Genomic DNA, 58,664 nt, shown 5'->3' with positions numbered 1-58,664 from the left:
TCCCTACACACAATATGAAATTAAGTTTGGTGCTCTGCCTACAAGAGTACCCCATGTCACTCCTATTACAGCTTTGCCTTTTATTCCCACAGAATGCCAAGAACTTCCAAAACACATTACCATGCAAATGTCTTGGGTGACTTTACTACACATTTATATTGCAAGGTAATCAATAAATTATTATTTCAATATTTATTGGAATCTCAGAATAAGAAAGAAGATAGATTATACAAATTCATCTTCTGTGATTAATGGACGTTCCAGCAGAAGGCATACACTGATGGAGTAGGTCAGTATGCAGACTATATTACTGAATATTTCAACCTGGGCTGTAAATATAGTATCTGTTTCTCTTAGGGACTGTCACACTGAGTGCAGTATAAAAGGCAATAAATTTCAACAGATTAATTAACTCTTTGGTTACTGGGGCTGTGTGTCACCTATCCTGGCACCTAATAAAAATTCCTTTAATGCCAAGCCATAAAGAAGGGCCTCTTTGGAAATGAGTTATTAACAGCATTTCATGAATAGATGGAGAAATTGTAGCCAAGCCATTTAAGTGTCATAAAGTACGGCAAAGGCTGCTGGAGGCCTCTGAGGGACGCCAGGCAATACCATAACAATCAAATCTGAGACGGAAGAGGGATTGAGCTGTCCTCTCAGAATTTTTATATTGTCAAAGAGCAGCGAGGAAATAATGTGATCAAGAAGTGAATTAACCTTGTGTGTGAAAGAAAGGGGATGATCTGATGGAAAAGGCAGTAAAGTAAAAATCACTCCATAATGCCCACATCGCAGGCGAGTCATGAGGGGCTCCTAATGTCTGCAGGCTGTCAGAGAGCTGATCCAGACCTCTAAGCACCATAAACCCATTCCCTGCATTAGCCTGTAATTGGAATACATTTATTCATGCTTTTTTAGTTCTTCAGGGTCTGCGTGTTGTATACCCACCAAGCATTAATTCCCATAAATGTTCTATCTTTGCAGACTCCTGCAAGCCGCTAGACATTCTAGGGTGGGAATTAACATTCAGCAAGGGAGGAAGAAAGTGCTGTGCATGTAGTACAAGATTTGAATCCATCTCCCATTCTGTACTACATTGTTTAATTTAGCACCTTGACTGCCTCCCCTCAAATATCCTTTGGATGCTTTTGATGAATGTCTAGTGATCATGTTTTGTCAAGTTTTATATTTCAAGGCAAGAATTCCTACAAGAAGAAAATAATAAATAATGAAGACTAACCAATTGATTTTAATAATGCTAGGATAACGATCTTTCAAAATGTAAATTTCACTTTTTTATTTGAGGTTGCATCTCAATATATGATACTTTTCTACACATAACCCCCATATCATGTAAAAATAATAATAAAATTTAAATCAATATTTTTTTCCTGATAATAGTACCTTTAGCCTAAATCACTTAGTAGAACCAAACCCGGCAAATACTATCAAGTAGGTGCCTAGCATACAGAGCATCTACCATAGATGAAGCACTGCTTTAAATGCTTTATGTACATTAACTAAGGTGACCTTGATGACAACCCTATGAGGTGGGTACTTTTACTACTATCTCCGTTTTATAAAAATTAGGGAGGTGGAGCACAGAGAAGTTAAGTAAATTCCTCAAGGTCACACAGCTGATTTGAAACCACAAAAATTTGGCTCTAGCAGTCTGGATTTTTAGCCACTTTGCAAATTGTTTCTCCGAGAAATAGTTAATAGATCCAACATACTGCTTAAATTGCTCTCCCTAAACAATGGATATTTTATGTGTACTCTAATAATTAAAGTTACACAGGAATGTGCAGAAATGTGTGCACTGTTCTCGGGGATTTTACCCATTGGGCTGTCCCTCATTTCTCCTGTATTGTCCATCATTCTTTTTTTCTATGAGGGAAGGTTCCCATTAGCATAGAGATGTGCTCTGGTGTCTTCTGACTTCAGCCTCCATCTCCTGATCCTACATCCCCTTAGAGCTACACCCTTACCGCCTCAGGGCCACACTCCTCCAAGGGGTTGTATTTGCATGCTGTCTCTATTCACTCAGGCCCCATGAATCCTTTGTCCTCTTATGAATCCACCTCCTTCCTCAGCATCCTGTGCTAAACCCAAAGGTCACTTACACGTCTTCATTTAGCTCAACCTTTCGGCAAAAAGGACACAGTTAACCGCTCCCTCCTTGAAAAATGCTGCCTTTGCGGCTTCCAGGATACCATCTTCTGCCTGCTCTCCTCTCCCCTACTTACCCGGGTTTCCCTTCACTGGCTCCTCCTGTACCCAGATCTGAGATGTTGAGGTCCTTCAGATTTGGCTGTGGGCCTGCTGTCACCTCTCATCCACTCCCCTGTGGTCATCAACTACGTGGATTCAAAAACCATCATTTTGCTGATGACGCTTATATTTTTATCTCCTCTTTTTGCTCTAAATGTAAATAGCCAACTGCTCCCTGACATCTCAGTGTGTATGTCTTAAAGACATCTCAGATTTAACATATACAGAATGGAACTCTTGATCTTCCCCACATGACCTAAAAAAGAAACACAAAAAGCAAAAAAAAACACTACCTTCCAGCTAGCGGCTTAAGCCAGAAATCGAGGTGTCATCCAAAGCCCCTGCCATCTCATCTGCCAGATACTGGTTTATGTGTGATATTTTATTCAGTTCTGGCCACGAACTGTGAGGGAGAGATATTCCTTATCTGTAGAAACACACACAGGAGGAAATGCCTCTCTCGTCCGGGTAATGACTGAAAACTGCTGCTACAATTTTGTGGTTCTGTGAGGGGACATCACCGACATCGTACAGAGGGCAGAACAGAAAGTGCCCAGCACCTGGGGATGTGACTGTACCACAGAACTGACCAAGCCCCACCTATGGACTTCTTAGTAAGGGCGCCAATAAACTCTTCACTGTAAGATGCTTTTCATTGGGTCTTATGTTATTTGAAGCCAAACGCAATCTGCCTGACACATCCCTTTTCTATCAGTTATCTGCACGACAAATTATCTCAAAACTTAGCGGTTCAGAACAGCAATAAATGTGGTATGTCTTAAAGTTTCTGGGGGTCACGAACTCCGAAGTGGATTAGCTGGGTGGTCCTGGTTTGGAGTCTCTCAGGAGGCTGTGGATACTATGTTGACTGTGGCTGAGTCAACTGGAGGCTTGACGGGGCAGGTGGACCCACTTCCAAAATGGCTCATTCTCATGGGTCCTTCACAGGCACAGCCTGGCGCTTGCTCGGGGGCAGGGGAGGGGGGGTCTCAGTTCCCTCCCACAAGGGATTCTCCACAGGCTTCTAGCTCATGACATGGCAGCTGACCTCTCTCCAAACGACAGATCCAAGAGAGAGCAAACCAAGTGGAATCTATTTTTTTTTTATGACCATATGCCTCAGAAGTCACCGAGCATCACCTCTGCCACGTTCCATTCATTAGAAGAGAATCACGAAGTCCAGCCCAGATTTAAGGGGCGGAAGTTAGTCTCCATCTTAGGAAAAGATACGCAGACATATTTTAAAACCATCACGTGCACCTTTTCTCACTGCATTCTAATGTCAGTGATCTTTCAGCTTCTAGAATTTGAAGTCCCTTCCACCTCAGAGCTCTAGCACGTATGACCACGATTACCTGGATCGTTCCTCCTTTGAATTTCTCTCCTTCAGGCTAGTCCTCCCTCAACACCTTTCTCAAGTTGCTTCCCCACTCCATTCATTTCTGTCTTGGCCCCTTGTTTCTTTCCTTCATCACAATTTATTGTTACTTGATTTTACTTTTTTGTTGGTCTGTATTCACCCCTTGGAAATACGTTTCATCTTTTCTTTTGTCCACGCAGCACATGGGACCTTAGTTCCCTGACCAAGGATCAAACCCATGCCCCCTGCAGTGGAAGCGTGAAGTCTTAACCACGGGACTGCCAGGGAAGTGGTTACCATTACATCCCCAGTGTCTAACAAAGTCTGTCAGGTAGCAGGCACTCAAAAACAGAGCGAATGAATGAATGAGAAAAACTTGGGCATGCGTCCACAAAATGTTTTTCAACAGTGGCATCTGCACAACCATTCAGGGGGAGATATCTAAGATGATAAGGAGCTCAGGAAGTTCGATATGCAGAGAGATATTATAGCTATCTTTAGCTATAATAAAGCTAAAGATTATATTCTTTTGAATATTCAAAGGACTATCCTTGGGAAAAAAGATTAAATTTCTTCTTTCTGATTCATGGAGTAGAATTAGAATGAATGGGTAAAAACTATGGGAAAACAGAGTTTAGTTCAATAAAAGGAAGACTTTTCTAATGATTAGAGTTACCTAAAAAAAATGAAACCCATTGATCTGTAAGAGAGTAGGCTTCCTATCATTCAAACATATGCTCTAAGACCACCTGCCTTCAACGTCAGAGAAGAAATTCAGATATTGGCGACCGATTGGACCAGAGGACTCTAAGCTCCCTTTGTACATTCTAGGACTCTATAATATAAGCCTTAACAAAATATACATTAAAAACTTTCCTACTAAAAAAATTTTTGAGATGTAATAATGAGATAAACATCCATAAGAAAAGATTTCTCTCTACACTCTCATGCTTTTGGAGATTTTGATTACACAGAAAATGAAATTTTAAAGAATTTTTTTATGATTACAAAAGGAGTGTGTTTATTTTCAAAATCTAAATCCTGTCATGTATTGATGAAATATTGATTTCAGAGCTAAAGAGGTTTTAGTTGAATGTTTCACCATGAGGCACATTTTCTAATATCCTTTGTTTCTGGAAATAATAAACTATATTAGCTATAGTTTTTACTTCTGCATTTACTTAATCTTTTAAACATCACATAAGGGAAAAAATTATTCTTCAGAAAATAACATAAAAGGCCTTCAAAATGCGAATGGGAAAACAAGCTGTGGTACCTTCATGCACTAGAATATGACTCAGCAATAAAAAGAAATGAGTTATCAAGCCATGAAAAGAACTTTAAATGCATATTGCTAAAGAAAATAAGTCAATCTGAAAAGGCTACATACTGTATGATTCCAACTATACAACTTCTGGAAAAAGTAAAACAAGGAAGACAGTAGAAGACCAGTAGTTGCCAGGGGTTCGTGGGGAGGGAGGGATGAACAGATAGGTAGGTAGAGCACAGGGGATCTTTAGGGCAGTAAAACTGCTATGTTAGACACTTTAAATGGTGGATACGGGATATGTCTTTATACATTTGTCCAAGTCCACAGACACCAAGAGTGAATCCTAATGCAAACTATGGACTTTAGTTAATGATAATGTATCCATATTGGTTCATCAATTGTAATAACTGTACCACTCTAATACAAATGTTAATATAGGGGAAACTGGGTGAGGCATATGGGAACTCTTTGTACATCTGCAAAAGTGGATCGTAAGAGACTGGGATAACTTGGTGTAACCCACGTGGTATTAAGCATTAAGGTATGAAAAGACAGAGAATGGGAGGAGAATGAAACAATAATGAGGTGCAAAACGTGTATCCAGAATCTGAAGGATTACAGAATTCGTAAAAAAAAGAAACTGTAGGAGAGGATACAATCCAGCCCAGTGAAACCAAATGACTGAAGGTTCAGAAAGAGAAACGCTATTAGGGAGTGTATTCCCACTAATAATGAGTATTATATTCATGTAAGATAGCAAAGACGTTGGCCTTAGCTGAGCTTATGATTTACTGAAATATTCAACACATATTTGCTTGGGTAAAACACTGTTATAATTAGACATCAACCCTGCTCTCAAGAAGCTTGCTGGAAACTGAGAATTACATGATTTCATAAAATAAAAAACAGATAAGGAAACTGATCTGGAAATATATTAAGATACCGCTAACTTTGGCTGTCTTAGGAGAGGGGAAGCTAAACTAAATGAGACCAGGGGTATGTGATCAACTTTTCATCACATGTGCATCTGCAACTTCTGAATTTTTAACTATGTGGATATATTTCATAATCATAAAGAACATTAAAACTTAAAGAAGACAGTAAAATTAAAATTATATAAATATTTAAATAAAGAATCCAGAAATACCAGAATAAAACATGTCTGGGGCATTTTCTCTGACCAGTAGTCTGAAGCATAGCCTACTAATTAAGCACAAAAGAAAAGGAAACAATTCAAGTTGAGTTCAATCCTCAAATTGCTGACTTTCTTCCAAGGCTCAGCTCCAGATGAAGACCCACCCCTACATTTACATGAAAGTGGAGGACTAAAATAATCCTTTTGTTTGAGTCTCAAAATCACATTTCTATATTAAATATCACTACCTCTAAATTTGCATACCTTGAGATATTTCAACCATCCAGAATTACATTGTGCATGTATGTTCTCGTTGGAGCTTTCAAGAAAATTTAAAAGTATGACATCGCTGCCCATTTTAGCAATATCAGTAACTAATGTGCTCCAAGATCTAATGAGATTAATACTCAGAAATCCATTTTTAAAGGTAAGACAAAATAACCTTCAGACTGTACTCTTTCGTGAACAGCCATAAAAAATGTTTCTTCTATTGTTGAGGTTCATAATGTGATTGAATGACTCTGAAATATTCCAATTATTCTTAATAAGTCACAAACCAATGAATAACACACCTCAGATGTCCAAGGCAAACCCAGTCAATCTGGGAATTTGTAATCTGGTATAATCCCAATGGTAGCTTTGGCAATCATTCACTCAACTAAACTTATTACAGACCATTTGTATTAAATAAGTGTACCAACTATCAAGTTACAAACAGAATTGAGTTATTCAAGATACTCTATTCCAACTCCCTCACATACAAATCTGTTCGTTCAGCTCATATGTGTTAAGTGCCCCCATACAGAAAGTACTACATAAGACAGTGAAGGTAAACAGAAAACATGGTCACTGCCTTCCTAGAGCTCACAGACCAGTAAAGGGAGAGAGACAGAGAGAGAGAGAGAGAGAGAGAGAGAGAGAGAGAGAGAGAGACCAGGGGTATGTGATCAACTTTTCATCACATGTGCATCTGCAACTTCTGAATTTTTAACTATGTGGATATATTTCATAATCATAAAGAACATTAAAACTTAAAGAAGACAGTAAAATTAAAATTATATAAATATTTAAATAAAGAATCCAGAAATACCAGAATAAAACATGTCTGGGGCATTTTCTCTGACCAGTAGTCTGAAGCATAGCCTACTAATTAAGCACAAAAGAAAAGGAAACAATTCAAGTTGAGTTCAATCCTCAAATTGCTGACTTTCTTCCAAGGCTCAGCTCCAGATGAAGACCCACCCCTACATTTACATGAAAGTGGAGGACTAAAATAATCCTTTTGTTTGAGTCTCAAAATCACATTTCTATATTAAATATCACTACCTCTAAATTTGCATACCTTGAGATATTTCAACCATCCAGAATTACATTGTGCATGTATGTTCTCGTTGGAGCTTTCAAGAAAATTTAAAAGTATGACATCGCTGCCCATTTTAGCAATATCAGTAACTAATGTGCTCCAAGATCTAATGAGATTAATACTCAGAAATCCATTTTTAAAGGTAAGACAAAATAACCTTCAGACTGTACTCTTTCGTGAACAGCCATAAAAAATGTTTCTTCTATTGTTGAGGTTCATAATGTGATTGAATGACTCTGAAATATTCCAATTATTCTTAATAAGTCACAAACCAATGAATAACACACCTCAGATGTCCAAGGCAAACCCAGTCAATCTGGGAATTTGTAATCTGGTATAATCCCAATGGTAGCTTTGGCAATCATTCACTCAACTAAACTTATTACAGACCATTTGTATTAAATAAGTGTACCAACTATCAAGTTACAAACAGAATTGAGTTATTCAAGATACTCTATTCCAACTCCCTCACATACAAATCTGTTCGTTCAGCTCATATGTGTTAAGTGCCCCCATACAGAAAGTACTACATAAGACAGTGAAGGTAAACAGAAAACATGGTCACTGCCTTCCTAGAGCTCACAGACCAGTAAAGGGAGAGAGACAGAGAGAGAGAGAGAGAGAGAGAGAGAGAGAGAGAGAGAGAGAAGCATGGAAACTGGAAAACACTGTGATTAGTGTTCTAATAGAAGCAAATAGAAGTGAGTACAAAAACTGCGGTGGCACACGAGGTGGGACTGTTAACCTACTCAGCAAGGGGACAACGGTGAGGGCTCTTGGGAAGGATGCTACTTCTCAGTTATAGAGCATGACAGTGGCAGAGCCTTGCTAGAATTCAGATCTCTGGATCTCCAGGCAGTATTCATTTTGCTACCCTTGTTCCCTAACAACTTGAGCAAAGGTCATCAATACTGTAGCTACAGCACACAAGTACATGAGGGAGTAATTTAAGCAAGGTTTTAAAGCCACGTCTTGCTAACAATCACCTACTACACAGAGTGAAAACGGATCTTTTAAACAACTCTAACCTTGTACCAAAAGCATTTAACACTCACACACGGGTATAGCATGATATATATATGTGTGTGTACATGTAGTTTCACACAGAAGTTAATAAAAACACATAGCTAGTAAGAAGTGTTCTTTCCAAACCACAAGTCCAATTCAGTCTATTTACAATCACTTTGGTACTGAAAGTTTGTTAACTAACCAGCTGTCAGACTGTATTGCTACAAAACTCTTTATCCCAGCAGGATACTTAAATCAGAAGCGAGGATGAACCTTTTCAGTATTGGCATCTCTCTTATTCAGCAGAATGTGTTTCAGAGGGATCCCCTGGCTTAATGCAGCTAATTCACTACAAAACTGAGTTTGCTACTCAGACTGTCCAAATACCCTATCCTCCTCAAATGTGTGCAAAGCAGTTAAAACCTCTGATGTTATGTTTGATAAGAATTAAGGTACTCCAGCACACCAAATGTTAATTCCCAACGGGTAGCAAAAGACCAAATTTGGCAATGTAATAGATAACTCTCACTATTTCAGATAACTGAAAATTCTGTGTCAATCCACTGGCTTTTAAGGAATGACAACACTGTACTTCTGTCCCAGAACCAATAGCAATAACAATGGATAATAATCAGTGGGTATTACCCCCAAACCACTTTAATAAGATGCAGCTTGCATACAACTCTTGGTATTCTCAAAACTCTTTTGAATAATGACCTTTAATATGATATGAGAATGCCACTTTATTTTTTTAAATGGCTTTAAGATGATTTGAGTCTTATTTGCAGGGTGATGTGCACTACATTTCCCCAGAATCCGGTGTTCTTCACCGAGGTAATATTCAGTAGCGTGCCCTTGGAAACAGAGCCTGTGTCTCATGTTTAAGTGCATGTGGTGTCAGCTATTCCCCGGTCCCTATACTGCCACACGTGTGAATGGAATTTCTCCTGTTATCGCATAAGCCTGAAAAATACACTGTTTTTATTCCATTCTTCGTAGCAAACTTAAGACAAAAAATTAGGGGGGAAGGTAAGAGAAAACACCGTCTTCTACATGATTGCATGCCAAAGAGGAATAAATCAAGATGCTACAATTTTTCTCCAAGTAGTTGGTCCCCAGCCTTTTTCCCCTGATGAATCCAGTAGACTATTGTTACAAGATGTTTTAAGTAATATTTCTCTTTCCATTTTAGTCCTATTGCAGATAATTTAAATGTCTAAGTGAATGAAAGCTAGCCATTCTACTTCAAAAAGAATTTACATTGCAGTTAAGACCTAAATCACATTAAAATAATCACACACAGTATAAACAGAGTAACAGAGCCTTTGTTCGAATTAGATAATCAAATAAATGGATATATATATATATATATATATATATATATATATCCAAAGAAATGAGAAGCTTATTTTATGAAAGGCTGTTGTGACGAAGCTAAACTAAAGGCAGCTGTATCATGGTCACATATTATATAGTTGTAATGAAAACTGATTAAGAGAATTTCAGAGGTGGGGAGGGATTTGCTAAGAGGGTATTGGGGAAAGAGACTTCAGCTAGTTGCTTTAAATCCAACAGTTCTATTAGCAATTTATGGACTTGATTACACCTTCAAAATGAACACTAACCCAGTAAGAACTCCAGTAGAAAGACACTAAAATTTTGTGATATGGGGCAATCAGGTTGGCAACCATCAGCATAACAGACATGATCCAAAGAACCAGCAATTCATGGTAAACATAGCTGAGTAACACATTTCTCATAACAAAAGACAAAATCTCATTCTTAAGACTAATTCAAAGAACGGAGAAAATCCTTCACATTAAACCACATCCTTGATTTATTGGTCATTGATTACAATATTTCAGTTTCAGGGCTTTAGCTTTTAAGCTGAAAGAAGTAATTTCCTTAAAACTTATATACAGTATCTTAAAAGATTAAAGAAAACAGCCACATCATTCACCTATCCAGGTTTTATTTAACTGTATTTATTCAACTGTAGAAACTTCTCTAGAGTACAGAGAAAACAGAAATAGGTAAAAACCTACCTTTCTGTCATGAATTGGTCCAATATTAGTTACAAAGAGAAATAGAACAGAACAAATTTCCTCCTGGTTCTCTGATTCTTTGTTTCTTTGAAATGTAAAAGTACAATGTATTTAGAAAGCAGTTTCTATGTCAAGTAATGCATATTATTTTACATATTAAGTATATCTATATATTATGCTATTAATTTCTTGGAAGAGTTACATTATGCATTTTGCAAGCGATTTGAGATTTTTACCTACTTTCTAGTATTAAATATAACACATTGCCTCAACTGCAGTTTTAACCAAATATTAGTGTGACTTCCACAAATCAGGCTAATATTGTAATAAAAGCTTGCACCTTATCAGAAGTCAGTAAAAAAAAAAATCTAAAAACCAAACAATAATGTATTTTATGGTCAAATGAAAGCTTCGATACTAACTATAAATTTTTAATTTATTTAATTGTATCAATGAATCAAAAATTATCATTTGCATAAAAGCATCTTGGGCAAAATTTCCTGACAGAGATTTCCTTTTAATATTTCTTCCCTTAGAATAGGTACAAGACTGATTTGCCAGGCACTAGGTTCTGCTAAGTGGTGACTGTTTTATTCCAAAGATGCAGAGTAGCCATCTAACCACTGCTGCAAGGTTGTCTCCTAAGACACCAATGTGAGACGCCCTGAAGATGTACAGTGTGGTGCCCTGGCTAAGGACATACCCAAAATTATGTCTCTGGAGGACCATTTCTATTGATTTCATTTGAAAATACAAGCAATCAATTTTATTGAGGAATTTAAGTTTAGCTTGCTTTAAAATAATGTACTTCTAACTGTTAAGTGGTCACAATCTATGTCCTGAAGACATATGAACAATAAGATCAAAACTCCACAAGAATAATGTTCACCTTTAATAGGTCCTAAGCAGCAGATTTCTCATTGGAAACAATGCAAGCAGAAAGATCCTCTGCCGACACATCTTTAAAGTATTGAATGGAAAACATCTATCATCCTAAAAGTCAAAATCCAACAAAAATAACTTGCAAAAACAAAGGCGAACTAAAAATTTCATCAAAAAAGCAAAAATTAACTCAAAATGAGATCACAGATCTAAATGTAGAACCTAAACTATAAAACTTCTCAAGGAAAACAGAAGAAAAATCTTTGTGACTTCGGGTTAGGCAAAGATTAATCAGATATGACACGAAAAGCATATCCACCAAAAAAATTATAAATTGAACCACATTAAAATTAAGAACTTCTACTCTATAAAAGACGCTGTAAAGAAAATGATAAAGGAAACCTCAACATGGAACCTCAACATATGTTCAGGAACATATTTCAAAATTTCATTTCTGATCAAAGGATTTGCATGTATATAGATATAGATACATATAACTGTAATTATACATAACTATATATATATATATATATATATATATAAAACTCCCAAAATGAATAGTAAGAAAACAAGCAAACCAATTTTTTTAATGGGCAAAATATTTGAGCAGACACTTCACCAAGAAATACAGATGATATACAGGATGATATAGGATGCCAATAAGCATATGAAAAGATGTTTGATATCACTAATCATTAGGAAATTGCAAATTAAAACAGTGAGATAATACTACACACCTACTAAAATGGCTAAAATTCAAAAGACTGACCGCACCAAGTGTTCGCAAGGATGGGGAGCAACCAGAATTCTTACGTGTTGCTGGTGGGAACATGAGATGGTACAACGACTTTGCAACAGTTTAGCAGTTTCTTAAAAGGTTAAATAAACACCTACTATATGACCCAACCATTCCACTTCTAGATATTTACCCAAGAGAAATGAAACCTCTGTCTACACAAAGACTTGTACGTGAAGGCTCAAAAGCAGCTTGATAAATAACGGCCAAACCTGGAAACAACCCGAACAGTCCATGAACAAGTGGAATGATAAAGTGTACAATGCATGCAACTGAATATTACTTAGCAGTAAAAAGGAATTAACTATTGATAAACACAACAACATGGGTGAACAGCAAAATAATTAATCTCAGTGGAAAAAGGCAGACAAAAAAAGTATATAAGATAGGTTTCCACTTATTTAAAATTTCAGACTAATCGATAGTGATATAAAGCAAATTAATGGTTGCTTGCAGAAAGGGTAGCAGCAGGGTTGGGTCGGGGAGACAAAACATAAATGGACAGGACGAACCTTTGGAGGTTCATTACCTTGATTTTGGAGATGTTTGTATGTATCTACATATATCATACATATGTATGATATCTACATATATCATACATATATCAAGACATCAAATTGTGCACCTTAAGAGCGTGCAGATTGTCAATTATTCTTCAATAAAGTTGTCAAAAAGTATACCATCAATCAAATTGGTCATGGTTCTGAATTGCTCGTATTCTTGCTTTATAACTGTAAATTATTTTGACTTTATTTGTCCTTATTGATTTCACTGCTGTGTGTCTATTTTAATCCTACTGCATGCAGTAATGGATATTTTTGCAACAGTATGTTTAGGCTAAATGTTTAAAACAGTAACATGAGTCTATGTACGCACTGCAATTCCAATATTAATCATTCATATCCACAGTTAAATATTGATATGGGGGTTTTCTAGCTCTCACGGTGAGCCCTGAGTTGACAGCTAGCTGACCATGAAAGTTTAAAAAAAAAAAAAAGCCAGCAAAATCCCCCAGCCTTATAAGTACAATTGTCCCTTTCCCATTCAAGTGCCAGAGCGACCACGAAGATGAATGATTCATCTTCACATTCAATCCACCACAGGTAGGAAGCACCTTAGTAGCCCTGATGCCATAGCACGCCAGGAGGTATCCCTGTCGCCACCTGACTGGTGAGCGACCCAGTTCCAGAGAACTGAGAGGCTGCATTTGAGACTATCTTCTTATACCGACCTTCCTAGCTTGGTTTTCCCCCAAAGCTTAACCTAAGACAACTACTTGTGTGCAGCCAGGTCATTTAGGAGGTGATCCTAGTAAGAAGCAGTAAGGGAATGGGGAGAAAGATATAGAAGATGATACCAGAGTGTGTTATTGAAGTTGCTGCTGTGGGCAACCAGAACTCAATTTCACCAGGACCTCTGAAGAAGCATGGAGAATGGTCTTACAAAACTACCTTGTTACAGGCTGAAAGACAAGAACCTTTACCCATTGGCTACTGTCTCCTGATTGAAAGCTGACCCAGGAGTGTTAACTCACCAACACTTCAAAGCTGTGCATGGCATGAGCTGAGAGAGCTACTGCTGGCCTCGGGTAGGCAAAGTCAGAAGAGCCTCGGGGCAGAAAGCAGAGCAGCCTGGCAAAACGCAGAGGAGAGAAGCTGTCAGGGAGGAGGGTGGAAGCTTGCGTGAAACTGTCCCCCCAGTGAGTCAGAAACTAGAAAGGATGCTGAGAATATGAGTCAGGACACCAAAGGCTTTTGACACAACAGGACTATGAATTTCTTAGAAGTTATAACCATTTCATGGCTGCACATCTTTAATTTTGTTTGACCACAAGGGTTATCACAGGGGTAAACTGGCAGCAATGTACCAGTCAGTATTGGTTAAATGCCTCCTCTATAATAAGTACTTCTCCAGATCATCTCTCATACAGCTCACATTTGACCTGTAAAAATATGTCACTGACTGTATTACGTCGCCAGGACTGCCACAACAAAATACCAGATTGGGTGGCTTAAACAACAGAATTTATTTCCTCACAATTCCAGAGGCTAGAAGTTCGAGGTCAAGGTGTTGGCTGTATCTTCACATGGTCTTCCCTCTGTACATGTCTGTATCCACATTTCCTCTTTTTATGGGGTCACAAATCAGGTTGGATTAGAGTCCACCCTCGTTATTTCATTTTAACTTAACTACCTCTTTAATGAGCCTATCTTCAAATACAGTCACATCCTAGGGCACTGGAGGCTAGAACTCAACATATGAATTTTGTGGGAGACACAACATTGCCCATTACATTGACCTTTATATTAAAAAATATTTATAATATTTAATTAAAGTACTACTCATTTGATTTAATAAAAAGTTTACCCTGGATTCCTAAAGAGCAATTCCCATAATAAATAAACTCTTTGATTATCAAAAGACAATAGTCATGCTAATCTTTATGATTAGGTTTATGAAAATTACTGATGACTAGTACCCACTTATACATTTATATATATAATTTATTTTATTTCTTGTTTTATATATATATATATATATATATATATATATATGTATGTATATATGTAGTGGTTTAAAACCTTATGGCCAAGAATTAAATAAACATAACTTTATAATGAAGCACTGTCATAGCTGAAATTGGGATAGTTTTAGAAATTGAAACTATTCGATTTTCTTCTTTCTTCATACATAATACCTTTGGACTTCCAACGGGAATTGCAGGGACATTTAATCCAGCTGGTTCTTTGTGCCCTATTATTTTCTTTGTCCTTCATGTATATGAGAAAACTTAAAAGCGTGTGTCACTTATGCTTTATTTAAACATTTAATTCTCTGCTATTTTCCATATTTTCTTTTTCATGGTTTAAAACAAATTCCAACTATTCTCTAAATATATTTCCCAGTCAGTCTGGAATTGACAGTATCTGATGGATACAATCTAAGAAGGATGGGATTTGCTGGTAAAGAGGGAAAGATAAACTAACCTTGATGAGGCAAAGTGAATTTTCAGAGATGGGCTAGTAGCAGTTTCCTATTTTGGTTATACTTTTAGAGGTCAGCATCTAGAACTACTGTAGATTTGATTACTGCCTTGTCTAGTGTCTCTGTTTACTTTGGTTGACTCTGCTCGGACTACCCTTCCCCACCCCTTTCCCCCTTTCCAAACAGCCCCCACCCACCCAGTGTGAATCCTCATTATCATTTAAATTCCATCGTCTAAAGGAAACTTTTACAGACCACTCCAGGCAACGTGTGACTTCTTCTGAATTTCCTTATTACTATCCTAACACTCATCTGGCACGTATTCATTCACCAAGTATTTACTGAGTGCTGACTGTGTACCGGAGCGGTCTGTTCTAGATGATGGCAGTACCGCTGTGAATAAATGAGACAAAAGTCCTGCTCTCATGGGACATTCCAGTAGAGCCAAAGAGGTAAGGGAGACACAGACAACAAATGTGTGGGAAGTGATCATAACTGCTGTGAAGGCATGTAAAGCAGTGGGAGGACAGTGTGTGTGTGTGTCTTAGGGTTAGCTCTCCTAGATGGACAGTCTGGGAAGAACTGTCAGGTCAAGTGACGTTTGAGCAGCTACAGAGGAAAGTGACAGGGCACGTTCCGTGGGTACCTGGGAGGGCAGTGGTCCATGCAGAAGGAACAGTAAGTCCTGAGTGCTCTGCTTGGTGTGCTTGGACAGGGTCAGATGAACTCTGAAGAGCAGCTGTAGATGTGGTTTATCCAGACTGAGCCCTTTCTTAGAAGCCATGGTAAGGCTTTTGAATTGTAATCTGGGTAAAATGGTAAACGGTTCTGAGCAGAGGAATGGTATATTCTGGCAGGTTCTAAAAGGATCATTCCAGCTGCTGAAAGGAATTGGAAAGCAGAGAAATAAAGGGGAAGTAGAAAGACCGGCCAGAAGACTACCGTAATTATCCAGGTACAAGGAGATGATACCTTAGAACACCTCTTGTACTGTAAGTTGTTTTATGCTAACATTTACCTTTTCCTGTGTACCTGTAACTCCTTGAGGGCAGAGAGCTTCCATTTCTAATTTATGGATTATGTGCATGACCCATGTTGTATAAATGCCTAGCAGTAGCATTAAATCCACATTATCCAGGTAACAGCATGGCATCATTGGAAGGCTACCACTTACTATTTCTTTAGGAAGTTTAAATTCTCTAAGCCATAGTCAGCATTTGAAAAATTCGACCTAACAAGGATTAAATGAAAATGCCCAACCAGACCCACCATTTACAATAGGAGATGCCTGGTGTGCTTCCGATTCATCCCTTTCCCGGGAATCCAAAGCATATGCTCTCAAAAAGCTTCCTTCCTTATAGTAATCTTTGTCTTCCATATCATTTTAGCGTCACCCCCAAATCAATTCATCACCGATCCCATCTCGGTTTGTACATCACTGCATCTCAGTGATTGTAGATGCAGCCCTAACTGTAGGGTAAATGTTTAGTCTGGGAGCTGGTAGAGCCATGGGATTTACGTTCTGAGCAGTAAGTGGCACTGTCCAAACAACGCTGACATTTTCATGAAAAGGACCGGGGATGCTGTAGCCACAAGCTGAATTATTACGTCAGAAGCAACCCAAGCGTTACTTGGGTTCACCTTCCCCGGAAAGCAGGTAAAACATAGAAGCAGAGAAAGGTACTGTGACTTTACCCCATCTCATTTGGATCAAGCAGAGGGAACCCCAACGGTGTCTATACTCGGGTTCAACGTTCTCCACTGGGCCTCCTCAAATTCCAGCGCACGGCCACTGGACGGGAAGGCGCCACCTGCGTGGGCGCCCACGGGGAGCGGGGGACCGGGCCCTGCAACCTGGGGGGCTGCACAGGCTCGAGGAGCACGTATCGGAAGATGAGAACACTCCACCCGACAGGCGCTCACCGCCACGAAGCGGCGTTTAGTGCGCGCAGTAGCTCACTCCCGGCACCGCGGGCCCACCTCGTCGGCTCCTGTCCAGCGCCCCGGAGCGGAAGGCGCCTGCGCGAGACGTGACCGCACCCCCTCCGCCGGAGGCCGGAGGCCAGCGAGGGGGCGGGGCCGCGCGAGTGCGCACGCGCCGACGGACACATAGGCGGAAGTGGCGCGCGGGCGCCGGGGATACCAGCACCTGGCGAGGACTCGGCGGCTGCGGTGGAACGTGCAGGAGTGGGCGAGGAGGAGAAGCAGGAGGTGATGGCGACGCACCTGGGGAGGGGGAGACGCTCCGTCTGGCTGAGGCGCCCCCTGGGCTGGGGTCCCCCTTTCAGGTGACACACTGGCTCGGGAGTGGACATGCCCCCCCGGACCTTTCGCCGTGTTTGTGATGCAGACCCCTCCCCCCCGCCCTACCGCCCGGAGAACCTTGACACCGCCCATCTTCATCCTAAGGAGAGAGCGGGAGAGGATGAGGTCGGGAGGCAGGGCGCGGGTGACTTCCTTTCACAAAGAACGGAAACCTGCTGGCACGGTTTCCAGGGAGGAGCATCTGCTTGTCCTCGCCCTTCCGCCCTGCGGCTGGCGAGAGCTCGCTCAGGCCGGTACTTGTAGGCTTGCAGGCCTGAGGGTCTGGTAGGCTATCCCCAGGGCCTCTGGACAACTGTCAGTCGCCTGGGTCCCCCACAGCAGCGTTTTCAGTGAAGAACTACGTCCGGGATCTGCGTTCAGCTACGTACTGTATGGTACTCCGCTGTCCATTTGCAGTGCAAGGTGATTGTTCTCATCGGGTTAAGTTCTTGTCATGAACTTCCACTGGTAGTTCTTCAAATTCCTCCAGTCTTTGCGGCTTAACTCTCTTGCCCACCGTTTTATTTTCTTAAAGAAATGTTGAAAGAAGGTGGAAGGATTTGGCGTTCTAACATTTTTTTTTTTTTTAATGTTGGGCATATGCATTTTTTCTACAGTAGGATATCAGACGTCTAGAACTGTTTTGGGGATGAATGTTTTCTTATTGGGATAGTTTGGAACTTGGAAGAGGGAGATGCAGGCTCGAGGAGCACGTATCGGAAGATGAGACCACTCCACCCGACAGGCATGCAGCCTTTGAAAATAATTTAGATAGGTGTTATTTGTAATACTTAATTTCTTAATATACCTGTAAAGTCCTAATTTTAGTTTTCTCCCTTAGGGGGGAAAAAATAAAAAGTCATATCCCAGGGGGATCCTACGGGGTGACTTAAAAAGTCTTAACAGAGATGACACTGATTAAGCGTAGCATGGGCAACAAGAACAATGTGTAAAAGAAGAAATGGGCAAAGGAAAGGAAATACAGTAAAACTTCTTGAAATTACACATTTTCTATTTAGAAATATGGCAGGTATCATGTACAACAAATGTTCTTTGATGCCTGTGTATTATTGTTAGTTACAAGTTGTAGGCAGAGCCTTGACCCCAAGTTTAAATTACAGAAGGAGACCTACTTAATCTCTGTAAGTCAGCAAACTAGAAGCGATTATGAAGAGTGACTCTAATTCTTGCCATTTTAAATCACCATATGGCAGTTTTGGTGTTTTTTTTTTAAGATTTCCAGAGAGTTTCACTGTCAAAATTATTCTTATCCTCTTCTCTCAACTAGAGTGTAAATTTTAATTCCCACTGGGATTGTAAAAGACATTCTTTTCTAGGAAGATAAGTTTTTCTTAATAAGTTTGTTCTGTTTGTCGTAATTCTGCACTTTCCTCAACTTTTACATGAATTTACTTTTCAGTTTCTATTAATCCAAAAAGAAATCGATAGTCATCTATGGAGCCTTCATGATTGTTTTTCACAGACTAACAAAAAATGATGTGTTTTTCAGCTTTTTACAAACCCAAGAGCTTTATTTCTTTTTTCTAAACAGCTTTATTGAGGTATAATTGATACATACCAAAAAATGCACATGTTTAATAGATACAATTTGATGAGTCTGGGCATATACATACACCTGTGATACCATCTCCATAAACAAGGTAATAAACATCTGTCACCACCAGGAGTGTCCTTGTGTCCTCTTTGTGTGTGTGTAGTTAAGAATGCTTTACATGAGATCTACCCTCTTAACAAATGTTTAAGTGCACAGCACAGACACTGTGTCATAGGGCCTCTACAACAGATGGTCTCTAGAACTTACTCACCTGGTATAACGGAAACTTTATACCCATGGAACAACTACCAAAGACTTTTTTAAACTGCAGAGATTCTTCTCCAAAGGAAAAAAATGTTTTCTTTTAGCCTAAGAGATGCTGTTGCTAAAGCATAGTATCCTTTCTATAATCTTGGTTAAATCTAGCTTTTTGCACAACTTACAAATGTTTGACTTTATTTGAAAATGTTATTAGCAAATTAATTTTACAATTGTCTTGGTAGCTGTAGGAGTTTGGGCTGTTCTTTACTCTTTTCTGCAGTTAAAGATTGACTTTAATGTTGAAGACATTATGCGTAAACTATTGTGGGCTTTAAAAATTATATCCTCACTGCAAATGGAAACATAATAAAGGCACGTTTACTTTGATGAAATAAATACAAGGTTAGCTCTTAGTTTGTTGCTGTGGAAATAAGAATGGTGTAAATTTAGTCGTGTTTGGAGACTAAGCATATTGTTTTGGTGGATGGGAAGCTTGAATAGGAGAATTAATATATTACTATCCAGAGAGAATAACTCTTACCTGTGTAATTTTCCAAATGTGACTTGAGATATTATTTGGAGCATAGCACTTTACTTGATGGTCTAAATGTTTTGCTTTAATTGTTTATTTCCCTCTGTAGGGCAGGCAAAAGAAAGACTGAACAAAGGGGAGGAAACCAACAAAGATAACTTTGGAAGCACTGAATGCGGCAAAATAAGAACAATGGATCTCAAGTTCAACAGCTCCAGGAAATATATTTCTATCACTGTCCCGTCCAAAACCCAAGCAATGTCACCACACATCAAGTCGATAGATGATATTGTAGTGCTTGGCATAAATCTCAGCAGATTTAACAAACTTACTCAATTTTTCATATGTGTTGCTGGAGTTTTGGTATTTTACCTAATTTATGGATATTTACAGGTAAAAAATTAGTCATTCGTTTATAATATGTTAATTATTTATAACAAATGAGCTCAACATGGGAACTACTAATAGTTTTGTCCAAGATACTTTCTTTTATAAGATAGCAAGTTTATTCACAAATTTGAGTTTCTTAGTATAGTAGTAGGAAAGAGCTACTTACGATTAAATTGACTGAAAACAGGGATCCAAATTTTAGAGTGAAATACTTTACGTGGGGGAAGGGAAGCCAGAGACAATCTTAAAAAATTAAAATTATGAAAAAATACGAAGTGTTATGTTTTGCAAAATGTAGGTAATTGCAACCATGTGGGGTTTTTTTAATATATAAATTTATTTTTGTTTATTTATTTTTGGCTGCGTTGGGTCTTCGTTGCTCCGCATGGGCTTCCTGTAGTTGCGGCGAGCGGGGGCTACTCTTCGTTGTGGTGCACAGGCTTCTCATTGCAGTGGCTTCTCTTGTGGCAGAGCATGAGCTCCAGGCGCACGGGGTTCAGTAGTTGCACACAGGCTCAGTAGCTGTGGCTCGTGGGCTCTAGAGCGCAGGCTCAGTTGTGGCGCACAGGCTTTGTTGCTCCGCGGCATGTGGGATCTTCCCAAACCAGGGATCGAACCCGTGTCCCCTGCATTGGCAGGCGGATTCTCAACCACTGCGCCACCAGGGAAGCCCCACCATGTGCTTTTTAAAAGAAAATGGTTGAAGTATTGATTGGTATTTTGGAACATAATTCTTACATGAAATTGAATGATAGCACAACAGCCACATTGTAGTTCCCTCTTGATTCCTGGGGCTCATTAAGAGGTAATTTTGCAAAAGTGTATCAGGATGTTTTCTATTTTTCCAAGGGTGTCTCTTCAATCCTTTAATACTTGAATCATCCTTTTCTTGAAGCATCTGTTGTGTTCTCATTCTTGGTTTCCTCTTCTAATTCAACTTTGCCTATGTGATTTTGCCTATGCAAAACATTTCTAACATTGCCACAGTTTGTCTTGTATTTGCATTGTTTTATGGGGTAGTTGTAAACACTTGACCAGGAAATTCCTGACCTTCAAAGACAAGAGCTGGATGGATGAGGACCCAGGCTAGTGTAAACAGAATGTGTGCATGGGGACCATTAATTACCAGTTGTCAACTCATCAGTGGGTATTTTCAGCTGTTACCAACTTTGCTTTTTTATGCAACTCCCTAACATGAGAAAATCTTTGTAGTGGAAGAAAAGGAAAGTGATGTGTTTTCTGAAAACATAGATAATATATTTTTTTTTTTTTTTCTTGCGTTATGCGGGCCTCTCACTGCTGCGGCCTCTCCCATTTGCGGAGCACAGGCTCCGGACGCGCAGGCTCAGCGGCCATGGCTCACGGGCCCAGCCGCTCCGCGGCACGTGGGATCCTCCCGAAACGGGGCACGAACCCGCGTCTCCTGCACCGGCAGGCGGACTCTCAAGCACTGCGCCACCAGGGAAGCCCTAGATAATATTTTTGATATTCTTTATAATCAGAGTGATCTTAAAAATTGTTGTATGCTTTTCCTTTGTTTTATGGAGATGAAATATAAAAGTAAGTATAAAGGAGAAGACAGAATTGTGACTGTTCCTTAGCTTCTGAAAATGCTATAGGGTGTATTAGTGTAAAACAACATGAATTTTAAAATCTTAATATTTATAATTGACTTTTGTACTAGAAGATGATATAAGAATTCAGATACCACAATGAAGAACAATACAAAATAATAACTTTTATCAAATGTTAGGATCTCTTATTGAGAAACTTTTGCTTTCGTTCTTCGAAATACCATTGTTACCAAATAGCTTGGGAGCAAAGTTAGCCATTTTAATGGAAAATGAATTAGAAATTTAAAAATTTCATTAAATTTTTTCTATTTGATAAATGATCAGAGATTTTAATTTACAACTAATATGTGCAAAGTTTCTTTTAAGATAAACCGATTATAATTGTAACATCACTTTGGTGAGAACTGACATTGCTACTAATTGGATATAAAATAGGTTAAAGAAAATGGGATTTTGTAGTAAATTTAGCAATATAGAAAGTGTAATATTTACCTGAGCGCCAGGATATTAATAAAGCTATTTTTATGTTTTATAGTTTATAAACCAGAAATATCCTGAATAACTTACAGACTTACTTGAACGTGAAATCTAAATTTAGGGAATTACACAGCATCCTAAATGTACAAAATCAGTTCAGGATGTTTTTAGAGGCTGTGTTTAGTTTTTCTTCGAACATAAGTTTGTCCATCAATTTCATCTTTTTAAAATTTATTTCAAATACAGCTGAAATATATATATTTGGTGGATAGTTTGATGCATTCAGTTAAGCCAGATAGCTTTATTAGAATACTTCTTAATGAGATTAAGAATGGCTTTTTAACAATTAACAAAAACTTTTTTCATGATATAACATTTTTAAGAAGAGTAACCATTTCTCTATAAGGAGAAGTTTTATATAGTCTATGGCAAAAGAATTCTAAAAAATAACATTAATTATCGATTTGAACTGATTATCTTAATATTGGAAAACAGGCCTGAGATAATAGACTTCTAATGAAATATGCTTTTTATAAGAGTACCTGAGTCCTTGAATCAGCTGCCTTCCTCATTGTTTTGGGCAACTCTTTTAATTTTGGTCTTTTAAAAAAAGCAAAAAGCATAGGAGGGGGTTGCTTCCTAGTTCTTCCTCCCCTGCTTCCTGTTCTGCTGATTGTCATACCTGGATATCTACTGTCACTTCTTTGGAAAGGCCTCCTAACTTCTCTAATTTTACCTCTCAGAAGCCTTACAGTTTGGATGTTTTTTTGTGCATTTTGTTGTTGGGGGTGAACCTTGGTTTCTATTAAAATGCTGTGCTTATAGGAATGTGCTGTGAGGTAATTGGTCTGCCCCTGGGACTTAAACAGTGTTCATGTCTCTCTTGACAGGAATTAATATTTTCAGTGGAGGGTTTTAAGCCCTATGGCTGGTACCTTACTTTAGTGCAGTTTGCATTTTACTCCATATTTGGCCTAATAGAGCTTCAGCTTATTCAGGACAAAAGGAGAAGGTATGTGGTTTATTTGTTTTTATTTTTTGGCAGTTAAGTACACGAGTAGTAGTTCATTTTTATTGTTTTATTTTTTGCGCACATGGAATATGTTATACGTGAAATATACATTTCCCATTAATAAAACATTTAATACCCAAGAATTTTTATCAGTATTATCAACTTATTAAAAATATTAAATATGGTATTTCCATTATACATTGAAAAAAGTATAATGTTATCAGATTAAAAAATGTTTAGGGCATTCGTTGGCGGTCCAGTGGTTAGGACTCCTCACTTCCACTGCCAGGGGCCCAGGTTCGATCCCTGGTGGGGGAACTAAGATCCCACATGCCACGCAGCGCAGCCAAAAAAAAAAAAAGTGTTGTTTAGACTCAATAATAAGATAGATCTTCTTAAAATAGGAGAAAGTATTCAGTTGTACATGTATGTTTTTATAATGGAAATAGGTGTGATTACTGAAAAATTTATGGTACTACATAAGAATGGTGATATGAAATATCAATACCTATTTTTATAGTGGTTTTTGAAATGCATAGTTAATGTTTTGTTTTGTAGGATATATTCCACTTAACATCATCGCGTTTGTAATGGCCAGCAGTAGGAATTGCATTCTTGACCATTAGAGAAATTTCATTATGTTCCCTTTTGTCAAAATTAAAAGAGTTTATATGACAGTAGCTTTTAAATTAACGACCACCTAGGTTTGAGAAATATCTTGAAATGTTGTTAATGGCATATTGAGCAATATGCAATTAAAACCTAGTCTCATATCAAAAGGTGGTTGGGAATTTGAATATAACATTTTCTTGGTAAATTTAAGTGTGGTTATCCTGTCATATCAGATCCTAATATGTGAATATTTCATGTATATATTGAACAGTTTAAATGTAATAAGGAGCTATAATGTTGACATTCTTCATTCATTATCATTCATTGATAATCCTTCAGTGAAAAAAAAAATTTTTCATAGCTACTTTTTTTTCTTAAATGTTTCTGATGTTTGTATGAAAATAACTATAAAATTTTAAATATTTAAATCAGTAACACCAGTATTTCTTCATGGGTCTAATTTTACCTCTCAACCTCTATTGCCAATAAATTATTATAGCAGCAATGTTAAAAACGTTTGAATCTGAGGAGATCTTCTTTATTATTTTCATGTTCTGAAACTCTACAAGACTTAGCTTAGCCACAGGTGGTAGAATAGAAAGTAATTAAATGTGTCTGTCAGGACTAATATATATGGAAGCCTGGCTTCCATATATATTCATTATGTATTGCAAACTGCTGGACCTCTGATTGCTTCTAAAATAAAAGAACCCAATGCTGTATTTATTAAATGAGAAAGACACAAAGATGATGCATCTCCTAACTGTTAAATTTTAAAAAGATACAACTCCCTCTCAGCTACCAAAAGATGGGGAGTGAGCCTCCAGTCATGTTTTTCCCAACCTTTAAACCACATAACCATAACATATTTAAAGTCATTTGTGTTTGATTGAAACATGAGTGAAGGAATTAGGTAGAAGAATTTATAGACCTATAATAAATGTAATTAGAAGTTGAAAACTTTTCATTCCAAGGCACATTAAAAACTTTTTTAGAAAAATATAGGTGTATTACAATGAAAATATGCCCAATCCCCTATTTCTGAATTTATTTGAGTGTATATATATATCTGAATTTAAGTGACACTGCTCTTTAGACCTTTAATAAGTCAAATTCTTTGCTTAGGTTTTTCTCTCTTCCTATATTTATATGAATACCCATGTACTTGAAGAGTACAGAATTTGTGGTCAGAAAACATGGCTTTGAGTCATGTTACTGCCTCCTATTGTGTCAGTACCTCAGGGAAGTTTCTTAAATTCTCTCTGTTTCATTTTGAGGATGAAATATGGTGATGTGTGATATAGCCCATCATAGACTAGAATACCCTAAATATACTCCTAAGTATATTACTCCAAAGTTTATATTTCACCAAAGATCATCTTGTAACTTCAGTGTTAATTACTCTATGTGAGTTTTTAATAAAGGAGATCTGTACCAAATTGAAAAGCCAAGGGGCTTATCAAAGTTACGACTTTCCCATCGTATCTGAAGTAGTAAGCAATTGGGGTATTCAGAGAGAAACAGTGAGAGTCCTAGAGGCAAGATGACGAAATCTAACCTCATTTCGCCAGTGAGAAAGCAGACCTGGAGGAGAGCTGGGATTTCCATGAGCTCGTACCCCAGGCTGCACTCAGAATTGGAACCTTTTGAATTTAGGTTTCTTGAGTTCCAGGCCGGTTTTCTTTCTTCCTTTAACTGTGTTGCTTTTTTAATCTTGTGATTCTTCCGACCCGAATTTTTATTTTCTGGCCGCGGTTTGCAATTTATGGATGGGGAAATTTGCCTCTTCTGACTTTTATCATTACCTGGAGAAGTGGTACTGTCCTCCTTCACTGATACCCCACTGAGAGTTAAACCCCATGGACAGCATAAAAGCCAGTGTCTGTGTACACTGATGCATAACGGGCATGCCCAATTATTTCCACATGGATTTTAAATGTTGACCACTGTGTTAGTAAAGTGTAAGCAAAGGTCTCAAAATTGAAATGTAAGTGGAAATGATGCATTTTAATTGAACTTATCTAGTAAATTATTTTGCCTTATATCTAGCCGTATAAAAAATGTGGAATTTTGTCGCCTTGATTTAAACATGAACACAAATCCCAAAATGGAAACTAGATCTAAAAATGCAACATAATTTAATTATATGAATCATGCACCAATGTACAAGATTAGTATCTTAGACCATTAAGTATCTTGTGAGCATACGCTCACAAGACCAGCTCAGAGTTTATATGAAGATACCAAATTAAGAATCTCCTTTAGGAAATCCAGTTAGAGCCCAAGGTAGAAAATTTGGGATCATGAGGAGAGTCAGATTCCTCATCTGAAAGCTGATTGTTTTAACATTTTATAGAATTACAGCATTAGAGATGAATCATAAGACATTATGGTAATAAAAACCATGTCTGGAGTTTTAAACCACCATGTTCTTTTTCTAGAGAAATTCTGCTCAGGTTATGCTAGCAGAATGGATAGATGTATTTTTCCTAATGCTAGATGGAATGTTAGGAAACAACAATTTAGAAGTTAATTAACTAAGGTTCTTTTTCCCATTATAGAAGCCAATTTTTTTTAATCAATTCTTTTTTTCTAAATTTAGTCAAGATGGTTTTTATATGTAGCTATAACTACTGTTAAAAAACCCTAAATGTAATAGCATTTATACTTTCAGTAAGAGTCTAAGTAACTCTCTAATGTACTACTTTTTCAGACAGTTGAGAGTTCTCACTTACAATTGATTAAATAAAGGTAAATTGTTATTTTCACCAACATTCTTTTATACAAGTTAACACTGTTGTAACTTTAAGAATAGTGATAATTTACCGATATTTATAGGAATATTAAACAGAAATTAGAAGAGTCATTAGAAATTTACACATTGTAAACACATTCTCTTACAATAGTATGAATTGGGTCCCAAAATGAAGATTTTAAAAATTGTCTTTTACAGAATACCAGGAAAAACCTACATGATAATAGCTTTTCTAACTGTGGGTACTATGGGGTTATCAAACACTTCCTTGGGCTACCTGAATTATCCTACCCAAGTCATCTTCAAGTGCTGCAAATTGATTCCTGTTATGCTAGGAGGAGTTTTTATTCAAGGTATAGTAATGATATATTTTCATACTGTTTGAAATTAATAGGATATGTTATGGCATCTAGCATTAGGAAAAACATTAAACTTCAATTAATATCTTTAATGAACAGTCTAGATATTGTAACACTTCTGAGTGATACCTAATAAAAAAAAAAAAGCTATTATAAAAACACCAATACTTCTGTGATATACCTCAGGATCTGAAATCAGTGATTTGGAGATTTGGGAAAAATAAAAATCGTATTTTGTTTTATTCTTTTAATCTGGAACCTACTACATTTCCAGAAATACTGTATTTACATATTGAAGGCCTAGCTCAGAAGTACCTGGGAAGCTCTTTGTTTCAATTCTTTCATTTTTCTACTCTCCAGGCCTCTGTTCTCCACCTCCATTATACAAATGGACGATTCCCATGTTGAAGTAAAGCTTAAGCTGAGCAAGTGTTTTTTAACCCACTCTGCTGACTGTTGACTCCCTAGGATCCCAACTAAATTACAAGCTATGTGAAAATAGGAGTAAAAGAGGAGGCAATGATAGCGACAAGCAGTAGAAAAAGTTTTTGTTTTGTTCATCTGTCATGAGGAGTATTCATGTTTTGATAATCACTAAAGTTCTTATAAAGCCTGACTTCATTTTATGCATTATAAGCCTTCCCGAAAGAGCCTTTTAAAATGAAAATGTGTATGTCAGCTACTTCACATATAATTTCAGGATAGCTGTTCACACAGGAAAAAATAATGATCTCAATTTCCTATTAAAAATCACATTTCACGTCGTAACTGACTTGGCCTGTATAATATCTCCATAACAGTCCTTCCAAAAAGTTACACTATGTGATTTCATTATTTAAACTTGGATGTGCTAAAATAAGTTAATCCTCACCAACCTAGAAGTTATCTGACTATAGTATTTGCAAACATATATAGCCTGAATAACTACTCTGGTTTCTTGGTAAACTTACGAAGTATAAGAAAATTCATAGCCTTATGTTATACATAAAGTAAAAGAGGCACTAGTTTCCACAAACTTTTAAAATGTTCATATTTACTCACTATCATAAGAAGGATCTCATATCTAACTTATAATGACATTTTGGTGCTCACGAGGTAATTTTGATTTTCAAAGCCCATCTGTGACTGTCTCATGCCTTGACCTAAGCGCTCGTGATCATTTTTGACATTGGATATAAAAGGCAGTCCCTGCTCTACTTGTTTAAACACGTAGATCTAAAACTGTGCTGAGTGGGTAATTGCATAATCAGGTTGACTTACATTTATTTTGCACAGGAAAGCATTACAATGTTGCTGATGTGTCTGCTGCCTTATGCATGAGCCTCGGCCTGATATGGTTTACCCTAGCCGACAGCACGGTTGCACCAAATTTCAACCTGACAGGTAAGGAATTTGCTTGTATTCCTAGATTTTGTAGGTGTTTCGGTTTAGAGTAAGAATTTTTACAGTTTCATGAGGGTTTTAAATGATGGTGTGGCATCTGTGATTCTCATATCTAACATAAAGCTTTTGGACTTTCCATATAAGATGTAGTAAAAGTATCACAACTCTGGAAACTTAACAGTTGTTTTTAGTACTCTTGTATAGTATTTTGACATGACAAGAGGCTGTGTGCCTAGATAGAATCTCCCATTATCAAGTACGTGACAGACCAATTTCTTATGAGCTGAATTGGAAATACACACGAGTTATAGGAGGATCACAGTAGTAATTGTTATTCTCATTTTCCTAAAACAAAATGAAACTTGCAAACTTACATTTCATTGTTTTAGCTTAAAAAAAGAAAATTATGCTGTTCTTTAATATTGAACTGTGTAATGTAAATGTGGTCATAACCTTAAAGTGCATAAAGCTTCCACCATAAACACTTTTCCTCATGGTGTGCCACGTGGAATTTTCTAAATTAAATTTAGATCTTTCACGAAGAGAATAGGTATTATAGTATGTTTAGAAATAAATAAGAATAAAAAACAGTGTTAGAATCTTGTTTTTAGTCTAAAGACTTTACAGAGATTGCTTATTATATATACAGTATTGTCATTCTTAAACTATTGAGTGTTACTCATAAGGTTATTTTAGTTTCATCCCACTTCCTAGCCTGATACCTGACAAAAATAGTTCTTTCAAAGGAACTCTGAGAGAACAGGGAGAAAAACAAAGCAAAACAAAATAACAATAACAAAAATAGCAGCATATATAATATACATATATCAGCAGTACAAACTATAATTATTTGTGAGGAAAAAAAAGTATGAAGTAATGAAGAAAATCATTTACGTCAACTTTGCTGTTCCTTCTAAGAATCAAAATGTTCCTGACCAGTTGTTAGTCTGTTTCTTACTAACCTGGTTAATCACGCTAAGTTAATGGATTCAGATCAGCATCTTAGAGCAGCCCTTTAAACCAGCCTTTTACAGACGATGCTGGTAGAACCTATGAGGTCTGTTCTTTCAGCTTTGATCATCCAGAGTACGAGTGATCCTTACTTCAGTGAGAACGCTTAGAGTTGCAGGTGTTTCTAACATGGTTTAGGTTTTTCAGGAACACTTTGTTTTCGTGTCAACAACTGCAGAAGGAAGATTATATTTGAAAACTGAGAGGAAAGCTATGTTAGAGGGAGCGCTTCACCGTACAGCAGAGAGAATGATGATAGCTTGCCTCGCACAAAGGTAGTGGAAGGATAGAATGAGGCGCTGGAAGAATGAACGTGAAAGCACTTGCACGTGCTGGGGTGAGGGTGATGACAGTGACGGAGACAGCTGGTTTTGGTGGTCTGTAACTTCTCAGTATAACTCAAGTGCTCACCCTTTCTGAGTTCCATGGGAATGTTTTTTAAGGGCGTGAGAACCTAACGATTCCTCATCATTGAGAATAATTGATGAGCACTTATCAAAGTCCCTGATCTATGAGTGTATTGTCTGAAGGAGATTAGATTAGCTATTAAGATGGTTACTTACGGCAGACATAAATAAAACTTTGGTTGTATGAAGTGAATATATCAGAATTTACTTATTCAAGTAAATGTCCTCCTTTAAAATATTGAGGTAATTCAGATGCAATTCAGGTATTTTCATGCTGTTGGCATTGTTCAGAACAGTTTTGGGATGTCTTTGAATAGCCTTTTAGGAGTTGGGACGTTGTTTCCCAAGTCTTGGATACTAGCATGTCTTTTTCTTTCGAGGACAGATTTGATATTTGAAACAAAGAAAAGAGCGTTCAGAATCAAGTTTGGTGAATAAAAATGTATATTTAGGTTATATTTAGGTAATAAATACCAAAGCTAGATGATAAAAAGTCAAATTGAAGAATAAGTATGAAAACTTGAAAATTCTCAATTAAGTACATACACATGTACATTTATTTTTCTGCTACCCATTTATTTTTTCCATGATACGCGGGCCTCTCACTGCTGTGGCCTCTCCCGTTGCGGAGCACAGGCTCCAGACACGCAGGCTCAGCGGCCATGGCTCACAGACCCAGCTGCTCCGCGGCATGTGGGATCTTCCCGGACCAGGGCATGAACCCGCCTCCCCTGCATCGGCAGGCGGACTCCCAAGCAGTGCGCCCCCAGGGAAGCCCTCTGCTACCTTTGATTGCTTATATATTTTTTAAAGATAGAGAAAACTTCAAATCTTATCAGACTCACAGATACAACCAAGGTTGCGTTTTTTTGTTTGTTTTTTTGTTTTTCTTTGGTAAAGCACCATGACTGGTGGCCAGTGTCCTATATACTTGCAGGTAGTAGCGTGCTTCTCAGGTACACATGCACATTTGTATGAGTGTGTTGAATTCCAGATTTGTTCATCTCAGTTGTATGTGTTATTTTAATTATACAATAATTAAATATTCAGAAATGAGTTTGAAGAGAGAATTCTTTCTGTGAAAACTAAGTTAATTAAAACACTTTGACAAGTCAATAAAATCACTGTTGAATTAAGTGTGGGTAAAAACTGGGGGGAAGCATAAAAATATGAAAGGACTCTATACCCTGATTGTTTCACAAGTTTCTAAGCTTTTGGTGCACTTTTTAAAAACAACTTGGAAATCATAGAGACTGTGTGTTCTGAATGCAGCTTGCACAAAGGAAAGTGCAGAATTTTAGTACAGACCCATACTCAGAGAAAAGGCCTTAACAACTGCATTATGTTTATGTGTTTTAAATTAAATATTTTAATAATATGGGTACTATTTTTACGCTTTCCCTCTTCCTTTGATTGTTTGAATTAACTGACTAATCACCAATCCCAATAGATGATCTAAGAATCTCTTATGTATTTGTTTAATACAGTGTTTCTTTCAAACATATAATCTACTTAAAAGCAGAAATATTATTTGACATGATTGTGAAACACAACAAGGTGACAGCATTAATGCAATTTATTAGTATTAGTTGTTTTTTTAATAACATCACCTACATGCCTGTTAAAACTGGTTGTGGATAAAAATACCCAACTCTGCTGAGCAAATGTGATTTAAGGTCTGATTTTGGTTTTTTAGCCCAATTAAATTTCTGATAAGTCTTGATTATCGTTCATATGTTTAAATGAGGAGGTTATTTTTTTCTTCTTCCTTCTTGAAGGTGTGATCCTCATCTCCCTGGCACTATGTGCAGATGCTGTCATTGGAAATGTCCAAGAGAAAGCCATGAAACTTCATAATGCTTCTAATTCGGAAATGGTAAATACTCTAGTGCTTTTTCTTCACATCATACAGACTCAAAAATGACGATATACTTAATTTTATGACATAATTATGGTATTGAAGACTCTCATTGCAATTTTAAACTAGTTGATCATCATTATTTTCATAAAAGTAGTATGTTCAAATATTATAGGAAGGTAAAAAGTAAAATACCATTATCACTGCTGATACCTTATTGCAAGCATTTGATAAATTTTTTCCTCTTTGATTTATGGAGTTTGGGGCGTGTTAAAAAAAATGCTTTGTTACATCATTTTTCTTCTCTCTTTGTATTTGGTATTATTTGCCATTTAGAAATTTGTAATTTACATGTAGTTTGGCTTATCTTTTCCTTCATGACTTCTAGCTATGTATTATGATTGAAAAGGGCTTTTCCAACTCTAACATTTAAGAATTTTATGCCCATTGCCTACTAGTTTTATAATTTCCTTATTTATTAAATCTTTGATCCAACCAAAACTTTTAAAAAAATTTCTTCCATATGGCTATCCACTTTGCCCAATATCATTTATTGAATAATTCACTTTTCCAATTTTTACTTTAAATACCTTCTTTTATCCTATCTTATTCTAATGCAGGGTTCACAGTTTTATTCTTTCAAGCTTATTTCTGCACCAGAACCATATAATGACAGCAGCTTTATCACCATACATTTACCATCTGTTAGGACTAGCCACCTTTGTTCCTTTTGTTTTTCAGAATGTTACTACCAGTAGTTATTCTTGGGTGTTCATATCCCCAAATAAACTAGAAACCCATTGGTATTGTGATTGGTATGGCATTGAATTATAAATTAATTTAGGGAGAATGGCATCTATACACTTGATTCTTTCAGTCCAAGAATAAGGTATGACTTTCCTTTTATTCAAGCGTTACTTTTAAATGTCCCTTAGATTTTAAAGTTTTCTTTGTATAAATCCAGTTATTTTTTATTGAAGTTATTGTTAGGTGTTTCATCTTTTTGCCATTATTACTGCAAATAATGCCTTTTCTTCCAATATATCTTCTAGCTGGTTGGTGTTTGTATATAGGAAGGTGGTTATGCCGTGTTTGCATTAGTTTTGTAGCCCATCACCTTGCTAGACAGACAGAGCACACAGCAGTAAGGATATGTAGGGCTGGTTACTTAGCAGAGTGGGGCATCTTTACAGCGTCCCTAAGAACATAGGAACTTTAATCTTGGTCAGGAGTTTTCTTGATCATCATCACCACTCTCCCTAGATAAGATACGATCAGAGAATTAAGGAATTGGAAGTAGGTAGAAAGAATGTAATGCAGTGGTTAAGACGTAGGCTCTGGACTAAGATAGCCTTAGTTCTCTACTAGCTCTCCCGTTTGAGGAAAGTGACTTAATATCTCTAAGTTTTAGTTTTTCCATCCGCACATTGGGGAATGATGATTAAGAGTGCCTGCCTCTTAGGTTGGTTGTGAGAAATAAATGGAGTAATCCATATAGAGTGTTATTAGCACAGTACCTGACACATAGCAGGTATTTAAGTTTGATGATGACACTGTTTCTGCCTATAAGGAGTGTAATAGAAAGATTGGTAGGAAAATTGGGAAATTAAGCAATAGGTATGTCATATACTGCTTATTTTCATTGTATTTTAATGTACTTGCAAACTTAATGTTTGGGTTTTTTCATGTCTAATAAGTAGTTTTAGAGTATCTTTGTTTTGTGTATGTTTTTAGGACCCCCAACATTAAAATCTGGTTTGAATTCAGTAATTAAACGAGGCAAAAAATGAATAATTAGGTAACCATTTATGAAAGGATTAGTACTGCTGTGTTATGTTGTACCTAAAATAATGTGTAAACTTATAAACGAATCAACCATCATTTCCAGAAAATTACACCACATTGAAACAATGATGTTACTTTTAAAATGATTTCCTCTACAGATTTAATGAAATAAAGAAATTGAGCCATATATTGAAAACCTTCATTTTACACCTTTGGTTAAATAGCACTTTTTTCCACTTTATTTTTCTCTACTCTAGGTTTTGTATTCGTATTCAATCGGTTTTGTGTACATTTTATTGGGATTGACATGCACTAGTGGATTAGGCCCTGCAGTAACATTTTGTTCAAAGGTAAACACTAATCACATTTTTAAAAATAAACATCTTCCATTAATTAGTTTCCTCTGTATTTCTAATTCCCCTTGTCCAAAAAGACTGTTTTATGTAATTTGATAACTCCTTTAATACAGTATATGTAAATCAGAAATTATTTCAGAAATGAAATGATTTATATTTAAATTTTTTTATCCTTGCTCGTTCCTATAAGTTAATTTTTAAACTATTCATAATGTAGAAGTTGGGGATTTTTAATTTCATCATTGTTTTTCCATTAAATCAGAACTAAATCAGAATCTTTGCTTGACTGCATTGTTGCTTATTATTGCTCAGAAAGTTGATTAAAATCTGTAGTTTTATTTCATTTATAGTACCTCAGGGTTTGTTTTGCATTTTTCTAACAGGCTTTTTTATATTTGCAGGATCCAGTTCGGACCTATGGTTATGCTTTCCTTTTTTCCCTCACTGGGTATTTTGGAATCTCTTTTGTTCTGGCTTTGATTAAAATTTTTGGTGCACTTCTTGCTGTAACAGGTAAGAACGATATACTTGCTTAGATTATGAAATAAGCATTTAAATTTTCTTTGATATTCTTTTTCACAAGGTAAGGGCAGCATCTGCTCTTCATTAAAAAGAAAATTGTCGGGAATTCCCTGGTGGTCCAGTAGTTAGGACTCGGTGCCTTCACTGCCGGGACCCGAGTTCAGTCCCTGGTCGGGAACTAAGATCACTGAAGCCGCACAGTGCAGCCAAAAAGAAATTTTTTTTGAAAGAAAGAAAGAATATTGTCACATTTCACCAATTTATTCCTTGGTTTATGGTATTTCTTTAAAATTCTAAAGGAAATGATGTTTGATCTGAATTTCTTATTTGAAGGTTTAATTTTAAAATCAAATATATGCATTTATCTAGATAGTAACTTTAAGTACATTAAAAGATCTTTTTATTAAAAAGTATGATGGGATGAATACCTTCCAGGAAAAATACTGTATTTAATCACTTTTAATTTATAATGGAAAATTACAGTTTTGTCACACTTAAAACATGCCAGGTATATTTTAAGCAAAGGTCTTGGGGCCTTTCGTTTGTACACTTTCTAGAACCTCAACCAGATGAGCTTCCCTTTTCACTAATAATTATTATGCACGTGCTCTGTGCAAGGACTTTGCTTGGCATGTCAGAGAAATGGAGGTTGTTACTTGCTTTGCTTTGGAGGAGTGAGGGGAGCAGATGCAGGGCTGCAGGTGAGGCCCAGTGAGGGGAGCAGATGACTCCAATTGCTGCCTCATACTGTTTGCCAAAAGAATGGTCCACATGACAAATGCTCTCAGTATCTCCCATCTGGAGAGAGCCCTGGGTGAAGCCCTTCAGGATGGGAAGCCGTGTGACCTGCCATGAGGAGCGCTAGGCTGGGGTGTGAGAGGAGGTGCAGCCCAGTCCCAGCCCTGACGTTTAATGATACGGGACCTGGAGAATAAGTCTCTCCTCTTCCCTGGGCCTCGTTTCTCTCTTTTGTGAAGGGATTGTGTTGGACAAGATCATCTCTGTCAGAGATCTGTAGAATTTACATCCATAAGGCATTTACACCTTACTCATTTACCTGATTTTGATTTTTCACGGTTTTAAGAGAATATTTATTTTAATACCACAGACTAAATGAAACAAATGAATAAATGCCCACTCTGTAAAAGTATATTTCTTCCTAACTGTTCTCTTTATTTGCTCACATATGACTCTGCTTTTTAAAGTATACATCCCTAATGGTAAGTAGAGGGAATTTAATTGTAGATTGGGCCATATCAATAACCTTCCAAGTCAGCTCATGCTGTCAAGAAAGATCACAAATGCATACACTTAGCTTGGGTTTCAGTTTTGTTTGTAAGATAGTAGCTGTTCAAAAAGAGTCTGATATCAGTCTGTATGTGTTGCTGAGCCCTGTGATTGGTATAAAGAAATGTGAGATGCAATCCTTGTGTTGAAGGTAGCAGGCAGGTGTCTTTCTCTCTCACGTGAGACAAATCCAGAGATGGTAATATAACAGCTAACATGTCCATAGCCCTTATTATGTACCAGGTACCATTTTAGCTATTTTACATATATTATTCATCTTAACCTCACAATGATCCTATAAAGTAGGTGCTATTATTGTTCCATTTTAAAAATGGGTAAACTGAGGCACGGGCTGGTTAAGTGGCTTGCCAAGTGATCAGCCAGCTAGTAAGTTGCAAAATCAGTATTTCAACTGAGGCCGTCTAGCTCCAGACCTGTCCTCTTAACCGTATGCCATGTGTCTCCCAAGCTGGCATGGTAGCTCCAGCTCCTTAGGAATCCAGTCCCTCTGTTCTGCCATCTTCGTCCTCATTCCAGACAGGGTGGGTGGAGAGAAGATGAAAGACACATCCTTTTCTTTATGGAAAGTTCCTACAAACCACACTCCTAGAGACAGCACTTCTGCTCACACTTCGTTGTCCAAACTTAGTCCCGTGACCACACCTGACTGTAGGAGAGGCTGGGAAGGTATCCCAGTTAAAAGTAGGGGTCTTTTTACTAAAGGAGTAGGAAAAATAGATTTGGAGAATCGGGCTCTAACAGTTTCCAAAACAGCTTCTTCATCTGGTATTCATTCATTAATTCACGCTTTGAAGATTAAGTGCCAGGAACTACAGAGTCTGTGGAAATGAGGACAAGGAACTGAGTAAAGCACACAGTCTAGTGGTGGAAAGGTGTACCGGAGCTACGTGCAGAGTTCCTCTCTGCATCTGGGTGGGACGAGGGAGGAAAGCTTCGGGCCATAATCCTTGAAGGACACTGTACAGAGGACTGGAAAGATGTCTCACGGTCTTACCCAGAGATGCCCACCACTAGGATGTCCTTTAGATTGCTGCTTTTAAAGATACGGAATCCAATCGCATCTTCCTTGGAAAAGTCCTTTCTTTCCTGTCAGACTAAGTACGTCTCCCTAAAGGATGACGTGCCTCCATAGCCTCATGGCCTCCATCAAGCACTTATTATAGTTGTACTTTAAATGTGACTCTATTATTTATAATGTTTGTAACCCTGCTAGCCTATAAATTCCATGGTAGCAGGAGCAGTGACTTTCTGTTTGATTTTCTTCTTTTTTCGCTTTCCTTTGTTTCCTTGGCACCTCATATAGATCTTGGCACACAGTAGGCTCTGTAAATATTTGTTAAATAAATTATTTCCGAAATATTACCAAGACAATAGGCGCATTCTAAAACCAACCTTTTTCTCCCTACAGTGACAACAGGGAGAAAAGGAATGACCATTGTACTTTCATTTATATTCTTTGCCAAACCATTCACATTTCAGTAAGTACTTTTTAATTCGACAAGTTTCTTCTCTACCTTTAGATACTTTTGTTTCACGTCTACTCTTAAACAGCCTTAATTTTTTTGTAAAGAATCCTTTTCATCTTGACCCAAATTTATTGCTGTGTCTTCTGCTGTTTCAGAAATGTATGTAATTATTTTGAAGAAATCATTTTGTATACTTAAATTGCCTAACCAGTCCCAATGCACATGTGACCCTGTTTCCAGTATAAATGAATGTGAGTGATGTGGTGAGATTAAGGGACTCCCCTTGCCCTGGTGAAAATATATAAATTTTATATATATACATGTATGGTTTTTAAAATTGTTAAGTTTATTTGCTGTCTTTTCCCACAAAGGATTTGAGTTAGAGTTGTACCCTAATGGTTTTCTTAGTTTGTGGTTTTCGGTGGAAGCATTGACTGTTTTCTTTACTGTCTAGTATGTATTTGAAATTAGCATCATTTCAACTTATATTCGTTGGTAATTGAGAAGATTCAGACTTAGAAATTACTAATGTACAGTCATCCCTTGGAATCCATGGGGTACCGGTTCCAGGACCCACACATATACCAAAATCCAAGGATGCTCAAGTCCCTTTCAGTCAGCACTTTATGTCTACGGGTTCCACATCTGCACACACAGACGGCTGACTGTATATTTATTGAAAAAATCCACGTATAACTGGACCTGTGCAGTTCAAACCTGCGTTGTTCAAGGGTCAGCTGTATGAGCTTAAAGGTAACCACAAAATAAATTTTCAGCAATGTATAGTCAGTCTTCTGTATCCATGGGTTCTGCATCTACAGATTGAATCAACCAACTACAGAGCAAAAATACTCAGAAAAAAAATTCCAGGAAGTTCCATAAAGTAGAATTTGAAGTCCAACTCCTACCAAAAGTCTCAGGAGTATGTTTAAAGCCCTGGATATGTAAACCTGCCAATGGCCTTCTTAGGAATTCAATTCAGCAGTCCAACTAGTTGGGGTAAAATATAGAGAGATAAAAAGGGACACATCCTGAGATAGTAGGAGAATTGGCATTGACTACTACAATGAATATCTGGCACCTATTTACATAACATCTACATTGTGTTAGGTATTATAATAATTTAGAGATGATTTAAAGTTTACACAGAGTTGTACATAGGTTATATGCAAATACTATGCCATAAATAAAGGACTTGAGCATCCACTGATTTTATTGTCCTCTGGGTAGAGGGGGTTGGGTTCTGGAACCAGTCCCCAGCTGATACTAGGGACAACTGTATTTATAGAAGACTTTGTTTGTTTTCTATAAGTTAGTTTCTCTTTCTGCAGGGGCTAAGTAGGCCGTTGGCAGGTTTACATATTCAGTGCTGTAAACATAATCCTGAGACTTGTGGTAGGAGTTGGACTTCAAATTTGCTATTATCCTCAAAGAAATGAACTACATTTAGTGTCTTGTAAAATGCTTTTCCTACATATATACTTAACATTAAACATATAGAATTCTATCTAGTGTGATCTAAATATTATTTGTAAAATAAAACAAATACTGTTTTATTTAGTGCTCTTAGTTTAGGTACCCAGTAGCAAAATTTTATTTCATTGAGGAATTTTTGTGACATCATCAAATTCTGTGGTTAATGACAAATTGTTACTCTGACATTAATCTTTTTTCCTTATTTTTTTTCTCTTAGGTATGTATGGTCTGGTTTGTTAGTTGTCCTTGGTATATTTCTCAATGTTTACAGCAAAAATATGGACAAAATAAGACTCCCATCGCTGTATGATGTGATAAACAAAACAGTGGAAGTGAGGAGGTCGGGGACGTTGGCACAGACTGTCTAGGCAGCGATTCGCTTTATAACGTAGAATTAATGCATCAATCAATTAACTTTCCAAAGGGACTTTTATAAAAACCAGAGGCTCTGAAGGCATGCTATCATTTGTGGATGGATTACATGTGAAGTCGCCCTTTCTTCAGAATCTTTGTTGGACTGTTTAACTTCCAAAGCAATCAAAAGAGCCACACCCAGCACACCTTAGAATGAAACATCAAGATGAAGGACTGTGACGCTTACAGTCTGTTGAGAATTTCACTGGAAATGGACCATGTTGCAAGAAAAATTGGATATCATTATGACATATCAAAGAAATTGATATGTAAATGCAGGTTGTTTTCTTTTTTCCGTTCCATTTTGGTGGTGTTATTTAAATTGATTCTCTGTTGTAAGAGTGAACTGATGGTTTAAGTCTAGAGAGAATAACTTCATTATAAATAAAAATTATTCTCTGATTTTTTCTTTAAAAGAATGTGATGGAATTGGGGGAGTGAAGGTTGGATTTTGTTATGAAGATGGAGAGTACAGTGTACATAAACTTTAAAACTGAGGCTTTTCTCTGATCATTTAAAAGTATTCATTAGAGAAAATGTGCTTTACATTTTCTGTGGAATATAGGCAATAGAGTAAAAAGAGTCATCATCCTGTATCCTGTAAGTATGTATCACAAGCCAGATTTCCTATTATCCATCAAAGGTGCTAAAAGATTTCATGATTTGGATTTTTAAATTGAAGGGAGGGACTTCCCTGGCGGTCCAGTGGTTAAGACTTCACCTTCCAATGCAGGGTGTGCAGGTTCAATCCCTGGTCAGGGAGCTAAGATCCCACATGCCTCGTGGCCAGAAAACCAAAACATAAAACAGAAGCAATAGAGTAACAAACTCAATAAAAACTTTAAAAATGGTCCACATCAAAAAAATCTTAAAAAGTAAAATAAAAATAAATTGAAGGGAAAACAATTGATGTCTTAAATTACTATAAAATAATAAAATTATCATAGTGTTTCTTAAAAATGAAATTTAATTTGACAGCTTGAAGATGAAATTGGATAAATTAAAAAGCACAAGTAGATTTAGCCAATTAGCAACAATACGTTGCTTGCACAGTTGGGTTTTTTTGTTTCTTTGGGTTTTTTTTTTAGCGGTACACAGGTCTCTCACTGTTGTGGCCTCTCCCGCTGCAGAGCACAGGCTCCGGACGTGCAGGCTCAGCAGCCATGGCTCACGGGCCCAGCCACTCCGCGGCATGTGGGATCCTCCTGGACCGGGGCACGAACCCATGTCCCCCGCATTGGTAGGCGGACTCTCAACCACTGCGCCATCAGGGAAGCCTGCTTGCACAGTTTTAAGTCTAAATTCAGAAAGATTTTGGCCCTGATGTTTTAGCAGTGAGTTTTGGAATTGCTTCCACTGTATTAAAAAAAATCCTATTAATCTTCATTTTCAGTGTAAATGTTGGTTAAAACAGCTTAATATCCATGCTCTTAGTGATATCACATATTTTGTGAGTATAGTATACTTGGAATATTTAATCTCATTCTTAAAATTCCACTGTATTCTGATGGTGACCTAAACCTGTTTTGTGCATATGTGGGTGCAGCAGATCCCATGATAATTTAAGGATCTAGCCCAAGAAATTCTGCCTGATCTTCATGTGTCATGTGTTAAATACTGTGGGTCTTTTTCCCCAAAATGATAATCATTTTTAAAGTTTTCATATTTTAAAGTGAAAGGAATGTTAATTTGCACTTCATACTACTGCCTTAAACTCTAAGACAGTAAGGATTTGTGCTTTTTAAAAAAAGTTAATTTTCCTGAATCCTTGATAAAATATTATAATTTTAACTTATCAAGTCATCCTTTTATCCCCATACTTTTCTAATGTTTTTGCCTCTTACTGCCTGTTACCAGCTCCGCATCCCACCTATGCCATCCCCAATTTTAAATTTAGCACTGTTTAAAAATCAGTTTGTAAGGGCTTCCCTGGTGGCGTAGTGGTTGAGAGTCCGCCTGCCAAGGCAGGGGACATAGGTTCTTGCCCCAGTCCGGGAAGATCCCACATGTCGCAGAGCAGCTGGGCCTGTGAGCCATGGCCGCTGAGCCTGCGGAGCCTGTGCTCCGCAACGGGAGAGGCCAGAGCAGTGAGAGGCCCCCCGCGTACCGCAAAAAAAAAAAAAAAAAAATCAGTTTGTCAGGCTAACCCTTTACACTCCATTTCCTTTGTTGACCTGCCATCAGAAGGAGGTAAACTTCATCTCACTTATTTGTATCCATGGAATAGTAGTAGTATAAAATACAGAATAATTTCTGTAGTGAAGGAAATAAACATTGGGATGTGTACTTTGTGCCAGATTTAAAATATGACCTTTCATGAATATGTCATCCCAGCAACCAAAAAAAGTACTAATAAGGGAATTTAAAATATTAATTGCAGGAGTTCCCTGGTGGTCCAGTGGTTAGGACTCTGTGCTTTCACTGCCGAGGGCCCGGATTCAATCCCTGGTTGGGGAACTAAGATCCCACAAGCTGTGCCGTGTGGCCAAAAAAAAAAAAAAAAAAAAGAATAAATTATTAATCGTAATAGCCAGTATTTAAGTGCTTGTTAGGTACCAGGCACTATTATTCGTGCTTTATGTGCAATAACTTAATCCTCACAACACCTAAGGGTATTAGCTTCATTCTACAGATGAGGAAGCTGTGGCATTGTGACATTCGTAACCTTACATAGCTAGAAAAAGCCAGAGCTGTCAAGCAGTCTGGTTCCAGATTCATGCCGTTAACCACTGTGCTGCCTCTCTAAGTAGATGTGATTATTCATGTTTACATATTTGCAAACACAGAGGTTGAGGACCAGGGTGAGTGCTTACTAGCTCACATAACACTACGGCACAGTAGTACGTTTCAAACCCAGTCACACCACGAGGCATGTTTTCTGTTCATCGTACCTCGCTATGAACATTTAAGTAACCCAAAGTAACATCGTGTGTGACGAAAGTGTCTTTAGTAAAGAATTTGTCAGACATACTTGAGTGAATAGGTGAGGATCATTTGATGGACACATTAGTGGAATGCACATAGATGTCTGTTTCAAGCTGTATGTAGATATAAATTGTTTCTTCATCTGTGTTCACATCAGGTGCCTGTCATACCTATAGTAGGCACTCAGTAAATATGTGTCCTACAGAACTAGTCATCAAAGAATACCTTTAGACAAAAAAAGATACATTCTGAATTCTGCCATATAATGTCCCTTCTTGGCATACAAGATAACAATAACAAAATAACAGTGCAACAAAATAACAATAGCAGAAGAAGGTAGCCAACTCTTTGTGGATCACTGTGTTCAGATTTGACCTAGAGGTAAGCCAGCCTAGCCAGAATCCTCAGCAAGGCATGTTGTATAGTAAAGAATTTGGCCAACCTTTGTCCTTGATTTCTGGGAGGGAGCTTCTAGTCCTTCGAATTTCCAAAGTGATAGGAATTGTTAGTCTTGGTGGTTCCAGGGTAGGGGCTGGCCTTGCTGGAAAGTCTCACCATGTGACTATAGGATTAGGGTTTTGAGCCTCAGGATATTGGCCCAACCTTTGGGGAAGGTAAGGGGTTTGGAGATAAGACAGTTCAATCGCATGATCAGTGATTCAGTCAATCATGGCTACATAGTGAAACCCAATAAAACCTCCGGAGACCAAGGTCTGGGATTGCTTCCCTGATTGTAGGTACCCACGGATGTGCCAGGAGGGTGATGCTCCTGAAGGCACGGAAGCATAGACCTTGCCCCACAGGTCTCTTCTTTTGTCTGTTTCTGATTTGTGTCCTTTATGATAAAACTGTAGTGGAATGTATGACGCTTTCCTAAGTTCTATGAGTTGTTCTAGCGAAGTATGGAACCTGAGGGGAAAGTGGTAACGCCCCCAAATTTGTAACCAGTTGGTGGCCTGGGAGCCTCGGAGCTTGCAGCTGGTTCTGGAGTGAGAGCAGGCCTGTGGGGACCGTGCCCATAATGTGTGACATTTGACCAACTCCAAATAGTTAGGATGGCACTGCAGGCTTTAGGCTTAACTAATGTTTTTATCTTTTAGCATTCTCTGGACTGTTATCTAAGTCTCTTAATTTCCTAAAGTGATTTTTATCTTTAACCCACTTTATATTCTAGGTTCTTCCTTGGTCAATGAGTGCAGAATTCTAGTAAAATTTGACCAGCATAATAAACCAACCAATAAACCAATATGGCTTAGCATAATGAAAATATTTATGCACCCCAGTGTCACATTTGCTCTTTAAATGACACGGTTATCAAATCATCACGCAAAGCAGAGTGATGCTCAGAACTTTCTGTGTGCTTCCTTCCTAATTAAGCAAATGACAGTTTATTTCCACTATGTGTTTGGGCAAAAATGTTTCATTTGCACATATTCTGCTTTTCACGTGTGCCTATTGAATGTCCTTGTACCTGCCCATTGAACCAGCCATCTTAACCTTTTTAACAAATACTGTAACATCACTGACTTGACTGCTCTATTTTTATTTTAACAGCATTTCTTCATTCACTCTCACTGAATCAGATGTGAGCCAGGCATTATACTAGATGCTTAGGATGCACAAAAGAATCAAATACAACCCTCACTCTTAAGGAACACCCATTCTAGAGAGGATTTGCCATGATCTCTACACAAAAATACATGAACTATGTTGATTTCCTTCCAGTCACTGGAGTATCTTATTAGCCTTAAGTTTTCAAAATAATAATTCCCCACAATGGTAGTGCTTCTAAAACCTGAATGTGCAGATGAATCACCTGAGGATCTTCTTTAAAAATAGGATTTTAATTCAGTAGGATTGGTTTGGGGCCTGAGATTGCACCAACAAGATGCTGACGCTTCTGGTACATGGAGCACACTTCAGCGTGGAGGTCTTAGCTACAAACTCCGGATGTTTTCAATATCAGGACATCTTAAAATATTCCAATACTTTTCACGTGATTGCCTTCATTTGCTTTCAAACTTAACCATTCTGTGTGGCCTGACCCTATTTAACTTCTCTGAGTCTCTTTGTTCAAACTGAACAGAAATCTTACCATGTTGCAGAGTTGCTGGCATAAGTGAATTCTTTAATCATTGCAGATGTATGAAAGATTTAATATTCATTACTTTCTCCATAAATATTACTTTTTTTTTAAATCTTCACGAAAGTAAGATAAACCCATAATTTCCTATCAGTCATGGTTTGTTGTTTTAATTTCATGGCATGTAGTTAGAATACTCCTTATGCTATTTTCTGGTGACATTATGAAGAAAACGTTCACCTCAGTGATTTACTGCTGCTTCTGAGTGAACTGTGTATTACAGGGGGTTCGGGAAGTGGGGCTTAACACTTAAGGGATTCTTCTGAGACTTTAATCACAAAATGCGTTTTATTAAATATCTTAATCCTATGATACCCCCAATTTTCTAAAACATAATTAATTAGACCATTTTAATCAATTTTACATGATTGATAAGATTTAAAATAGATGAAATATGTAAAACGTGGATAATTATTCACAATAGATAATGATAGAATGAGACCTTGGAGTCTAATTTTTATAGATTTCCTTGCAGGTCTCACTGCCCTTTTTTTTTTCTCCTAATGCCAGTTACAGTGAAAGGAATGAAAAGCAGATCAATTCAAGTGTATATTGTGTTTCATTTCTGACTAAACAGAATATGAACATTTGGGGATTGACTTTTTATATGTTCTGAAAATGGCCATTAATACATATCTTAATTGTGTAGGATATGTTTTTGTATATGTGTCCAGAGAAGACTCATAAAGGCAAGTAATCATTTTTCTCTAGTTTCTAACTACATTTTACTTGATGGAATGTTTCTCTGCAATCTCTCTGCTAAGCAGCACAAAATCATAAAATCTCGGGACTGTTTTGATGTTGACACCTGTCATTAAATCAAAGAAGTCAATTGAAATGTCTTAAGAAGGTTTGATCTAGGAATTCCCTGGCAGTCCAGTGGTTAGGAGTCCATGCTTTCACTGCAGGGGGCACGGGTTCCATCCCTAGTCAGGGAACTAAGATCCCTCATGCCATGCAATGACACCAAAAGAAAGAAAAAAAAAATTGTTTAATGTTTGATAGAATAGATGGGGCAAGGCTAGGGGGAATTTATTATAAAATGCCTACAAACATATCCGTAGTCAAAGTCATACAGGTATCCATCTTTATACAGCTAGGAATCATTGTTGGATTTAGGAAAATTGGGGAACCAGAAGAGTGCCAACCTCAGCGGGCAATGATGGGCCTAGTCTACCATTACGGGACTTGTACGAATGAAAAGACACACAGGCTGATAGTCACTGAATAAGGCGATTTATTCAGTGAATAAATAAGGTGATTTATTCTTTGAAATGTCCCAGGTATTTCATAAATTCTGAAAATCAATCTTATTAGCATATATTTAATTATTTGTTCACTCAGTTCTTTTTTTAACATCTTTATATGTTTATATCTTGGAGTATAATTGCTTTACAATGTTGTGTTAGTTTCTGCTGTAAAACAAAGTGAATCAGCTATACATATACATACATCCCCATATCCCCTCCCTCTTGAGTCTCCCTCCCCCCCTCCCTATCCCACCCCTCTGGGTGGTCACAAAGCACAAACTGATCTCCCTGTGCTATGCGGCTGCTTCCCACTAGCTAGCTATTTGACATCTGGTAGTGTATATATGTCCATGCCACTCTCTCACCTCACCCCAGCTTACCCTTCCCCCTCCCGTTCAATTCTTAACAGCTTGCCTTTCTCAAAAAACTGAGGCATGAGTAGTAAATTTTTTCTTAATTCAGAGGGCTTATCTCTACAAACTTTCTGAAATGGTCTGTTTGATTTTTTTCTTTCTTTTCTAGGAATCCTTTAGATGTTGGCCATCCCACTCCTGTCTCGTGTATTCCTGAGCTATTCTTTCATGGTTTCCATCTCTTTACTGTTTCTGGGAGAGTTTCTCGGTCTGATCTTTCAGCACATTCTTCATCTCTTCAACCTGCTATTTATTCCGTTCATTGTGGTGAGGCTTTTTGTTTTGTTTTGTTTTTTGTTTTAAAGAAGATGTTGGGGGTAGGAGTTTATTTATTTATTTTTGCTGTGTTGCGTCTTCGTTTCTGCGCGAGGGCTCTCTCGAGTTGCGGCAAGCGGGGGCCACTCTTCATCACGGTGCGCGGGCCTCTCACTATCGCGGCCTCTCTTGTTGCGGAGCACAGGCTCCAGACGCGCAGGCTCAGTAGTTGTGGCTCACGGGCCTAGTTGCTCCGCGGCATGTGGGATCCTCCCAGACCAGGGCTCGAACCTGTGTCCCCTGCATCGGCAGGCAGACTTGCAACCACTGCACCACTAGGGAAGCCCTGTGGTGAAGTTTTTTTTAAAACGTATTTCAACAACTATATATTTGTGCCTACGAGATATTGACAACCATGTGGAGGAAGGCTCTCATACGCCGCTGACAGAGATGTAAGTTGACAAAGCCACTCCAGAAAGCTATTTGGCATTACCAAATTTGCATATAGACACACCCAGTGACCGGAAGTTCCACCCACAGGCACGTACAACTGAAATACGTGCACACGTATATAAAAAGACACAAGCATATTCAGAGCAGCATCGCCCATAGAAGCAAAAACTGAAAGCCATCCAGATACACCAGTCACCTACAGTAGAATGGGTAGGAAAAATTGTGGTATATGTAAATAATGGAATGAAAGTGAGAGACCACCACTCACAGCCACAAGAATAAATTTCACATTCAAAAATTTTGCATGGGGTTTCCCTGGTGGCGCAGTGGTTGAGAGTCCGCCTGCCTGAAGCAGGGGATGCGGGTTCGTGCCCCGGTCCAGGAAGATCCCACATGCCGCGGAGCGGCTGGGCCCGTGAGCCATGGCCGCTGAGCCCGCGCGTCCGGAGCCTGTGCTCCGCAGCGGGAGAGGCCACAACAGTGAGAGGCCCGCGTACTGCAAAAAAAAAAAAAAAAAAAAAAATGTTGCATGAAAGGACATAGATACAAAAGAATATAAACTGTATGATTCCACTTCTACAAAATTCAAAAAAACAAGGGCAAAACAAAACTATAATGTCTAGGGATGCATGCTTTGATGGTAAAATTGTCAAGAAAAGCAAAGAAATGATAATATAAAAGACAATTGCATTTGGGGGGCAAGGGAAGGAGGAAGGATGGCAGGAGGGGCTTATGTTCTGTTGCCCTGTGTGGTGATTACACTGGTATGCCCTTTGAAACAAATCAGCTGTATATTTTTATTTCGCACACTTTCTGTATGAATAGTACATTTCAGGATGAAACAGTTTTCTAAAAGAGGAAATGGGAGGGGAGGACAGAAAACATGTTCTTTGGAAGATGACTCAATAGATCTCTAAAAAGTGGGGACTCTTAGACCAACCTATAATGCTTTGTCTTAAGTCTTGTTTTCCTCTTCCAGGAAAAGATCCATTTCTTCATTTTGGACTGCATCAGACACTTTTAATAAAATATGAAATTTTCTTCTAACAGTGCCTTCTCTTAATTGGAGTATCTTTAGCAAGCTAAAGGTGCATGCAGAAAGTGGGTCCTTTGCTTAATGATAGCAGCAACTGATTAAATGGATGTAACACACACATGCCTACCTACATACACCCTTATTTTTTAAACCCTTCTTCAAAGACACTGTATTTGACTGTAGGGCTGTATTCAGTCATTAGATGCTTTTTCATCACATGCTGCATTAAGTGTTTTCCATTCAGAAGATAGATCTAACTCACTAGCCTTATCATTCTTCATTTTGCAATTTAAGTGTAAAATCCTGCCAGTGTTTCCATTCATTAAAGCAGTCTCAGAAATTAAGCACTAATTTCCCCTTGAAGTGGCCATTTCGGTTTTTTTCTTTCTCTTTCTTTCTCTCCCTTCCTTCCTTCCTTCCTTCCTTCCTTCCTTTCTTTCTTTCTTTCTTTCTTTCTTTTTTCTTTCTTTCATTACCACTGTAATGAAGGGGCCAGTATTATGGTAGGAATTGATTTCAAAGGCAGCAATTTCTTATTATGAATCGTATACTTTACCCACCACCCCGCCCCATGTGAGTTGGTCATAGTTATATAAAATGCATGTGCAAACTCCATCTCTGCTGAGACTAAAATAGTTTTTGAATAGCAAATCATACTATCAGCACAAAGAGTAAACGTTCAAGCATTTTACGAAAGCAAAGAAGAGGAAAGCCACTATATATTCACTATAGGATCATTTCTGATCACTCTATTACTCTTAGAAACAGATTTTCAAACTCTTAAAATACAGCTATATTATAACACATCTGATAGAGATAACTAGTATCAAAGGACATATGAGAACAGACACTTAGAAAACTCTAAAGCACTATAAAAGTATTAATTTTTTTAAGCTTTCATCTGGCCATGCTCTTCCACACCATCAGTCACACAATTCACTCTGCTTCTACGTGGGCTTCTCTTTTTGTTTTCCGTAAAACTGAGGCTTAGCAAAAATATCTTGCTTTCATCAGTTAAACAGGAATTTCTCTTTTAACTTTGATCTTATCCCATGTGGACTTCTGATCTATGAGGAAAAATTATTTTCCATCAAATGGCTAGAATGTGGTCAAGTGACACTATTGCTGGCTGCAATTTGGTGATAGACAAGAGAAATCAGTGTCCCTCTTGGGTACTTCTGGGTTTATCTGGATGCTCATTTATCCCCAAGGACCTTTCTTCCACCTATAGCTTGAGTTGCCCCACAACGTATTCACTCTAGCTTAATGGGAGTAGGAAATGCAACCTGGTCCTCGAAAAAAACTCTACAGATAACTAAATAAATTCAATCTGTGACCATTTCCTAACTATGCAAAATAACTTAAATTTCATGAACATATTCTTTCTTCATTTTAAGAAAAGCAAAGAGATCTGCCTAAAAATGTGATGAAATCTCTGGCTCAAAATATAATGTTGGGGCAAAACTACAGTGATGGTAAAAAGATCAGTGGTTGCCAGGGGTTGAGCAGGAGAGGAGAGAAAGGAAAGACGGAGAGGTGAAGCACAGATGAAACTATTCTGTTTGAAGCTGTAATGGTGGATAAATACATTATACTTTAGTCAAAATCCATGGAAGACCCATACCAAAGAGTGAGACTTAAAGTAAATTGTGGACTACAGTTAATAACAATGTATTAATATTGGAACATTAATTGTAATAAACATACCACACTAGTGAAAGATTTGTATTTGGTTGTTCCCTTGTCATTGAGTTTTAGGAGTTCCTCATATATCCTGGATACACGTTCTTTACCAGATACATACTTTGCAAATATTTTCTCCCAGTGTGTGGCTTGTCTTCATTTTCTCAAAAATGTTCTTCAAAAAGCAGAAGCTTTTAATTTTGATGAAACCTAACTTACCATTTTTTCTTTTGTAGATCATGTTTTTTTATCATTTCCTATAAATCTTTGTCTTACCCAAGATCACAAAAATTTTTCTTCTATGTTTTCTTCTAGTTTTATAGCTTTAGATTTTACATTTAAGTCTAGTTATCCTTTTTGAGTTAATGTTTGCATGTAATATGAGGTATGGGTCAAAGTTCATTGTTCTGCATGTGGATATTCCATAGTTCCAGCACAACTTATTGGAAGGAAGTTCCCTTCTCCACTAAACTGTCTTTGCACTTTTTTTCAGAAATCAATTGACTGTATATGCATGAGTCTAATTTTGGACTCTCTATTCTATTCCATCCATCTATGTGTCTATCTTTTTCTCAATATTACACTATCTTGATTACAGTAATTTTAAAATAAGTCTTAAAATCAGGTAGTATGAGTCCTACCACTTTGTTCTGCTTTTCAAAAATTGTTTAGGCTAATCTAGTTCCTTTGTCTTTTCATGTACATTTTAGAATCAACTGGTCAATTTCTTTTTTAAACACAGATGCATACAGATGTTGAATTATAATGCTGTACACCTGAAACATATAATTTTTAAAAATTGCTGCTAGATTTCTATTGGGATTGAGTTGAAACTATAGAACAGTTTAGGAGAATTGACATCTTAACAATATTAAATTTTCCAATCCATGAATATTGTATTTATCTACATTTACTTAGGTCTTCTTTGATTTCTTTCATGAGTATTTTTAACTGTCGGAATATATATCTTGCATATGTCAGTAGATTTTTACCCAAGTATTTCATGTTTTGGGTGCTCTTGTAAACTGTATTTTTTGAAATTTCAATTTCTGATTGTTTAATGTAGAAACCTAAAAATAAAATTGATTTTCCTATATGGATTGGTGTTCTATTTTCAATGACCAGGTTCTCCCTGAACATTGTATATAATCTAGAACACTGGTCCTCAAAACTGGCTGAGCCTCAGAATCGCCTACAGAACTGTAAATACACAGATTCCCAGACCACATGTCCCCAAAGTTCTTACTCTATAGTTCTGGGATGGACCTAAGAATTTATGTTTACAAAGCTTCCCTGGGTAATTCTGATCTTGGAGAAATTTGGGAACCATCATAAAGAATTTGTGGATATAAATGATTTCATAGATAAGACAGACATGACAGGAGCATAATTCATTTCCCATACAGACACTACTAACCTACGCTCATTGGGCATCTTCAGTTGGATTTCCAGTGATAGATTTGCAGTGATAAGTCTTTTCTGAAACCAAACCACTTCTTTTTAACCAGTGGCATGCATCTGTTGGAAATTGTGCCACATTACTAACCGGGGTTAGAAGCTCATTAAAATTTAGTCTATGGCCATGCTTGGCCAGATTAGCACCATATAGCTGTCTATTTGAACAACCTATATACAATTACTTTCATGGGGGAAGCAAATAAGGGGACACCGGCTGAAAAAGTAATAAAACGTGGTCAGATTCTAGAATGGTTTCACAAGATAAAGTGTGATGACAAAGGGGTTGTTGAGTACAAGGGCTACAAAGTCATATTTAAGTAGTTTGTCAAGAGGGTGGGAATGGCTGTATTAACAGGGCATTGAGATATCTCGTAGAAGAACCCAAAAGCAGGAAGTGCAAACTGGCCTCCCCGGGGACCTGGAGGAGGATTCCTCTCCTTCCGTCCACACAGCTGTTTCTGGCTTCTCTCTCTGTCTTGTTTTCTTCCTGCACAGCAGCTTTCTCAACTCCTGCTCAACCAAGGAAGTCCTTCAAGGAGATCACACCCTACATCTACATGACTCCAGAAGTCAAATCAGTGCCCAGCTAAGCAGTTCTCAGGTCAGATTACGAGACTCGCTTCAATTAGATGATGTGACCATCTCTTAATATTGACTGAGGGTGGCTTTGGGAAAGGATCCTCTGAGAAAGAGACTGAGTAAGGCATGCAATTTGATTAACATCTGCCATATATGGAATCTCCTAAGAAGTACGAATGATGGCCATATAGTGATATAAAGTGTTTCTACCATGTCATGTCATGCTGTGATGATATGTCCCATAGAAGAATACCTATTTTGAATTTTCTAATAAACGAAGAACAGCATTTGCTAAATAAAACTCTAATGCTTGTAAAGAAAACATTCTGTTCTCAACACACAGAGTTGAAATTTAGTCTGCTGTTTTTTAACCTGAGCATTGCAGAAACAGTACTGGGATCATTAAAATTAAATTACTTTTAAATAAATGAGTTGACTACATAACAAGGCCATGGAAATAAGGCCATTTACTTGAATACTATGCTATTTTTTTTTCTTCTTTTTCATTGCTTCTCAGATTACAGTGGTTTCCAGATTATATCTCGGAGTTCAGTCAAGTTGGGCATGAGGCTTGGCATTCATTACAGTTACTTCCATCTCTGTAAGTAATGTAAGGGGAAGGAAGGTTATTACATGTCACATAGCAAGTGTTCTAAAAATGTTGGAACCAGCAAACACACTGTCCAGAATTAAGTCTTAGGTCGTAGCAACCAGGCTGTTAGGGGTAGAATAGGGTCCTATCAAGATCTACACCTCACTTTATAGAAGAGGAGGTTGAGGCCTCCGGGGATTATAACATTGCCTACGGTCTTGCTCTGAGGTACTGGCAGGACTGGTTGGGGCAGAATACTGATTTTCATTTATTTTTTATTTATTTTTTGCGGTACGCGGGCCTCTCACTGTTGAGGCCTCTCCCGTTGTGGAGCACAGGCTCAGCAGCCATGGCTCACGGGCCCAGCCGCTCCGCGGCATGCGGGATCTTCCCGGACCGGGGCACGAACCCGCGTGCCCTGCATCGGCAGGCAGACTCTCAACCACTGCGCCACCAGCGAAGCCCCACGAATACTGATTTTTGAGTCCCAGCTGAGCTACCTTTTGTGAAACCACGTTTTTCCACTTAAAAGCTCTGAGCAGGAAAAAAAATAACAGTAAGCTTTTAGGGATTCTGTGAGAACTGTTCCACATGTAGATGTATTTTTTTATGTATTTGTGGGAGCCTGTGAGCTCCACGTCCTTCTATTCTGCCATCTTGACCTTCAACAGTAGGCTTTTTAAAACCAAGGCTATTGTTCTCCCCAAAGAAACAAACCTGAACAAGGTTCCTTCAGCTCTCATTCTACTGCTGAGTCCCACATCTATCTCACTATGTTCCTCTCCTCTGGCATCTGGGGGCCCAGCCTAGACTCCTTATCCACTGCTTTTATTAGAATGTGACCTTAATCTTCAAAGAATTATGTCAGTGTTGCTGGTATTCTTATAAATGCATCTAGACTTTACAAATGATAATGACTCACATAACTAAAAGTATTTATATATAAGTACATAAGGCACTAGAAAAAGAAACCATCTTAGTAAGAATTTTAATAACTTAACTTATGATTTAGCTCTTCCCAGAGTTGACACTGATGAGTGTTATGGACTGAATTGTGCTCCCCACAAAATTCATACACTGAAGTCTTAACCCCAATGTGACTGTATTTGGAGGCAGTGAAACCGCTAGATGGCATTTTGGGGGCATCTGAAGAGCTCCGGTTCTTTATGTCTCAGCACAGAAAGAATTCAGTGAGAGGCAAAGTGATAGATAAGAAGTGACCTATTAGAATAGGATACTTGTGAGGCTTACAAGTGGGTAGGCGATCATTGCACTGCCCTGAGTACTTAGTGGGGTGCATTTTTATAATCAAAGGAAAAGAGGGGAGCGGGAGAAGACCACCTTATTCCTCGTTCTTCCAGCCTTCCATCATTAACTCCTCCCACATGTCAGGTGGGGGAATTTTTGACCCTATTTGACTCGTCTGGACTGTCAGGGAGCTATGGAAAAATTATTTCAGGTCTCAGTAAAATGAGGGCCTTTCACTTTGAAATGTCACCTTTCCCTAAATTATTGTTTTTATGTGTGCACAGAGCATGTCCTAGGGGTCGGTAACTTGTTGACATCACAGGGCAGGATGTAGGCCTTATTTTTCCACTATTGTTTTATTGTCTTGAGGCATGACTTGTGCCTCCATTGCATGTATTTTTAAAATTTATTTATTTAATATTATCTTTAACATCTTCATTGGAGTATAATTGCTCTACACTGGTGTGTTAGTTTCTGCTTTGTAACAAATGAATCAGCTATACATATACATATATCCCCATATCTCCTCCCTCTTGCGTCTCCCTCCCACCCTCCCTATCCCACCCCTCTAGGAGGTCACAAAGCACCGAGCTGATCTCCCTGTGCTATGCGGCTGCTTCCCACTAGCTAGCTATTTTACATTTGGTAGTGTATATATGTCCATGCCACTCTCTCACTTCATCCCAGCTTACCCTTCCCCCTCCCCGTGTCCTCAAGTCCATTCTCTACGTCATTGCGTGGTTTTGTTGCTAAGCAAGTTAGCTTAGTTGTGCTGTTAGGCAAGCCTGTCTGGCTTTGATGCTAAACGACTTGCTCTGCTTCGTAAGTCAAGCAAGCCGACATTGTTTCAGGATTTTTCCCATTACTTTCTTAGGTGATCATTAACTTACTTCAGTCTCCCAAATCCTCCTAAATTTCATGCTCTAGCTATTGTACAATCCCCTAGTGGGATTTCTGGAATAACTATTTGATTGTCCTACTCTATCCCTATCAACAGGGCATATAACGAAGTAATTAAGGTTAAATAAGGTCACCAGGGTGGAGCCCTAATCCAACAGGACTGGTGTCCTTATAAGAAGAGAAAGAGACACCATCTCAGTCTCTCTCTCTACACATGCACAGAGGAAAGGCCATGTGAGGATAAGTGAGAGGACAGCCATCAGCAGCCCAGGAAGAGTGGTCTCACCAGAAACCAACCTTGGCATCTTGATCTTGGATTCCAGCCTTCAGAACTGTGAGAAAATAAATGTCTCTAGGTTAAGCCACCAGTCTGTGGTATTTTGCTGTGGTCCAAGCTGACCAATACAATAAACAAGGCTGTAGACTATGTTGCAGATGATAAAATGTTTTCTGAACTCCTATGCAAGGCACCTCTAATGAAAGAGTAACATAAGCATATCTCTAGAACTTATTCGAGTATATATTTTTTAAAGTTTATTTTCAATTTTCAAGGTTAGCACTTCAAAACCTTATGAGAATGTAATATAATTGTGCGGCTTCTTTCTACTATAAAACTTTTGCCAGATTTTTTTAGCATGTTTTACTTTTTTTATTTTATATTTATTTCAGATGCATCATTTACCAAGGCTATTCCATTGGATCACCTTTCATATTATTTTTCCAACAGTTTGGGAATTTCATCAAATATTGTGACCCTTAATCTTCTTTTCCTAAAATCTAAGTACTGTGCTTTAGAAAACCCTATTTTTTCATTATATAAAAATTTTAGGCAGTTTAATTTCTTTTTTATCTTGATCCTTGAAAATGAGCTCTTATGACTGTCGCATAAGAGATACTACCTGTCTCATCTTTCCTTATATCCAGACCCCACTCCTAAATTATAGGAGGATCCATACTGACAATACTTATTTACTTACTCCTGAAAGATACAAAATCTCTAAATCACTGTACATTCCCTTTTCAGCAATAAATCCTGAGGTCCTACAAAAAGTTGCCATTAGTTGTATTATCCATCCCCAGGGCATTTGTGTGGGAAAGCTGTTAAGGGCATTTTACAGGCTGGTAAATTGAATAGCAAGATTGTGTGAATTTATTTTCAGTATCATGCTAAAGGATCACAGTGAAATATTCCACTCTTAGCCTGTCTTGTACATTTCCATTTTTCCATTACCTGACTGTTAAAAGATGACGCGAATATACTTGATTGATTGAGATCAAGGAAGGAAGACAATGTCCACCAACTTTTCATAGTTCGAACAGGTAAACGTGCTCCAAAAGATCTCTGAATCTACAAATAGGGATTAGAAATACAGAAAAATGTACGAGTTATGATGTTCACATTCACTTTAGCGCGTGTTATTTTATACAGGGCATTTAAACACATCAGAAATTAGGACAAAACATGATTTAAGGAAGCCTGGCATTCACAGTGATTCTGAAGGGCACAACATTAACTTTCCATGTCATCATAGGGAATGTTAGCTACATCGGACAGTATAACGATTGCCCCCGTTCACACAATCTGGTCTGATTATTCTGACTGCATGTCATCATGTGCATGAAAGTCATGTCAAATGGGTTTCCCAGAAATAAATGCCAGAACAAAAACATGAATCTGCAGTGACCACGTTAACTCCCGGCTCGAGTCCTGACTTCCTGTGAAAGACAGTAAAATCCTCCATTAATTTCCCTTTCCAAACTCTCTCTTCCTTTTTTTTTTTTTTAAACCTCACAGAGTCCTGTGCTCTACTCAGGCCTTCCTCCTTCTTCATGTTCTATGAATATGGTATTCGTTCCAGGCTGCTCTCAGGGTAAAGTCTTTACTATATTCTTTACTATAATTTCCCTGGTTCTCCAGCCTCATCGCTTACTGTTCTGGCACACACACACCCTCCAGCCAAACTGGGACATGTGACGAGCTCTCTCTTCTCTCTTTCCTCTTGCTCTCACGGAAGGATTCCATCTGCCTGGAATGTTCTTCCTCTGGCTAATTCCTTCTTGTCTTAAGATTCCTCTTGGGCATTAGCAATGCTGGGAAAATTTTCTGTTGCCTCTTTGTCACTTCTGTACAGCCATAAAAGGTCCCTAATACTCATTGGTTGATTTGCCTGAATGGGGAATAAAACACTCTAGAAAAAGGGTAGAGGGTCAACTCCTTCAAAAGAATAATGATCTGTACAAGGCCACGGTACCTTTTCAAAATAAAATAATTCCCTTTAATATAATCACTATTATCATCATTAGTGTTTATTATTATTATTATTATTATTATTATTATTTGCCAAATAAAACACATCTATCCTGAAGCCAAGAAAAGCAATAATACTAGTGACATGCTTTGAGTGCTTTTATTAGTCAGAACCCTGGTCTATTACATGCCCAAGTCTTTAATATGCATGAAACAATATTCTCTGATGCAACAGAAGATTAAAGAAATACATTAAAGCATTCATTCTGAATGAAAATACATGGACAAGGTAATTCCCAAGACTCAGAGCAACTACAGTGGGGAATATAAGCTGGAGTAAGTCATTTCTCCCCCAGAGGAATTCTGTGGAGATTGCTTTCAAGTTTTGGTTTTAAATCTAAGAAGTTATGGCATAGAGAGTTGAAAAATAAGGTTTCTGACTTGTTCACATACATGTTCTTGTGAGTGTTTTTTTTGTTTGTTTTTTAGGGGTGAGGATTATTCGTTGATAATTTCACCACAGGACCTATTGGTGGTTAAAGTGCCGGGAGCCTCCTATGTGCCCTCCTAGGCTACTGGCTGCTTAGGGGCTTTTCTGAACCTCAGTTTTTTAATCTTTCAAATAAGAACAATAAAATCTTCTTTGCTTACCCCAAAGCAAAGAAGGTTGTGGGGTGGAGTGGGGCCGGGAGATCAGATATAAGGAGTTAGACATTTTCAAAGCAAATCCAAAGGCAAGACATTAAGATTCATTTGTTCCCACAGTTTGGGATCCCCCAAAACTGAATTTACAAACATCTGTATTAAATCATGAGACTAGTACCAATATATGCCTAATGCAGGCTTACAGTAAAACCTGCTTTGCTTATCTACAGGGTGAGGAATTATTGTTGGGCTACCTAACACACTTGGCGGTAAGTATGAAGCCCTGAATTGTATTCTTCTTACAACCAATCAATCAATAAACATATATTCATTAGGTGGTATTCACAGGCAAATAGAATGGGCACTGTATGCAGTTTTCCCAGTCTCCAGGATCAGAATATATGTTCAAAGACATATGGCATGTATGTTAATTAAAAATCCACCCAGTGTAGTTGTACAGGGGTGGGGAAGCGGGGTGCATCAGGAGTCTGGAGGAGAGACTGCTTGAGATGAAACCAGAAAAGATAGTGGATTCGCTTCCTATGGTTTCCCTAACAAAGACCACAGGCTGGGTGGCTTGAAGCACAGAAATTTATTTCCTTATGGTTCTCAAGGCTGGAAGTCCAAGATCATAGTGTCGGCAGAGTGAGCTCTACTGAGGTCTCTCTCCTTGGCTTGTAGAGGCTGCCTTCTCCCTGTGTCCTCACGTAGTCGTCCTTCTGTGTGTGTCTGTGTCCTGATCTCCTCTTCTTATATGGACCCCAGTCATATGGGTTTAGGACCCACCTTGAAGACCTCGTGTTAACTTAATCACCTCTTTAAAGGCCCGTCTCTAAATACAGCCACTTTCTGAGGCACTGGGGTTAGCAATTTAACATATGAATTTTAGGGGGACAAAACTTAGGCTTTAACAAGTATAATTCAGATACTAGAGGGAAGGGAGGGAAGGCATTCCATGCAGGGAGAAGGTTCAGATGCAGAAAGGTGCAGGGGCAGTGAGTAAACCAGCATCATACAACCCAAATCAATAATATGCTTCACAAACGCCAGGATGCATTGTTTTATTTAATCTTCACAGTAGACATGAGAGAGAGAGAGATGATTCTTTTCAAATTAAAACACAGAGATTTAAGTGGCTTGCTGCTTACCTCGCTCCTCAAACTTAGTGTACTTGGGGATCTAATTCAAGAGCAGATTCTTACTCATCAGGTCTGGAGCAAAGCCTGAGAGTCAGCATTTCTCACAAACTCTCAGTGATGTTGAGGCGAGTTGTCTGTAACTACACTCAACTAGCAAGGGTGCAGGAGACACAGGGCAGAGTAGGAGGAGGTCATATTTTAACAGTTGGAACTTGACCTTACGGTATTGAATCTGCTGTCTCAGATCATGAGTTAGATTAGTTATCATCTTGCCAAAAAATCATACGTAGTGATACTTTCCCAGTTTAGAAAACATTTAAGATTTTTGAATTAGGTGGGATTTTCTCCATTAAAATTTTTCTCCCAGAAAATTTTCTTTAAACACTTAACATTTAACTAAAATGAAAATACAAGCAGCAGGAAACTTCCAGAAAAAGAATTTGAAAGTAGCCAATCATGCTCAGCTTGACAACACGTTCTTAAGAGAGATGTTTGCTCATGTCTGTGATTTTGATATTATATGCAATAGAAAATCTTCCTCCTACAAGTATTATTCTTAGTGCGTTTAATGGAATTAAATACATCATGACTCTATGGTGCTCTTTAAACCCTATGGTGCTCCCAGACCCCTAGCTGAATAAGCTGGGAGTGACTCAGTAGGAGAAAAATGGCCACTGAGGGCTAGAGACCAGGGAGTGGCTTGATAAGAGCAGTGTTTGGGGAGACTGACTACGGAAACTTCTGCAAGATGGGTGAGAGGGA

The 58,664-nt window shown here is 37.9% G+C and overlaps 1 protein-coding gene across 1 annotated transcript; it reads left to right on the top strand.

Moving 5' to 3' along the window:
- The first annotated feature begins 19,887 nt into the window (after positions 1–19,887).
- On the top strand, positions 19,888–39,342 carry SLC35B3 (solute carrier family 35 member B3). Its single transcript, XM_007466392.1, has 9 exons — positions 19,888–20,163; positions 23,102–23,223; positions 26,789–26,943; positions 28,225–28,332; positions 31,529–31,626; positions 33,651–33,743; positions 34,151–34,262; positions 36,988–37,057; positions 38,739–39,342. The coding sequence occupies exons 1-9, from the start codon at positions 19,963–19,965 to the stop codon at positions 38,887–38,889; spliced, it is 1,110 nt and encodes a 369-aa protein (XP_007466454.1). The 5' UTR covers positions 19,888–19,962; the 3' UTR covers positions 38,890–39,342.
- Positions 39,343–58,664: the final 19,322 nt, after the last annotated feature.

Source organism: Lipotes vexillifer, unplaced genomic scaffold, assembly GCF_000442215.2.
Source record: "Lipotes vexillifer unplaced genomic scaffold, Lipotes_vexillifer_v1.1 scaffold444, whole genome shotgun sequence".
NCBI lineage: Eukaryota > Metazoa > Chordata > Mammalia > Artiodactyla > Lipotidae > Lipotes > Lipotes vexillifer.
Note: the sequence above shows the minus strand (reverse complement) of the source record. Positions and strands in the feature narration are given on the sequence as shown.

What these genes read in the sequence shown, in the direction of transcription:
- SLC35B3 (XM_007466392.1), top strand. Translation starts at nt 19,963, where the DNA reads ATGGATCTCAAGTTCAACAGCTCCAGGAAATATATTTCTATCACTGTC. An exon ending in TAATTTATGGATATTTACAG is followed by an intron (nt 20,164 to 23,101) that starts GTAAAAAATTAG and finishes CTCTCTTGACAG; the next exon opens with GAATTAATATTTTCAGTGGA. An exon ending in GCCAAACCATTCACATTTCA is followed by an intron (nt 37,058 to 38,738) that starts GTAAGTACTTTT and finishes TTTTTCTCTTAG; the next exon opens with GTATGTATGGTCTGGTTTGT.